Here is a 72,089-nt window from a genome sequence, read left to right as displayed (position 1 = left end):
TTTCTTGAATAAGTAAACATCACTTTTGCTCCGATCAATGGTGATAGAAGGGTAGGGTTTTATTTAGGAGACACTCCCAAGAATGTTTTGATTTAGCGCTTGCAAAAAAATAATGTAAAATTAATGAATAAGGATTTTATTATTTCTCATCTCCAATTCCATAAAGAATATAATTTTATATTGAATTCCAGTCTCATTTACAAAGACCTCCCATAATTAAAATGCCTCAATCTTCTTCAAATTAGAAAAGCAAATTGTTACATATCCTAAGTAGGTGCTTTTCTGTTTAATGACAGTCACTCAGATGATTTATGACACACATTATTTTATATCAAAGTACAATGAAATAGGCATTACCAAAGGTAATCTCCGTAATGTCTGGAAAGGGATCAGAAACCTCAGTGCAACAATGAACGCAGTATTTAAAATGCAAAATCCAAAGACATTATTATGGTTTTGATTTCTTATGGCACAGCTTCGCCTGATCAGTTATATTACCAGCGCAGCACAAAGGGTGTTTGCGTATGAATGCTGCGAAGATAACAGACGGGAAAAATGAAATATAAAGTCAATTTTCATGCAGAAATTGTTATCAAAGGGATGATAAAGTAAAACTGTATAATCACAAGAAAAAACAATTGATGAAGAACAGTCTGAAATAGACCGAGTCTGCTGTCTGATTCCGGCTTTTCAACTCTTGTCCTATTAAAATATGTCATAAAGTGTTGAGATAATGTATAAACAAATGCAAGGAGAGCACTGTTGATTATTATTTAGACACTGCCATCCAAGGTCGCTCTTTGCAAATGGAATCCTACAGCAGCTTAAGTGTTCACCTCATGTATTGGGGTGAGTTTTTGTTTTGTTTTGGTTTGGTTTTTTTATCAAATTCAGCCTTCTAACTTCAATGCAAAAAATTATTGTGAGTGTTAAAACTCATAGTTGCTTCAGTGTATAATGTAAACCCCAGGCACCAAGAGAAGAGGACACACACACACACACACACACACACACACACACACACAGACATATGCCCCAAAATTCTTTAGCAAGTACAAGTGAAAAGTCATACTGTTGGAGAGAATATGACCCACCAAACTTTATCTTTCTGGAATAAGTTGTGAATAATAGCCCAAGCAGACTCTGCATCAAAGGGTTACCCACTAGAATAAAGGCCTCTCTCTACCAGAATGCTGTTTATCATGCAGTTTGCAAGCAAAAAGGTGGCTCTTCTGAATTCTTTTTAAGACATTTTGCTACGGGCCTCAGAAATGAAACAGAGAACAGCAGGGAAGGGGTTTACTATTTAATGTTCTTGGTTGTAATTTTTTAATTAGCCATTAGGAAGATGAAGGCAGGTTCAGACAGGGATGAAAAGAAAGACTTGGAAGAAATATGGCTTTCTGCAAAAAGCCCATGGAGATTACAGGAAAGACCAGGCCTCCAGAGAGGTTCCCAACAGAGAAGAAGCTAGCAGGCCACTTCCTCATGTCCCCTGGGCAAATCGAAACCTAGTTATTTGAAAGCATAGGGTTTAACTGGATTTCCTAAAAAGATGTCTAGTCTCCGGCTCAGGTCCTTACAACTGAAAATAGGAGATGACTGGAAAAAAGACAAAAATGCCAAAAGCAGGGAGTTCCTTTCGTGGCTCTGTGGTTAACGAACCTGACTAGGATCCATGAGGCTTTGGGTTCAATCCTGGCCTTGCTCAGTGGGTTAAGGATCCGGCATTGCTGTGACTTGTGGTGTAGGTTGCAGACGCAGCTTGGATCCTATGTTGCTGTGGCTCTAGTGCAGGCTGGCAGCTGCAGGTCTGATTCAAGCCCTAGCCTGGGACCCTCCATATGCCGTGGGTGCTGCCCTAAAAAGCAAAAAAAAAAAAAAAAGAAAAGAAAAAAGAAAAAGCCGAAAGCACAGATATGGCTGATCTTGGGGTCCCAGAGCTTCTGGGTGTGTTTCTGCAACTTTCTACACTTTCCAGAGGATTAAAGGGAAGAGGGGACACTGTCCTGTGTGTACCCAAAGTCTCTGAGCCGCCTCCTGTTTTCTCAAGACAAGACTGGTGGGGTAGTGGAGAAAGGCAGAGAGGAAAAATGAGAAAGGCCCATGCACCCTGGAAGGTGGAGGGTAGGTGCCTTTGAAAATAGTCAAATCAGGTCAAATTAATTCCAAGGCAGATCTGCTGGGAACCCTGACTGACAACATATTCCTGGAAGATGGAACAGAGAAACTACTATTGGCATAGAATTCACATCTTTAAGTGATTTTAAAGTAAGAAATGTGGCAAAAATATTGAAATGGTATTAACAGAGGAGACTCGAGTTTTTTTAACGCCTGGCATACAGGAAACTGTGAACCCTCGCGTGTGCATGGCTCATACCTGCTCCTTCTCTCTTGCTCATCTCAGTAGTTGCCCCATTCATTCAGTCTTTTAAGAGTCACCTTCAACTTCACCTTCTCCATCTAATCAGAAACTAGATCTTGCCTAGTAATTTGCAACATACATCCCACGTCCATCCTCCTCTCCCCAGCCTCACTGCCGGGATTCAAGCCTCCACTGCTCCTGCTTCCTGCTGATCCTTCTGCCTCCTGCTGGGAGATAGTCCTGTCTCCCCCCACCCTCAGTCCAACATCTGCTTCTGATCCTATTACCCAGAGATCCTGATTCAGCAGATCTGGGGTGAAATCCAGGGAATATGCATTTTATTTTTCTCACTTTTTGTTATGAACATTTCTGAACACACCCAAAGGTAGAAAATACAAGAAATCTATTGCCTTATGCCTCTCCCTGTCTCCAGCTTTAGCAACCATCAGTATTTCCCTATACCTACTCCTACTTTTTTCCCCAAGATCCCCACACTCCCCTTTTTTTTCTGTCGAACTATTGCAAGACATCATTATATCATTTGATCCCTATATTCTTTTTCTTTTTTTTCTTTTTAGGGCTGCACCAACAGCATATGGAGGTTCCCAGGCTAGGGGTCAAATCAGAGCTACAGCTACAGCTCTAGCCCACGCCACAGCCACAGTAACTCCAGATCCAAATCATGTCTTTGACCTACACCAGAGCTCACAGCAACCCTGGATCCTTAACCCACTGATCGAGGACAAGGATCAAACCTGTGCCCTCATGGATTAGTCAGATTCGTTTCCACTGAGCCACAGTGGGAACTCCTGATCTCTATATTCTTAAGTCTATATCTCAGAAAAGAAAATTTAAGGACTTCTAATCTTTTGCTCTTTGCAAACTACAAGTGTAATGATAACGCCTTAATATAATCAATACCCAGTCCATATTTACATTTCTTTCATTTTAGCCAAAACTTTTGTGTTGGCTTGGGATAAATCTTCATTTAAAATGTTATCCTGGGAGTTCCCACTGTGGTGCAGCAGAAACGAGTCTGAATAGGAACCATGAGGTTGAGGGTTCGATCCCTGGCCTCACTCAGTGGGTTAAGGATCCAGCATTGCCATGAGCTGTGGTGTAGGTCTCAGACTCAGCTCGCATCTGGCATTGCTGTGGCTGTGGTATAGGCCGGCAGCTGTAGCTCCAATTGGACCCCTAGCCTGGGAACCTCCACAAGCCATGAGTGTGGCCCTAAAAAGCAAAAAACTTAAGATTGGTTTTGAGAAGACAAGCCAGGTATGAGTTCCAGCAACCCACAAGACTCTGCTGAAGTTCTGCAACAAGGTACCAAGGGCCCTGTGTGTTCTCAAACCCACCTCTCCCTCCAGTCTCTTTCCTTATGGCTCATCCACCCTGCTTGCTCCCTGCACTTCAGCCATGCTCATCACCTTTCAATTCCCCGAAGGTTTCAGTGCTGTTCCTCACTTCTGACTCTTTGCTCCGCTGTTTCCTCTGCCTGCAGCACCCTGCCCACTTTCCCCTAAATGTCTTCTTTTTGAAGTCTTTTCTGTCCCTCCCTCCCCCCAGCCCCAACTGAGTTGAATATCTTTCCTTATGTTCCTTAGATACTCTGGTACTCGTCACCTTAGCTAGCTGCCCCCGAGAAAATGTCACTTTCCAATAGACTGTTCCCCAAGGCAGCTGAAGAGCATAAACTTTCAATATAAACTGGACTGCGTATAAGCAGACAACTGTGAAAACATGGTCCTATGGTCAGCTTATTCTTTTTGATGTATGTTCTCAAAGGATGAGTAGATTCTTTGTACCTGGGGAACCTTCCCTCTTAAGGCTTGGCCACCCCACCAAGAATCAGGACCACGCCCACCTGGCTCCAGAGAGAATGGCTCCAGTGCCTGGCTCTCCAGCACAGCCCGGGGCCACGAGATACTGTGCCAAACCTACGGTTGCACTGACTGAAAGCCACTCCCAGAAATATATTCTCCCCCCAAGACTGGACAAGAGGGATTAGCGTCCCTGGGATCTACCTGATGTTTGTAACATCCTATTCACCCTCCTCTGAAACAATCAGAAACTGAAGCTTTCCTCCCTTCTTTGGCTAAAGACCGTACCCTTGCTTCTGCATGTCCAGGGAATGGGGATGGCAATAAATCCTTGTCTCTGGGTTGATGTCTAAGCAAGAAAAAAGAACATCCATCTCTGGCGGTCAAACATCAGTCTGTAACCATGATGATCCCATGATTGGCTTTGCCAGTGACTTGGCCCCAGTCTCACAGCGGTATTCCTGGAACCATGCCCATCCCTCCACCCCCACCCCCACCCCCGCCTCCTCAGCCTCCTGGTGAGGAGATGAGCACAGCACGGGGCCAGGTCTGTGATGGCTGCACTAGAGGCAGCAACTTGAAGAAAAAGAAATGCAAAGTGATGAGCTACACCCCATGGCATTTTCTTCCCCCTGGGTCCCCTCATCCCCTACGTGGTCCCTTACCCTCCCCATCCATGAACCCCCATCTTCTTTTTCTCTCCATTGGTGAAAAACTCCAGATGGTCTGGGTTCTGAAAGGTGCCTGAACCTACTTCCAACCTCGTGGTTATTCAAAAGTCTGTTAGGATTATCTCTGTCTCATGCGGTTGGATCTCAGTCCAAAAATAAGCAGGTGAGGAAAATAGATTACTTACTATAGGTAAATTTCATGGTGTTACTTCCAAATGGATCCAAATGGCCTCAGATTTGATTTGAAAACTGTTGCCTGACAAGACATCTAACTAAAAGGAAATAAAAATTTTAAAAATCATATATATTAGCTCAAAAGCCATGTATTAATTTACTAGCATAATTTTGGTCTTTTACTTGGGAAGTATTTTACTACTAAATAGAAAGGGAAGGGCATTCTAAGCCTTGGTCTACACTCAAGAATTAGACCCTTTCACGTCACGCCTCCCTCAGTGCTCTGGCTGGGCTTTCAGAGCATGTGCTACTACGGGGACAGTCCAGTAGTGAGAGCCAGCTTTCTGGGATCAGAAGAGAGGAAATGAAAAAACATGGAAGGAAAAAAATGTATCTGCTCCCCCTGGGAGTCAGGTTGGGAACGGTACATGCTCACATTATAAACTCTGGCAGAGAACTGCAGTCCATGCATGCTCACCAGGGAGCCCTGGATTGGTGTCTCTACAGAGTCATCACCTCCCAACCCAGGGGTCGGCAAACCCTGGCCTGAGGACCAATTCTGATCCTCTACCTGTGTGTGTATAGCTCCCAGCTGAGAGTTGGTTTGCATTTGTTTTTCTTTCCTTTTTTCTTTTCTTTTCATCTTCTTCTTCTTTTTTTTTTTTTTTTTTTTTTTTGGGCACTACCTGTGGTACATGGATATTCCAGGGCTAGGGGTCAAATCAGTAGGCTGCAGCTGCCATCCTACACCACAGCCACAGCAACTTGGGATCCGAGCTGCATCTGTGACCTACATGACAGCTTGTGGCAATGCCGGATCCTTAACCCACTGAGCGTGTCCAGGGATCAAACCCACATCCTCACGGATACTAGTCAGGTTCTTAACCCACTGAGCCACAAAGGGAACTCCCCGGATTTTGCATTTTTAAACAGCTGAAAAGACAATCAAAAGAATATTATTTCTTGACATGGGAAAAGCGGAGAAATTCACATTTCCATGTCTGTAAATAAAGGTTTGTCAAAACACAGCCACGCTTATTCATTTACATCCTGCCCAGGCTTGTTTTTGCACCATTGTGGTGAACTAGGTAGTTGCCACCATGTATAGAGTTCACGAAGCAAAAAAAAATTACTGATCCCTTAAAGAAAAAGTCTTCCGAGTCTTGTTCTAATGCAACTGGGCCATGAGCACTGCCCCAGTTGTCAGCGAAAGCAAGATTGAGGCTGCCCTTCGTGGGAACCATCCTCAGATCATCTCCATGGTTCACAGAAGTTAAGCCCTTGAGTTCTTCCTCCTCTGCTGCATGGTTCTGAAAGTGTAATGATCTGCATTCTTGTCTTTTTTTTTTTTGCTACTTCTTTGGGCCGCTCCCTCGGCATATGGAGGTTCCCCGGCTAGGGGTCGAATCAGAGCTGTAGCCGCCAGCCTACGCCAGAGCCACAGCAACGCGGGATCCGAGCCGCGTCTGCAACCTACACCACAGCTCACGGCAACGCCAGATCGTTAACCCACTGAGCAAGAGCAGGGACCGAACCTGCAACCTCATGGTTCCTAGTCGGATTCGTTAACCACTGCGCCACGACGGGAACTCCATGATCTGCATTCTTATTCCAACATAACATTAAAATGTCTTTGTATTAGGAACTGTATATTTTATGGAATTTGAATAGTATTAGTGTCATATACGTACTAGATTTCAATATAACAATATGAAAAGTGCACGTGTAATTTTACTTTTGTATCACATTAATACAAGCTACATGATGGCAATATTAAACTAATGTGACAAAATGATGCCAGCATAAGATGTAAAACTGCTAATATCACAGCAAGTTATTAATGCCTTGCAATGGACTCCGAAGAACAGTGTGATTAAACTTTCTCAATCTTTTCCAGCCTCAGTTGGAACTCCAGTGACAAAAGAGGATAAATTACCTTGGCAAATGTTCTTGCCAGGCTATAACAAGTTTGGCCTTCTCGCTGTAGCTCTAGGACTTTTCAGAGAAGCCGGAGACATTCCAGGAAAAGAAAATCTATGATTAAATTAGGGGACTTACTTTTGTTCTTGTTTGGGGCAAAAATTAACTGCATTTTTTTTTTCTGAAATCTTAAATTCTGGTGTCCTACACACTAATAACAAACTCCTGCCCTGTTTGTTACCACTCTTCATAATTCCCCACTTTTGACAACTTAAAGCTTCCAATCCTCTCTTCCAATCCTAAAGCTTCCAAACCCTTCTCTTTCCTCCCAGGTTGACACCTTCCTCCTGAGTCATTTCTGTCTCTTTGAAGCCTAAATCAACCCATCTTTCCTTTACTGTCACTTGTCACTCTGGGCTTCCTTGTTTGTTTGTTTTTTTCTTTCTTCTTTTTGAGGCCAAATCTGCAGCATATGGAAATTCCCAGGCTAGGGGTAGAATCAGAGCTGCAGCTACCAGCCTATGCCAGATCCTAGCCTCTTCTGTGATATACACTGAAGCTCACAGCAATGCGGGATCGGTAACCCACTGATCGAAGCCAGGGATTGAACCCAGATCTTCATGGATACTAGTCGTGTTATTAACCCACTGAGCCACAATGGGAACACCTCTTGTCTTCTTGCTTTACCACCAACCATGTCCTGCATCCTCCGATCTTTTTTTTTTTTTTTTTTAAGGGCTGCACCCACAGCATATGAAAGTTCCCAGGCCAGGGATTGACTCTGAGCCACAGTTGCAGCAACACCAGATCCTTCAACCCACTGCCCTGGGCTGGGGACTGAACCTGTGCCTCTGCAGCGACCGAGCCATTGAAGTTGGATTCTTTTTTTTTTTTTTTTTCTCTTTTGTTGTTGTTGTTGTTGTTGTTGCTATTTCTTGGGCCGCTCCCATGGCATATGGAGGTTCCCAGGCTAGGGGTCGAATCAGAGCTGTAGCCACCGGCCTACGCCAGAGCCACAGCAACGCGGGATCCGAGCCGAGTCTGCAACCTACACCACAGCTCACGGCAACGCCGGATCGTTAACCCACTGAGCAAGGGCAGGGACCGAACCCACAACCTCATGGTTCCTAGTCGGATTTGTTAACCACTGCGCCACGACGGGAACTCCCTGAAGTTGGATTCTTAACTCACTGTGCCCCAGTGGGAACTCCCATCCTCCCATCTTTTGGTTTCTCTCCTCCTACTTCTAGGACATGGACTATCATTGGAGAAATCAAATCACCACATGGGTTGGTGTCCCTATACGTCAATGGTCTTCAAACTCAACTGGACTCTTAAATGGCCCTATAGTTCTATGAGTTCCTGTTCAGCTCCTCTCCTGCTCTTGTTGTGGTTTGTTTCTAACATTCCCTTTTCGCTTCAAACTCCTTGTATCATAGTTTTACTCCTCATTATCAGCAAATGTCCTTATTTCTTACTTCCCTAAGAAAAACAACTCCCTCAAAAACAAAGCTCCCTCGACTTGCTGAATCATCAACTACGAACTTAAATTTATGGGCCTCCTTTCCTCCTGTTTCCATGGAAACATTGTCCCACTTCCAAGGCTTCTCCCTCCACCTGTGACCTTGGTGTATTCTCTTACCTCCTCAGGAGGCACCTTGCTGTATCAGGCCTCTTTTCCCCTGTATCACTAATGTCTCCTTTCTGACTCAGTTCATCCACATGTCAAGTCTGTTCTGTACTAAACAAGCACATCATACTTATTTGAGCCCGGATTCTTTTCAACTTTCTTTCTTATCCACCTGCAGTATGCTTGCTTTCTTCCTTTATTTTCCCTCCCCTTCATCCCTCAATCCTTTGTCATCTTTATTTTCTTCTCACTTTTTCAGCTTAGCTCTCAAATGACTTGCATGCTGCTACAGTCAGTGGATCGCTTTGTGCCTGTAGCTCACAAGAACCTTTTTCTGCCCTTGATGTTCCTGATCACTCTCTTCACTTTATTTGTTTTTGTTTGTTTGTTTTTGTTTGTTTGTTTGTTTTTTGTCTTTTTGCCTTTTCTAGGGCTATGGAGGTTCCCAGGCTAGGGGTCGAATCGGAGCTGTAACCACCAGCCTACACCAGAGCCACAGCAATGCGGGATCTGAGCCGCGTCTGCGACCTACGCCACAGCTCAGGGCAACGCCGGATCCTTAACCCACTGAACAAGGCCAGGGATTGAACCCGCAACCTCATGGTTCCTAGTCGGATTTGTTAACCACTACACCACGACGACGGGAACTCACTCTCTTCACTTTAAAATCCCACCCCCACCCCTTGGTTCCTAAGGCTCCCTCTCTCAGCTTCTCCTGGGTTTCTTCCATCTCTCCAACCATTCTTTCTTGGACTTTTGCACAAGCCCCTCTGCTTGCTCATGCCTTGCATATTGGTGTTCCCAAACTATAACCTTGACCATCTCGTCTCCTCCTCTACACTTACCTTGAAAGACAGAGCCAAACCTCTAGAGCCAAACCTCTAGTTTCAGCTTCCATTATTATCCTTTCGATTCTAAATCTGTCATCCTGGTTCTTTGCTGAGTTCCGTAACCACACATCCAAAGGTAATGACACATCTTCACTTGGATTTCCCACTGATGCCTCACACTCGGCATATGTAAAGACAACTCTCTCAATTTCTCTTCCCAAAATTTTGTTCCTGAGTTTATTTATCCAAGCTCAAGTCAGAGATTATTTTCCTGGATTCCAGGAACTTCTCTGTGCCCCACAAGCGTCATCGCGTTCCTAACACCTTCCTTATCTGTATTTTTCTTTCCAGTTCAACCCCCGTTACCTTTAGCTCAGATTCTGATCAGTTCTGACCTAAATTATACCCAAAGCCTTTTAACTAGCCTCCGTTCTCTAGTTTTTGCTGTTATTGTTGTCCTTCAAGTTTACCTCCTGCACTGTTGCATGGGTGATCTTACAGAGATAACGACAAACTTGATCAAATGTGACTCACCCATTTCAACCTTTCAATAACTTCCAGTGGCTTTCTTGATGCTTCACATTCACTTTGGCACATCCAGGCTTTGACAGTTGGCTCTGTCTGTATCCTAGTGTTGTGTGTGTTTTCCTAGCAGAACTGTCTTAAGTATTTGGCAGTTTCTTCTGATCGCAAGGACCTGAGGCTCACTCCTAAGAAAAGAAGGGTTTCGTCAGCACTGTTTATGCAAGGAATTGGACTAGATGTATAAAGTTTTTAGGAGCTGAGGTTTTGTGTGTGTGTTTGCGTGCGGGTGCATGCACCTGCATGCTCATGTAGGCACATGCCCCATCCTCCTCCCACCAATTGACTTCCTCTAAACTATATAACATCATATTTCACTTGGGACCATTAATGCCTGCCCAGCCCTGAGTCTTCTCAATCTTTCCTCTCAGCCTCTTGGTTAACTAGCCCAGATCTTTAGTTGCGTATTTCATAATTCCTTAATAGCCCTACTTTGATGGCCCAATATATCCCTTTGAATGCAGGTCACATGAGTAATACATAGGACATTGGGTGTTTGACAGAAGCTCCGCTTGGGTCACCTGCCCACCACCCCTTATCTGGTCAGCTATAGCCAGGAAGCAGCATTCACATGGAAGGGTTTATGTTCCATTGATATTCATGATAATAACTACTATTTATATAACTCAAGTGCTAGATGTTGTCTGTCAACACTTTATATATATTCACATGCATTCAAAACAACCCTATGAAGTAGGTTCTATTATTACCACCATCATTTTGCTGTTGGAGAAAATCAATCACCAAGAGAGGTAAGTAACCTAAGATCTTACAGCTCTTAGAAGGCACAGTCAGGATTCAGTCTCAGGCAATCTGGCTCCAGGCTCCGTCTCCTTCCCAACCAGCCTATAGGGCCATGTGTGTGGTGCATATTTCCTTAAAAGTAGGGGTAGGGAAAGAGGTGCCTTTGTTGCCTAAGACATCATGCTGGTTCCTACATTTTTACCTTTATGTATGCCTGGTCTCTCTGCTTGGCATTCCTTTCTCGGTCTCCAAGTGTATAATAAACATTTGAGAATGAATGAACCGATGTCTTTGCTGTATAGCCCTGAGCTCATCACTTCCCCTCTCTCGTCTCAGGTCTGTAAAATGAAGGGGCTGAACTGGATTCTTCAAATTTTACAATTGTGTAACTTTAGGGCAAGAACAAAGGCAGCCCAGAAAGCCAAGGTGACTACTGGACCATTCGGATATTCCTGTCATCTTACGGCCGTCGTCGTTAACACTTAAAGGGGCTGTGAACGTGGTGGTGAATCTGTAAATGTTTAATGATGTGGACGGCTCCTGAAGGACAGTACCCGAGCCAGTGGCAACCACTTGCTCAAACGATGGCTCTCTGAGTGGGTGCTGATCCCCTTTCTGAGGAAGACTGGAAGATTTCGAGTTCATCTCTCCGCCTGAAGCATCTCCTTTTAACTCCGTAACTTCAGGATTCTGATGAGGCCGAATAGCAAGTCTGTTGAATCAAGACGCATATGTCCTTTGTTGGATCAAATCACTCAAGGCTGCTTACAAACATCTCTTGTGGTCTGTGGAAAACCAACTTTCACGCGAAATTAAAGGAAAATGTACGTGGGCTAAGGCCTTAACAGCAAACTCTCTTTTGTGGCTTTTCTCTTAGTATATTATTTGTCTGATTTTTATAAGAACATTATTGCTTTAAGAAAAAAAATTAAACCCGGAGAAATTACTCTCAGTCTAAAGAGTTCTTTTCACTGACTTCAGACATCATTAGGGGAGGCTATAGCCTAGGGCTGTGCATGAACTTTTTCTTCTAACTGTACACTTTATGTATAATTTAGCTTTCTTGCCTAAATTATTCAAGCAAATAGTGAGCGAAAATAATGGAGTTCACTGAAACCTTCCAGAGTATTAAAATAAAACAGTTTTTTACGTTGGTTTGAATTTTTAAGCTTTTTAATCATGGATTTCAAATGGAATACACATGTCTGGCTTTTCTTCACTTGTCTCCTGCATCTTTTTTTAGAAGGAGAGAAGAAAGGAGACTACTTTAGTAAATAATCCATTCATTAATCACCAGTGCTGATAACAGCTCAAAGGTAAAGTGACAATATTTGCAGTGGCCGAGGATATGATTGGCACCTTTGTTAAAAGGTAGATACTTCTTTTCCCCATTTTTCATGATCAGGGCAGGGCTGAAATTGAGTGGTGCATTTGAAAAGGAGAGCGAATGCGCTTAGTTAAAATAGGAAATTACAGTGGCAGGATTTGTACTCAAATCACCCCTAATTTATTTCTTTAAAGAACTAAACACATGCTCTAAACAATAATGTTTCATCTTGGAGATGCCTGGTCTGGAAAGTTGATTTTTTATCCTAGATAACTCTAGAGTGAATTTGGAAAGCGTCGGAAGAATATGATTTTCTGGCATATTTAACACAGCTCCCCAAACTGGGACTGTGGCCCAGGATCAGGAATCTGATCCAGAGATTTGGGAATTCTCAAATAGCAACATTTTGTCCATCAGAGATCAGAAGCAGCTTCTTTTGCCACAGAATAAAGGGAAGGAGTTCTCATGGCACATTGTCTTGGAAACAACAAAGACAGTAATAGCAAGCGGGGTTGTGGAAGGGAGGGCAGCAGCATGCAGAGCCTCAGCTGGGAGATTCTGAACAGGCAAACGAACGCTTCAGAGTAATATATGGAAAGGGGCAGTGGCTAAAGCTTTTTGCAGAGGGAAAAAGAGTGACCTAGAATAACAGACCTATAAGTTTAATTTATTGACCTGATTAGATACAGGAAAGAATCATCACAAAATCAATTTTCCACACAGAGACTTAGAACAGGGTATTAAGTAGTAAGCACTATGATATTATAAAAACTATTAATGTCTCCTCCTGTGATGGGATAAAATACAGTATACTGAAGGGAATTAGGAAATGTAATCTATACTGTTTTTACTTTTTTTTTTTTTTCTTTTTCTTTTTAGGGTTGCACCTGCAGCATATGGAAGTTCCCAAGCTAGGGGTTGAATCAGACCTGGAGCTTCCAGCCTATACCACAGCTCAAGGCAATGCCAGATCCTTAACCTACTGAGCGAGAGGCCAGGGATCGAACCCACACCCTCATGTATACTTGGGTTCTTAACCCGCTGAGCCACAGTGGGAACTCCCTATATTGGTTTTAACAATGTTTGATTCTCTCTGATATGATATCTTAAAGAGACATCTGGAACAATTGTATTTAGAAATCTCCTTATTTTAAACATTGAGCCAAGAGCCCTGAGACCTTAGCTCAAATGTTAGCTCTACCTTTGAGGAATTATAGGCAGGTTGCTTTAGTGAGAGGTTCTATAGCGAGAGGGAACGGGATATTTCTCCGGTCTGCAAGTGTTTGCGTGAAGAACAAGTTACCTAACTCCCTAACACTCTATTTCCCTGTCTAAAAAGTGAGATAGATGACAATACTCTCAGGGCCCAAGGTTGGTAACAAATAATGAATCAGAAAAGGCTGTGAAGCCCAGCACCCAACACCAGTGGATATCAGCTCCCAACACCAGTAGATATCAGCTCCTGCTGCCTAACAGCAGCAATCAGGACACATGGGTTCCAATGTCAAATCTGCCCTTGACTCTCTGGCCTTAGACAGAGCCTTTAATGTCTCAGGCTCCTTCTGCAAGCAAAACAGTTTGTCCTTCACAGTCTCCGATTAGTTGAATGTGACTCCCTTCCCTAAATGGCCTTCACAGTCCTCACTCTCTAGCCTCTTCTTTTTTTTTTTTTTCAAGGAGGTCTCTCTGATCCATTCTTTATTGTCCTTTTGGCCTCCACTCCATTCCCAAGTCCTTAGCTCACATCCAGATTTGAAAAGTAGCCTGCTGTAATTACTACAAATGAAACTCATTTCTCTCACTTAACCAAGCCTCCTCTTCTGGTTTTCCATTCATAGTAAATATGGCCTCCATCCACCCATTTGCTGAAGTCAAAAGTCTAGGCATCATCTCTCTTTCTCTTCTTTACAATTTCTAGCCCATCAGTGGGTTCTATTGACTCTAAATCCAAACTATACCCTGAATCAGACCACCTTCTCTGCCAGCACCTACTCCAAGACCCCCCTCTTCTCTCTCCTGGTCGATTATAACAGCATCCTAACTAGCCTTCCTGATTGCACTCCTGGTCACCTCCACAAGACAGCCTGAGCGATCCTCTTAATACATAACACAAGTTGCATCTCTCCTCTGCCAAAACCGCACCAATAACTCCCCTTTGTGCTTAGGGAAAAAAATGCTCAGACCCCTGATGGGTAACACGATCGTAGAGAACATGGGCTGTGATTACTTCTCCCACCTGATTTAACATACCCTCCCTACCACTCACTGCATCCCCACTCAACCAGCTCTGATGATTACAGTCAAAACTCACCTAACAAAGAACAACAAGGACAAGTCAGATGGAGCCAAGGTCTCCTTGTCCTTTCAGATCTCTGTAAAACGAATTTTTGCTGCATATCCCAGGTCCCATGGAAGACAAATGCCCTAAGAGTTCTGTGAAATTACAGAGTCCACAGAGTCCCATGGTCACCCATCTTGGTGCCCATCTTCTGCTTTCACTGAATTTTTTTTTAATCTCATTTGGATTTATCTTCCCTCACATGTTCTCCATGTCATCCAGATTAGCCTCAGCCCTTTGCATCCCCCTCAACATGTAATCACACAGGCTCTAGTGTATATATTAGACTTGACTGAAGGTTTAACATTACAGAAAGCACATCAACCGGAATTGGATGTTAGATGCTTCCATTCTTAAGGATTCTTTATGTCTCCTTGTCCTGGTTCATCGTGTTCTAAGCCCTTTGCTAGGCCCTCTTTCACTGCTCAACCCATCTCTCACGCCTATTTATTTCTTACAGGGCATTGAACTACGGTTTTTGTGGGTTTTTTTGTTTTTGTTTTTGTTTTTTGGCTATGCCTATGGCATGTGGAAGTTCTGGGGCCAGGGATCAAATCCATGTCACAGCAGTGACTCGAGACAGGGCAGTGGCATCGCCAGATCCCTGACCTGCTGAGTCACCACGGAAATCCCGAGCTATGTTTTGTCTCCCTCCAACCCATTGTCATGGCCTCAATTTGCATTTCATGTGATGGTTTATCCAGGGAATTTTTAAGTCTTTATATTTTTACTTCTTCATTTCTCATGTCTTCTGTTTTGTGTTTAATTGTCATTTCTTGCTATTGCCACAGTGCTTGCTTCCAACACTCATCCACTATCCTCTAATTTTCTGACCCTAAACTAATACTGGGAAAAATACTTCCTAAGTAAATCACCTCAAATTTTGTTTATGACAGATTCATAAGCCACAGAGTGATCTCAGAAGTATCACTGCTGCTACTTGGTGATATCCATAGAGACTGCTTGCTCCCTGATTCTTGGGTAAATTCTGTTATCTACAAATCCCCAATGTGGTTTTCTCTTTAAATGAAACAGCAGTTCTGAGGCACATTTATACATACTGCATACAAAGGGGGTCTATGGACTAGTAAATTTAGGAAGTGCCAGGGCCAGCAAAGTAAAGGGTTTTCCTTATTGCAGAATTTCTCAGGACTATGGTGTGTTACTGAATTTCCTGTGTATCCTTGATGGGCACATATGGAGTTTATAGGGTCCCAATGGGTCTGATCATCCAAAGACTAGATCTCAGTTAAAACTACCATTCTACATTATTGTGGGAGCCAGCCCATTGATTGCTTGCTGTATGAGAGATTGTCACAGGATAATAATACTTCTATTTGCTCTTGAAGAAGCAGAATGGCAGAGAAATGAGACCACAGATTCTAGTACCAGAGTGGCTGAGTTAGATTTTCAACACCTTCTTTTGCCAGCTATAGAATCTTGGGTAAGTTGCTTAACTTCTCTGTGTGATCTCACCTGTAAAATGAGGCTGTTAATAATATCAACTTCAATGGAGTGGTTGAGAAGATTAAATGAAATAACATATGTAATATGTTAGAACAGTGTCCAGCACTGAGTGAATGCTTTGCAAGTGTAAGCTATACTTTTTTTAAATTGAAGTATTTAACATTTAATATTATATTAATGTTAAATGTCAATTTAACATTCTATAAGCTTCAAGTGTATAACATAATGATTCAATATTTGTGTACACTGCAAAATGATCACCACTGTAAGTTTAGTCACCATACAAAGTTACAGAAGATTTTTTTCTTGCGATTATAACTTTTAAGATATGCTCTCTTAGCAACTTAGCAACTTTTGAATATGCAATAAAGTATTATTGACTGTAGTCACCATGTGGAAACAATCTGTGTCCTTTGATGGATAAATGGATAAAGAAAATGGGAGATAAATATGTATGTGTAATATATGTAATATATGTACATACATTATGTATATGTACACATATGTGTGTATGTGTATACACATAGATATAAAATGGAATTCTACCCAGCCATAAAAGAGAATGAAATATTGCCATTTACATCAAGATGGGGGGGCCCTGAGAGCATTAGGCTAAGTGACATAAATCAGACAGAGAAAGACAAATACCATATGATATCACTTGGATGTTAAATCTAAAACAAAACAAAACAAAACCCACAATTGAACAAACAAAGCAAAACTCAAAGATACATAGAACAGTTGGTATTTGAAGTACAAGCCCGGCTTCTTAGGAAAAATGTATCAGGATTGTTCATCCCATTTCATTCCCAGGGGAGATGTTACAAGGCTTCTCCAACTGAACAAGCTCTTAGGAGGTAGATGGAGAGAAGGGAGCATTGATTTCGGTTCACACTTGACCCTCTCCCTGCTTCCAGGCTAGCTTTCTGTCTCTTTCATGCCAGTTTCCCTAGCTCCGTCCCTTTATCTCTGCCCCATCTTCCCTGTCTCCCTACACAATTACTCACCTCCATCTTTACTCTAGATCGCCTTTGAATAAGGTCCTTCCTGGGAGCCCCATAACAGCTCTCCCTCTTCACATTTTTTCCTAAGGTTCTTCCCAACTTCCTCACCTTAGCCAACCCCTGATTGCATCAGTTCCCAGACAAACCTTTCTGGTGGGAATGAGCTGTCTCTTCTCCTTCTTCAGGTCCATGGTCCCATGGGAGTTAGGATGCACTTAGCTCCACACTCTTTGGACTCTCACTGTCCACAAACCTCCCTCTAGATGGTCCACGTGATCTGTTTATAATTTCTCCCCAAATTTATCTATCATTTTCTACACTTACAGTTCATTCATTCATTCAGTGAGTGTTTATTAAATACCTACAACATACCAGGTACTTAGATTTCAACAGCAAGTGTGCAGTCTTCCTACTTCATTTGTCTTCATCCCCATGACTTCAGCATCCAAGTACAAGGTTCTAAAAACGCCTTCATTGGAGTTCCCGTCGTGGCGCAGTGGTTAACAAATCCGACTAGGAACCATGAGGTTGCAGGTTCGGTCCCTGCCCTTGCTCAGTGGGTTAACGATCCGGCGTTGCCATGAGCTGTGGTGTAGGTTGCAGACGTGGCTTGGATCCCGTGTTGCTGTGGCTCTGGCGTAGGCCGGTGGCTAGAGCTCCGATTCGACCCCTAGCCTGGGAACCTCCATATGCCGCGGGAGCGGCCCAAGAAATAGCAAAAAGACAAAAAAATAAAAATAAAAAAATTTTTAAAAAAAGTAAATAAAATAAAATAAAAACGCCTTCATCTGCTCTGCTCTATCAGTCATTTCTCTGTTTTGGAAATGGGCAGGCTGTAAGGACAGCTTCATCAAGCCTCAGAAATGTTCCAAGGGACTCAAGCCACAACCATCTTTCCTTTCTTCCTCTCTCACAACAACTTACTTGCACTTCAATCTCATCTTTACCCTCATGTTATCTTTGTTCCCATTTGTATCCTCTTATCTATCTTCTTACTCAGCTTGGACCGGGGGTCATTGCTTCTTTTACTTACATATTCATCTTTACTTTTGCTCTGAGACCCAGAACAAGGTCCATCTGGTAGGTACTTAGTACATATTTGTTAAATTGAATTGAATCGAATGAAGTAGGCGAAAGAAATCCAATAATAGGCACCATAAGTGGAATACAAAGTATAAACACAGTATTTAACAGTTTCTCCTTATTGTGTTATCAGGCTTTGCCTGCTTTCTTTATTTTGCCCATCTTTCAGTTTTCCATATTAAGAGACATAGTGATAAATTCTGGGGTGACTAGACATCTACTATGTATTTGTTTCACTTCCTTTTTTTTTCTCTCCCTATCTCTATTGTTCATCTCTATCTCCCTCTCTCACAAATAAGAACCAGAAAATTCTGTGTGCTGTTTTTTTCACTCGACATGACATCACAAAGCCCTTTACTACGTTATTACATATTTTTCAGCAATTTGATTTTAAAGATCACATAGAGTTGTAGCTTAGAACCATACACACAATTACTTTGCCAATTTTCATAAAAAAATCATACATGATATTTCCAATTTTTCAATGAACACCCTTAGACAAAATGTGGGGTAAGGGAGTCTAACCTTTTGATCATACATAGAATATCATACACAAATATCATGTGGTAAGGCATAATATTGTTATTGTTACTGATACATATGGAAAAATACTCTCCAGAACCCAAGAAGCAACATGTAAGAATGTTTCACCACATCTTTGTCAACTGGTTATTATCTTTTTTAAATTCTTAATTTGATTCACCCAAAGCAATGTGTCTCATGGGATATTTTTAAAGTAACATCTTTGTTGGAGTTCCCGTCATGGCTCAGTGGCTAGCAAATCTGACTAGGAACCATGAGTTTGTGGGTTTGAACCCTGACCTCACTCACTAGTGGATTAAGGATCCGGTGTTGCCTGCCATGTGGTGTAGGTTGCAGACGCGGGCTCGGATCCAGTGTTGCTGTGGCTCTGGCGTAGGCCAGCAGCTACAGCTCCAATTGGACCCCTAGCCTGGGAATCTCCATATGCCATGGGAGCGGCTCAAGAAAAGGCAAAAAAGACAAAAAAAAAATCTTTGTTGAGATAAAATTCATATGCAAAATAATTCACCCTTTTAAATTACAATTAGGTAGTTTTTAGTATATTTGCAGCGTTGGGGAACTATCATCACTGTCTAATTTCAGAATATTGTCATTACCCACTCAAAGCAAATCCGGTACCCATTAAGAGTCACTCCCCATTCCCTTTTTTCTCTACCCCCCTGGCCACCTCTAAACTACATTCTATTCCTATAGATTGACTTATTGGGGCCTTTCATATAAATAAAATTATACAATATTTGCTCTTTCTTATCTGGCTCGTTTCACTTAGCATAACAGTTTCAAGCCTCCTCCATGATGTTACATGTATCAGTACTTCATTTCTTTTTTATGATTGAATGATATCTCATTGCATGGACTGCCACATTTTGTTTATTCATTCTTCAATGGATAGATATTTGTATTGTTTGCATTTTGGTCTTTATGAATGATGCTACCATGAATGTTTTTGTACAAGTTTTTTTTTTTTTTTTTTTTTTTTTTGCTTATTTTAGGGCCTGTAGCATATGCAAGTTCCCAGGATAGGGGTCGAATAGGAGCTGGAGTTGTGCGCCTACAGCACAGCCACAGCAATGCCGGATCTGAGCCACATCTTTGACCTACATCACAGCTCACGGCAACACCGATCCTTAACCCACTGAGCGAGGCCAGGGATTGAACCCTCATCCTCATGGATACTAGTTGGGTTTGTTACCACTGAGGCACAACGGACACTCCTTGTGAAAGATTTTGTGTGGACATATGTTTTCAATTATCTTACATCTATACTCAGGATTGGAATTGCTTGGTTGTATGGCAACTCTATGCTTAATTTTTTGTTGAGCTGTCAAACTGATTTCCAAAGCTATTGCACCATTTTACGCTAGAACACCAGCAGTGTTCTAATTCATCCACATCCTCGCCAGTACTTGTCATTGTTCATTTTTACACAATATTTTATTTCTTTACTCTCTAATCATCTGTGGTATCCTGTTATATCTCATCGTGGCTTTATTTATTTATTTATTTATTTATTATTTTTTTAGGGCTGCACTAAAAAGCATGTGGAAGTTCCCAGGCTAGGGGTCGAATCAGAGCTGCAGCTGCAGGTCTACCCCACAGCCACAGCAACACAGGATCCTTAATCCACTGAGCAAGGCAAGGGTTCAGACCAGCATCTTCATGCATCCTAGCCGGGTTCATAACCTGCTGAGCCATAGCAGGAACTCCATGCATCTCATGTTTTGATTTGCATTTCTCTAACGAACCATGTTGAGCATTTTTATGTGTTTGGGCATATGTATACATTCTTTGAGAAAGATATATTCAAATCCTTTGCCCATTTTTAAATTGCATTTTTTTGTTTAACTCTTGAGTTGTATAAATTATTTTCATATCCTTGATATGTCTTTGATCAGATATACGATTTGTATATACTTTCTCCCATTCTGTGGATTATCATCTCAATTTATGTGTCTTTTAAAGAACAAAAATTTTAAGCTTTTCTTGTCTAATTTATTTGTATTTTTCTCTTGTGTACCTGTGCTTTTGGTGTCACATTGCCCAATCTAAGGTCATGAAGACATAGGTTTATGTTTTAGTCTAAGAATCTTAGAGTTTTATGTCTTACATTTATGTCTGTGAATTAACTTTTAGGAAAATTTTTTAAAGTTTTAATTAAAATGTATGTATACACAGACAATTCGCATGATGTTCAAGTTGATAAATTTTCACAAATTGAACATTCCACGGTAACTAGCATCCAGATCAAGAAATATCACATTATCAGTACCCCAGAATTCTTTTTCTCACATACAGTCACCACCCAGCCAACACATACTTTCAAAGGTATACTGACTTTTTAAAGCATGGCTCAGTTTTCCATATTTTTGCACTATATAAGTATGTAATCATATTGTCATTACTGTCAATTTTCTTTAGCTTGACCCTATGTTTATGGAATTTATCTATATTGTTGTACATAGTCATGAATTATTCATTTTCATTGCAGTATGGTATACAATTTTGTGATTATACCATAAGTCAACTTATCCATTTTACTGTAGATGAACATTTGGATAGTTTCCAGTTTGGAGCTATTATGAATAATGACATGCTAGTTCATGTCTTTTGGTGAATGGTATGTATGCATTTATGCTGTGAAAGTATATAGGAATTGAACTGCTATATCATAGGGTATGATTTATTTAGCTTTAGCAGATGCTACTAAACAATTTTCAAAAGAGGTTGTACCGTTCATATTTTATAGCTATCAGAGCAATAGATGGTGTCAGATAAGTTAGAATTACAGCAGTATAAATGAGAAGAAAAGAGTCACTGTAGAGGCAGAGTCAATAGGATTTACTGATGTGGATGTTAGAAAAGAGAAAAATAAAGAATTACTTTTAGATCTTGGATCTGAGAAAATGGGTGACTGGTGAAGCCATTTACTGACATGTGGAAATAGGTTTGGTAGGATGGGAATTAATAATTCTGTTTTAGACATGTCAGGAGTTAAATATCTATTGGATATCAAGTGTGACTGCTTAAGTGGCAAACGTAGGAGGATGAGGCTGGACATACACACTGGAGAATCAATAGACTGGCATTGAAAGCAATGACATTGGATGAGTTTACTCAGAAACAGTCTACATAAGAAAAAGAACAATAGCTAGTGATCAGGAAGAGACAAAAAACTGAAAAATACCATTCAATTTGCTATGGTGGGAAAAGCCAGGTGAGGGGGGATTTCATAAAGATAAAGTAAATAATTGAGAAGAGCCCTATGTACAGTCTAGCATCAACTTGATAAAACTTACTAACAAATCATTAGCTAATATGCTACAGCAACAAATAGCCAATTATAGTGATAGTTTGTACAAGATTAGCTCTGTTATTAACTCCCCTTCTCTCCTAACCAGACTATTAATGAAGCATAGGGATCAGAGATCCTGGGCTATTCATATTCTCTCTCTCCTGCTTTGCCCAGTTCAAGGAAGTGCTTCATTCCAAGTGGGTTCATGGGCAAGAAGATACATCTAAGTATTAAAACTTACATAACACTAATACAGAGCTCTCTATTCAAGAAAACCTACATCACTTTGAATGCTCCAGACAGCTCCTTCTCTTATGTATCTGTTTTGAAATATAGAATATAAATATTTTAGGGTTAACCTGACATTTGGATTAAGCTATCTCAGTACATTTACACTAATCAGGAGTTGACTTCAGATTTATCGATATATAGTAGTAACTGCTGGGAAATTGCTTTTGAATACTTTTTTCTTTACACTCTGTTTACAGTAATGTTCATTGTCACTGCTGTTTGTCATTATTGCTGTCTGTCCAGTGACTTTCAATGATGAATTCTATCAAGTCTCTATTCTTTGCTATGTGCAGCTACTGAAGTCTTGGTTTGGTTAGCTTAGGCCAACTAATGATTGGGCAAGGATTCTTCAAATGCCTTGAAATAATAAATATCCCAGCCATTGTCAAGAAGCTTTGTGTGCATGTTAAAGCACATTTTCAATACTTGGGCTGTTGACAACTCTGCCTTAGCCTTCACTTCCTGCTAATGGGGCTTCAAAGTCAGCCAGAGATGAAGTATTAGGACATTTTCAGGTCTTTCCTTGGTAGGCACATGGCCCTTCTCATGCAGGTGACAATCTAGATTCCCAGGAATATGCTGGAGTTTTTCAAAGCCCCCTAACAACATCTCATCCTCCAGTTTTAATTTTTAAGTTTATTACCTTTCGTTTTAAGTGTTTAAAATTGTTTTCTCTTATTGTTAGTGCTGTCCCAGGAAACTGTGATGTTAAACAGTTGTTGTTAATTATTTTTGATAAAGTTACCAGGACAGAGGCTGTTCACACTGAGCTAGTTTTGAATCAGGTTTTTAAGGCTATCATAGACCCTGGGATGAAGTTCTGAAAAAGTTAATTTTGACACTTTGTTTTACATACGGAGCTGTTAAATTTTTAAAGGCAATGCAATCAGCCTTTTCCAGCATGATTTACTACACAAAATTTATTTTCTATCTCAAATTCAGATACTTACCTTTCTCTATCTCTCATGAGATAATATATTTATGCTCAATTTTTATTCAAATTATCATTTTTTTTTCTTTTGAGGCCACATCTATGGCATATGGAAGTTTCCAGGCCAGGGCTCAAATCCAAGCTGCAGCTGGGACTTACACCACAGCTATAGCAATACTGGATGTTTAACCCACTCAAATATCATTTATTTTGTAGTATTTTTTCAAATAGTTAATCAATTCTCTGAGAACACTTTTGCAAAAAAAAAAAATTACTTTCCCTACTGATTTTAAATGCCACCTTGTCTAAATATAATTTTTGGACACTTTATTTTCTTTCATACATCTATTTGTCAATTTGTGCATTGGTATAAAACCATTTTATTACTATAAAAATAAAGGATTTTAATATTGTGCAACAAAAATGTTCCCCTCTCTTACTTTCTGTTTCCATTACTTTCTGCTTTTCAAAATTTCTTGGTGATTTTTAACCATTTGCCATTCCAGATAAATTTTAGATGCATTTTGTCAAACTCTGTCTCCAAAATAAAATGAGTATTATAATCTGGACTCTTTCTTGTAATTACATGAAACTTACATGTTAATTTAAGGAAATTAAAATTTCGTAATACTTAATCAGCAAATACATGGATATACTAATACCACTCCTTTTATTTGAATGCCATTCTTTTATAACACTCAGTGAGGTTTTGTAGGGTTTTTGACCCAAATTATTCTATAAATATATTCCCAGGTAGTGTGTATCTTATTGTTATTGTTAACACAGTCTTTTTGCTGTATATTTTCTAAGTACTTTTTCTATTATAAGTATAATTTGACTCGATGAATACTTTGACTTGCTTATTTCTTCTTGATAGACATTACTTTAGTGGGCAAATCGTGATACCTCTTAATGTTGCTTTCCAATAAGTACATTCATTCTTTATCCCAGTTGCATTCAGAGACTGTAGAACAATATTAAATATCAGTGGCAATAATAAGCCTCTTCCCCTGTTCCTGACTTCAATAAGAACACCTCACGTTATCCTCATGAGTGGCACTGTCTCTTCATTTGAGTTAGATTTTCCATATCGTGTTAAGGAAAATTCCCCCTATTCTTAAGAGTCTATGATTCTGAAACATTGTTAATGAATATTCAGTTTTAGCTTTTCATAATCTGTAGGGATTGTCATATCTTTTTCTTCTCTGACCTATTATGTTAGTAGATTATCTACAGTAAAACATTTTTAATTTGTTTAATAAGCTCTATTTGTTCATGATGAATCACTACTAGATTCAATTTATTAGTGTTCTATTTGGAATTATTGCTTCTCTTTATTCATGAGTGAAGCTTCTTTTTTTAATGCCATTTTTTGTCAGGTTTTGGTATCAGGAACATGCTAGCCTAAAAAAATTGTTTGCCATGGTTTTCTTCCTTTGCTTTAGAACAATCTATATATAACGGGAATTTTCATTTAAATTTTGGAAAAAAAACACCTTAGAATAATAATCTGAGTTAAAGTCTGTCTCAGAAGTAGTTCTTTGACAGCATTTTGAATTCATCTTATTTATTGCTCTATTTTGGTTCAGTGTTCTTCTTGAGTCAATTTTGGTCGTTTGCATTTTCCAAGAATCAAAGGAATCATCAGTTGGTGTCACTCCAGGAATAATAACAACAGTTTACCAATAAAATCCCCCTTTCTGATAGACTCCAAAACAATGTGAATCAATAGAACTCGTAAAATATAGATTTAATCAGCTTGAATTCCATGTTGATAGGGATGATAAATTGCTGTGTGGCTGTGCAGTTTCCACTGTCTTTGAGTCTATGTTTCAATGCTCTCCATGGTGGCTTGGTAAAGAACACCAACAAAAAAAGATTCTAGAGTACTTTTTAAATGCACTGAACTAAACAACCACTTCCTACTAAGAGAAGGTACAGTGCATTTTCTCAGAAGAAACGACTGGCCTGACAAACCAGCAAGTGTAGGTGTGAAGTGCGAGGTAAAGAAAGCAAAACATAAACAGTGAACATCGACAGAGCCTGGTTTAGCTCACAGCGTGTTTATCACCCTCTTGCTCAGGTCCCAACCTTCCTAGAGATTCACTCAAATGAAATATTCAAGGTTCTATTGAATTTCCGACAAGTACAAATCCTCCATATCCAAGGAGGGCTCCAGGCAATGGGGGAAACAAATAACTACAATAAACTGTTTTCCCACATAGCCTGGGTTGTTTGTTACAGAGGGGGAAACTCTCTCTGTTGCTTGGGTTGACCAGAAAGTCAATTTCAAGGTTCAGACACTCACTCACCTGGGCAGTTTGTTTTGCTCAAACCCTTGTCCTCTCTCTCTACTTTTCAACGTCAGCTTCTAGAAGATCCAGAACCTTTATTCTGTGTCAGTCAAGATAAACTCTCTTGTCTCTTTCTGACGCTTTTCAGTAAATGAACAAGGTACATGTGGGGTCATAGACACGTGAGTGAACCAGGAGTGGAGAGACTGATTCCCATCTTGGGTCCACAGGAAGCAGCCAGGGCAGTTTGCACATGTGTTTTAAACTCTTGGGAGTCTCGGTTTCCACATTTGTAAAACTCAAGGGGTCGTACTTCACAAGCTAAACGCTGAAGTCCTTCCAGGTTTATAACCTCTGATTTCTGTCCTTATAGAAGTAATCCACCTGAGTTTACCAACGAGCACCAACTTGCAAGGTTTGCACTCAAGTATTCACATAAGCTGCCTGGAAGCATTTCTTCCTTTTTAAGATGTTTGTTTGCTCTGAAAAGCTCAAGGGTTAACAAAAGGTGAGTGAATGTTTGACAGTTACAGGCAGGCTCCTGAGGGGACAGGTGGAAAATCTGGTGGGTGGGGGAGAGAACAATGCTGGCTCCTCACCCCCCACCCCCTCCACTCCCCACCCAGTGACCTGGGGTGGAGTTCTTTGTGGGGGAGGGGAGCCTCTTCCGAATCTCCCAGCCTGCAGTCAATCAGGGAGAAAAAGAAAAGCAGGTGTGCTTGCTGCAGCCTCCAGGGCAGGGAAAGGAGAGGGGCTCTCAGAAGCACAACTCTCACCAGAACTACACTTTGCAATTAATACTGAGTTTCTAGGTGTTTTCTTTTTTGCAGTTGCAATCAATGATCTTTTTAAAGGGGAACCCAATAGTTAAAAACTCTCAGTTGCACAGGAAGGGAGATTATTTTAATCAGACTTTCTGAAGGTAGGTAACATTGGTGTACTCATTCATTCATTCAATCGAGTATGTATTGAAAACCTACTGGATGCCAGACACTGTTATAGGTACTGAGAACACTGAGGCAAGCAGGACAGATAATATCCCTGTGATAGAAGTACCTACACTACAATAAACATAAAAAACATGGCTTCAGATTCTCTTACATGCTATATTGGAAATAAAATCAGACAATATGGTAGAGACTAGATGAGATCAGAAAGAGATGAATGCAATGGAGTGATTGCTCAGAGAAGGTCTCTTTTAATAACAATAGCTGCCCTTTAACAGCTGCATGCAAAGCAATGAAACTAGAACACACCCTCACACCATGCACAAAAATAAACTCAAAATGGCTGAAAGACTTAAATATACGACAGGACACCATCAAACTCCTAGAAGAAAACATAGGCAAAACACTCTCTGACATCAACATCATGAATATTTTCTCAGGTCAGCCTCCCAAAGCAATAGAAATTAGAGCAAAAATAAAACCATGGGACAGAATCAAACTGAAAAGCTTTGGCACAGCAAAGGAAACCCAAAAGAAAACAAAAAGACAACTTACAGAATGGAAGAAAACAGTTTCAAATGATGCAACTGACAAGGGCTTAATCTCTAGAATATATAAACAACTTATACAACCCAACAGCAAAAAAGCCAATCAATCAATGGAAAAATGGGCAAAAGACCTGAAGAGACATTTCTCCAAAGAAGATATACAGATGGCCAACAAACACATGAAAAAATGCTCAACATTGCTGGTTATAAGAGAAATGCAAATCAAAACTACCATGAGATATCACCTCACACCAGTCAGAATGGCCATCGTTAATAAGTCCACAAATAACAAGTGCTGGAGGGGGTGTGGAGAAAAGGGAACCCTCTTGCACTGTTGGTGGGAATGTAACCTGGTACAGCCACTACAGAGAACAGTTTGGAGATACCTTAGAAATCTATACATAGAACTTCCATATGACCCCGCAATCCCACTCTTGGGCATCTATCCGGACAAAACTCTACTTAAAAGAGACACGTGCACCCGCATGTTCATTGCAGCACTATTCACAATAGCCAAGACATGGAAACAACCCAAATGTCCATCGACAGAGGATTGGATTCGGAAGAAGTGGTATATATACACAATGGAATACTACTCAGCCATAAAAAAGAATGACATAATGCCATTTGCAGCAACATGGATGGAGCTAGAGAATCTCATACTGAGTGAAATGAGCCAGAAAGACAAAGACAAATACCATATGATATCACTTATAACTGGAATCTAATATCCAGCACAAATGAACATCTCCTTAGAAAAGAAAATCATGGACTTGGAGAAGAGACTTGTGGCTGCCTGATGGGAGGGGGAGGGGGAGGGAGTGGGAGGGATCGGGAGCTTGGGCATATCAGACACAACTTAGAATAGATTTACAAGGAGATCCTGCTGAATAGCATTGAGAACTTTGTCTAGATACTCATGTTGCAACAGAAGAAAGGCTGGGGGGAAAATGTAATTGTAATGTATACATGTAAAGATAACCTGACCCCCTTGCTGTACAGTGGGAAAATAAAAAAAAAAAAAGAAAACAAACAAAAACAGAAATAAATTTGTTCCCTTATTGTACCTAAAAACAAAAAGAAAAAAAAAATAGCTGCCTTTTGTTTGTATACTCATTAGATGCCAGTGAGGTCACATTAAGTATTGCATTTCATGTTTGCACCAGACTCAAGAAGTCAGGACTGTGGTTTCCATTTATAGATTCAAAAATTGGGGTTTGAGGTCCACAGCCAGTCAGCAGCAGAGTCAGGATTCAAACCCAAATGTGTGCACTTCCAAAGCCCAGTGCCCCTGAGCACCATGTTCACTGGTCCTCAGGAGGAAGCTGTTTATTGCACCAGAGCTGTGGTCCTCAGACTGTCTGCACATGGGCACCATCTGGGATAGGAATGGGGTTTAGAAGATGCTGATGCCCAGACCAAAGCCCCAGCAATTCTTATTTAATAATTGGCCTGGAATACTGTCTGACAATTTTGATATTTAAAGGCTGCCCAGGGGAACTAAACTGAGAACCTAGAGGAAGTTTTGAAGATGGAGGATTATATATATGCAGTTCTACATGGAGACTCCACCAGTCTATCATTTTACTCTGAGAAAGTACAGCTTCCCTTTCTGCTCTTCTCTCAGGTATGACACTGACGTCCTAGGAACTGAGTGGTCATTTTGCCCGCCCATCATGTGCTCAACACTTCCTGTTCCTTGAGCACTGAGTCTCATCCCGTTGTAGAGATGCGAAAACCCAAGTGCGGATAGGCTAAGTAATTTCCTCAAGGCCACACTGCACCACTGTGAGCAGCACAAGTAGATTTAAATCCAGACCTCTCTTCCCACGCTCTTAAACCACCAGTCTTACCACCTTCCCTTTAGTGCAGTCCCCTGGTTTAAACTCAGAGGTTATAAAGATCTACCGAAAAGCCAACTGGAATGTACCCTGAGTCCCAAGCAGTAAGATGCATGCAAAATACATTCCTTGGCACTTCGGTAGCTCCTCTGCCTACCTTTTACAGCCTTCAACTTCTCTCTAAAAGCTGCCCATTTCACCACAGGATTTCTCTCTCTGCCTTCAGAATTATAAGACACAATTTTCCTTAAACTTGGATCTCAAAACCCATTTCTTCCAAACACATCTACATGTAAAGAATAACCATTTTGAACCTGCAATTCCCTGCGATGGCCCTTCATTCAGATGACAGACATTAAGGCCACTGAAGATGAAGCTCTGAGCTCCCAGTGCATGTGGCATGACATTTTACAGATTATGAACTGTTTTTCATCCACTGTTTCATTTGCTGTCTCTAAAGCCCTGGAGGTAGGTAGAGCTGATGTTATGATGCATGTTTTACAAAGAAGGAAACAGAGGTTCATTAAGGCCAAGTTCCCTATCCCAAGACCAGCTCCCTTTACCCTGCGTAAAAAGGGTGAGTGTTATTTTGGTGAAGGGGTTTGCATTCTGCTAATTAAGGTGGAGGGGGAGGAAATGAGATAGATGGGGAGTTTCGGCTTGGGAGTTTGGGGTTGGTAGATGCAAACTCTTACATTTAGAATGGATAATCAATGAGGTCCTACTGTACAGCACAGGGAACTATATCCAGTTTCTGGGGATAGACCATGATGGAAGATAATAAAAGAAAATGAATGTATATGTATGTATGACTGGGTCACCTTGCTGTACAGCAGAAATGGACACAACATTATAAATAATTAAAAGAAAGAAAGAAAAACAACATCAATTTGGTGGCACTTTATGGTTTTCAAAGTACTTCACTTTATCCTCATGGAAATACCGGAAGCCAGGCTGAAAGATTGCCTGCATTTTAAAATGATTCTTAAGGTTGAAAGTGGTCAGCTCATTTGTCCAGAGATCCACCCTCTCAGGAAGTCACAGAGACAGGATTTGGTCTTCTGTTTCCAACTTCTATGCTATTCCCACTAAAGTAAAGATTCACCAAACAAATTATTCAGGGTAGTATGTTATTTCTAAGTCCACATACAATTTCACTGAAACAATAAAGGTAGATAAGTTTGAATTCCTTGCCCTGCACATAAAGTAAATAGGTTTTTGTGGTAGTTTATGTTATTGCCCAGCAAATAATTACTCCCTCACAAGGCTCACTCCTCCATTCCCCACTTTGTGACTTTGGCTTCATAATGAGTGGAGTTACACCCACTTAACTTTGGGCTTGGCCATATTGGTTCCTTGGCCAATGAGATGGTCATAGGCGTGACTCCGAGCACGGACATGAAATATGCTGGCACCACTGGATTGCTCTTTGTCCATCTTGGGCAACCACACAGCCAGGGTAGATCAGATGCATGTGGAGCAGACCTAGATCCACTCGGGAGCTTGAAGCCAAGCCCAGTTAAAGTCAGCATAAGTCAGATCCATGCAAGTTCATCCATAGATACCTATGTGAGAATCAGTGCTAATTGTTGCGTGTCTGTGACTGATGTTGTTACCTTGGCTGAATAGTTCTGTTTACTGAGGACTACTTAATTACAGTGCAAGACACATGGTAAATATTGAATGATTTAGATTAGCCCTCACCTTGATAGAGCTCATGAACCATCCTGTGTTTCTAGGCCTTAGTCTGTGCAATGTCTGAGTGAAAAGATTCTCCTTCCCAAGGGAGCAGTGTTATACCAGCTTTGGACCTGACCAACCATAGCTTCAAGCCCAGGTGATTTCTTTAGAGAAACAGGAAACAGGTAAGAAGAAGGAAAAAAAACACCAACATCAAATTCACTCCCTTTTAAAGGACAAACTAACTCCTGGATGTAAAGGAAATTGGATAGGATTTCCTGGTGCAGGGAGGTTTTTCAACATGCAGTATGGTGTAATATGGTTCTGTGAGTCTTGGCCCACCTTTCTTCCATGTCATTTACTCTTTTTTTTTTTTTTGGTCTTTTTTTTAGGGCCGCACCTATGGCATATGGAGGTTCCCAGGCTAGGGGCTGAATTGGAGCTGTAGCCACCAGCCTACTCTACAGCCACAGCCATGCAGGATCCAAGCCACATCTGTGACCTACACCATAGTTCATGGCAATGCCATATCCTTAACACATTGAGCAAGGCCAGGGATTGAACTCAAGTCCTCATGAATACTAGTTGGGTTCATTACCACTGAGCCACAATGGGAACTTCTCCCCCTGTCATTTACTCTTAACAGTATGACATGATCTTTCATAGTAGGCTGTCTCGAGTTGAAAATTTTTTTCTAAGATTCCAAATTCGACAGAGAAAGACCCAAACGACATGGCCTTTATCCTCATGGGGAGGAAAGGATTGCTGTAGCTTACAAGGCAGTTCCCAGTAGGCCCAATCGTCAACTTTACCAGGAGGGTCACTAGAACTTGTCCCTATGCTTTTTTTCCATAGGTAGAAACACCGAGCAAGGCCTACGGTCAGAAACACTAGTTACTTTGCAGCAGCCTCCAGTTTGAATTATCCTAGAAGGAAGCTGACCCAATAACACGTTGAGGGCTTTCCCCTCCTGTTTCATAAAACCCTGAAGAGAAGCAGAAAGCTAAATTCTCTCCTGGAAGCCTGAGGCAATGGCTTGGGAGAGGAGCTGAATACTCTATGCAAAAATGGGAGATATTTAAATTGAGTTGGACTATTAGATGAATTACATAAGTGTAATTATATGAAATCCTATAATTAATTGCCGTAAATTACATTCCATAATGAAAAGTTACTGAAAGGGTAGAGGCATGTAAGTCCATCCATCTTCTGTCAGGTGGGGAAATGGAAACTGATGTATTGGGAGGCAACCTGAAAGAAATATCAGTGAGGGAGGGGTATCTTTTCTTGGTTGTGCCCCCAAAACTGCGACAGCTTGGTTAAGACCTGACAGCACTGTTGCCTCCCTTTCCTAGTAATAATGACTACTACATACCCAGCCCTCTGTGTGTATGTAGCATTAATTCCCAGGCCAAAGTGCTGAGCTAAGTAGCAGTATTATCCCATTCTCCAGAAGAGAAAACTGAAGTCTGCAGAGATGAAGTAACTTCTCGAGGGTCAGACAGTAGCTAAAACAGCCTGGGTCCAAACTGTGCCTGCCATGCCCAGCTCTACCCCCGCACACGGGAAACCCTGCCACTGGGAGGGAGGGTGAGGGCGCAACAAAACCAAGAGAAAGCAGACAGGTCACTTGTGGGACTGTCCTCTGGTGTCTATTTGACCGACTAAACGTCACCCGGCTTCCTGCGGTAAAAAAAAAAAAAGGAAAAGAACATTTGTTATGTATCCTCTATGGGCCGGGCATTTTCTTAGAGGCCATCTCATTTTATTCTTATTTCAACCCTGCAAAGTACCTATAATTAACCTCATTTTACAGAGGAAGGGGTGAAGGCCCAGAGATGGTAAATGCCTGGTCCTGGGTCCCATGGAGGGAAAAGGCAGGGCTGGGGTTTGAACTCTGATCTCTCTGAGCCTTTGTCCTTCTTCCACGGCAGAGTGGCTCCAGCAGGGACTCAGCTAGACACCAATAGTTAGCGCACACTGGACATGCCATTGAGAGGAGACATTCTAACCAAAGGAAAATGTTCATTGTTTCTCGTTTTTGTGTGTGTATGTTGGAAACCCTGCCCTGTCTCTTATCTTGAAACAATGCTAAGTCTCTGAGAAAACTGGGGAGCATTGGTCTGCGGGTGCACTGAGGCACCATGGAGGGTGGTGCGCCAGGTCCTGGAGGAGCCCCTCTCCAGGGGGAGTGGGGCCAGTGTGGGGAGCAGCCTACAGGCAGTAAACCCGGGAGTGCCTGGCCTGGGGCATGTGTTGTGGGAACACAGCAGGGAGCATCTCTGGTCCAGAAGGGCTTCCCCCAGGGGTTGACAGAGCTGCCTTTGGAAATGGACTTGGAAAAACTACCACATGTTATGCAAAAATGATCCACGGGGCATGGAAAGGGGTGACACGACTTCCTGACATGGGGAAGTTATCAGGAAGGTGCCCAGGCAGGGGGACAAAGAGGAAATGATCAATCGTGATAAGGGGTGTGGAACCGCTGGTGGAGAAGAGCAGCCTGTGTTTTCAAAGAAGAGAATGACATACGGGAGGCCAGTCTGGAAAGCTTCTCTGGCTGCAGCAGGGTGTCCAGCTAGAGGAAGGAAGCTGGGGAGGCAGGGGCAAGCCCGGGTGGAGATGATGAAGGGCCCACCTGAGCCAGGGCAGGCTCTGTACAAACGGAAAGAAGAGTCAGTCTCTCCAGCCGTATTTCTCCACCTGGCTGCGTGTCCAAATCTCTCCCCAAGCTTGAGCTTCAGAACTCAGATGCAATAAATAAAAATTAAAAAAAAAAAAAAAAAAAGAACTCAGATGCCTGGCCCCACCCTGCACACACTGAATCATGGTCTCCTTCAGGGTGGAGCCCCTGCAAGTTTATTTTAGAAACACCAAGGGTGGAGTTCCTGTCACGGTGCAGTGGGTTAAGACTCTGACTGCAGCAGCTCGGGTCACTGCAGAGGCCCAGGTTCGATCCCCAGCTGGCACAGTGGGTTCAAGGATCCAACGTTGCCACAGCAGCAGCGCAGGTGGCAGCCACAGCCCGGTTTCAATCCCTGGCCAGGAACTTCCGGATGCCACAAAAATAAAATAAAACACTTAATATCAAAAAAGAAAAAGAAAAAAGAAAAGAAACACCAAGGTGATTCTGACATGTCCCATGATGGTAAAAGGAGGAACCAATGGTGAAGGTGTAAACGAGAGTGCAGGAGAGGCTGGGGCCAGGGAGAAGGAGATGCAAATCTGAGGCTAAGATTTCTCCCCGGGCCTCCTGAGTGGAGGGCTGGGAGGTTTGGTGAGCTAGAACTCACCACAGGAAAAGAAAGAGCAAGCCCGACAGTTGGATGAGAAACTCACCCCTTCCCAGACATCCAGAGACAGGCAGAGAGAAGCGAGAGTCAGAGCTGGAAAGAAAAATGTGACTGAAACCATGCACCCGGAGTGGGGGGGTGTTCCTTGCCCAGGAGGGTGTGTAGACCCAGAGCCCACAGGAGACCCAGGCTTCACCAGCCAACAACAGAGAAAGAGAACTATCAGGCAAGTTGGAGAGGACCTAGCGAGGGGAGAGGGGCGGGTGGCGGAAATCAACAGGGGAGAAGGCTCCTGGAGGCTGTGTTCGCCAGGGTCTGGAATTTCAAAGAGGTCAAGGGTCAGGGCCAAGCAAGGGCTTTGGGGTTGTCTGTTCAGAGGCATCAATGGAGTGGCTGTGTGTTAAAAGCCTACAGCACCAGATGACAGAGAGCACGGGAGGCGAAAAGAGAAGAGAGGATTTCACTGGAATTTTTACAAGTCCCAGAGTTGATATCACCTGTTTCAGAGCTAGTGAAAAACAAGGAAGGATGCATATGTGAACTTAGAAATTTTGACTCTTGCACTGGGGGGTTGTGAGCCAAGGAGAACCCAGAGCTGGTTCAGCTGGAGGACTAAGAGGCAGAGATAAAATGCATCAGGATTACAGGAGAGGGAAGAGAAGAAAGAGAAAATAGGAGATTATTAGAACAAAAATCTCCAAGAGTTTTTTTTTTTTTTTAATATATCTGGAATGTTAATTGTGAAATCAGTAGGGGTGTTATCGCAAACCCACCGCTACCGGGAAATATTAAGATTTACAGGATGAACTTAACAGTTCTCCTAGGAATCCATCCTAGATGTCTACCTAGTGTGTGTACTGTCTTCTCTAAGTGTCTCCTGATAAATGTTAAAAGAAACTTGTATCTTTTGGGAAGATCAATTGCTCCTGTTGGGACAGTTGAGACCTTATGTGTGACCAAAAAGGTATACCAGGGGGTAAGGAGATGAGCTTAATGAATCACAAAGGTACATCATTTCTCAAAAAGGCTATGACGTTTCAGAGTAAATTCTGTGGAAAGTGAATAAACCATGTTTCAATGAATCAGGCACTGAGAATATTTCCTTAGAAACCAAGTCCATATTTTCATTTAAAAAAAAAAAGAGGTGGGGAGGGGGGAGAGAGAGAGAAAGAGGGTATGGGATTCGAGTGCACCAGTGAATTAACATCTTGTGGTAAAAATGCTGCCTGAGAAATGAAAATGATATTTGAAACATAAATCCCGCGTGCTAACAACTCTCGTTATAAGCACCCGCCAGAGTCAACACACAGAGTTTGTTTGCTAGGAGGTTGTTTCTGGAGGCCAATTCTTGAGTTCTCAAAAAACATCTGTGCAGAGGCAGGGGGAAAAGCCAGAGCAATAGAAGCCATCAGCGGTTAGGTGTGTTATAAATACATTATTACTTCATTGTAATGGCACACGGGCCTTGGCGAGACTGCAGAATGACCTCACCAGCTGTCAGCCCTTGAGTTACTCTCCTTGAATGAGCATTCAAGGTACAGCAGTGACTCCGAGGCAGCACAGTGTAAACACAGAGGTAATCATGAGAGAGGAACCAGGCACAAATTCATCCACATCCCGCGAAGACGCAGGGAGCCTTGGCCAAGACCAGAAAGACTGAGGGATTCTTCTGTCACACAAAACCACCGTTCAAGCCAGCCCTGAAGAACCTTTTTCATGGAACCTCTGAGCCAGCTGTCCCCTGGGCTTTCTCACTCTGTCTCCCCTCTCAGAAAAGAGGCCCCGTGGCCCAAAAGAAGCAAGTCTCCTTCCAAGGAATCTATTCCCGTAGTGGAAACTCGGAAATGCTGGCGGAGGCTGGGTGGCAAAGGTCTGAAAGCAGCTGGGCTCCTGGCAGAGGCTGTCGGCACACACAGAAAACCAAGAACTTTATTTAGGGGTAGACTTCCCTCTGCAAGGCGAAGGAAAACACTTTGAAGATAAGAAGACTGCCCACAACTAAATGGAAAATGATGGGTGGCCAAGAAGTGTCAGGAGCCATGGAAAAAAACATGAAAAGAAGAGAAGGAGCATTTGGAGGTGGGCTGTCCTCACTTAGCTCAAGTTTCTGACTGAGCCCTGGGCGTCCTGAGAGGTGACTGAAGCAGTTTAGATTTTAGCCAGAGATGGTGTGCGGCATGTGCATGGGCCTGGGAGCCAGGATGTCTGATGTGGGTTTGGGGTCCTTCCACTGGAGGTGAAGTGTGACGCTCCCCCTCCGTGTCCTTGGCTGTTCCTTACTGGAACAGGCAGGGGGAGAGAGACTCATGTCTAATGAACTTGGACATGTATCAGGAGTGGCTATTGGAGTCATTCCATAGATGAGTGCTATTAATAAAAATTCTAAAATCAGGGGATAGCGGGGGTAGGGGAGGAAGAGTGGGATTTAATTTTCTTAATGGGAAAGACAAAAGAAGCTCCATCTTCCAAATGACAGTCACGGAGAAATTTCATCACATCTTGTGCCCAAGATGCTGAAGGAGATGACTAGTTGGAAAGCCCAATGGGGACAGAAAACATGTTAGGGGTTTTGATTATCAGTATCACCCCAGTGCCTGTTGGAGGCCTCAATGCATACAGGGTACTCAAGTAGTACTTGTTGAATGAATGAATGACCAAAACAGCTGTGAGTGTCCCATGTTTTCGGCCACACACCATATCTAACTTAAAGTGTTACAGTCTTCCTGCAGAGCTACCACTGGCAATTTCTGTTGGTCTGCCTTTACATTTAAAGCCTTGCTGCAAACTGAGGCATGATTTTTCAAAGATGAGTGTCTTTGTACTGTAGTCATTTGTGGAGAAAAAAACATTTTATTCAATTAAAACTTGATACTAATGATTTGTAAAAATAAAAGTTGCAGTTCAATAAGTATTTAATTCATTTATTCATCTGTTCACTCATTCAAGAAATACTGATAAATCAGAAAACAATTGACAAAATGGCAATAGTAAGTCCATATCTATCAATAATTATTGTAAATATAAATGGACTAAATTCTTCAATTAAAAGGCATATTTTGTTTGAACAGATTAAAAAGAAACAAGATATAACTATATGCTGCTTACAAAAGACTCACCTTAGCTTTAAGGAAGCACATACACTGAAAGAGAAGGAATGGAAAAAGGTATTTCATGCAAATGGAAACCAAAAAGAAGCAGAAGTAACTATACTTATTCAGACAAAATAGACTTTAATCCAAAGACTGTAACAAGAGACAAAGAAGGTATTATAATAATGATGAAGGGGTCAATTCATCAACAGGATATCACATTAGTAAACACTTACGCACTTAACATAGGAGCACACAAATATATAAAGCAAATATTAACAAACCTGAAGGGAGGAATAGACAACAAATACAACAATATTAGGGTACTTCAATATCCCATTTTCAACAATGGATAGATCATTCAGACAGAAAGTCAGTAAGGAAACATTGGACTTAAACTGCCTTTTAGACCAGATCTGGACTTACAGATTCATACAGAACTGCTATTCATCAGCAAAATAATAAACATTCTTCTCAAACACACATGGAGCATTCTCAAGGATAAGTCATATGATAGGTCACAAACAAGTCTTAATAAATTTAAGAAGACTGAAATCATATGAAACATCTCTTCTGAACACATTGATATGAAACTAGATATCAAAAAACAAACAAACAAACAAACCCTAGAGGGAATTCCTATTGTGGTGTGGCAGAAGAAAATCTGACCAGTATCCATGAGGATTCAGGTTCAATCCCTGGCTTCGCTCAGTGGGTCAGGGATCTGGCCTTGCCATGAGCTGTGGTGTATGTCACAGATGAGGCTCAGATCCCACATTGCTGTGGTTGTGGCATAGGTACAACTAGCTCTTATTTGACCCCTAGCCTGGGAACTTCCATATGCTACAGGTGCAGCCCAAAAGCCAAAAAAAAAAAAAAAGAAAAGAAAAAAGAAAACTAGAAAATGTACAAATATGTGGGTATTAAACAACATGCTCCTAAACAACCAATGGGGCAAAGAAGAAATCAAAATAGAAATTTAAAAATATCTTGAGACAAATAAAAATGGAAACACAATATACCAAAAAGTATGGGATGCAGTAAAAGCAGTTCTGAGAGGGAATTTTATAGCAATGAATGCCAAAATTAAGAAAAAATAAAGATTTAAAAGAAATATCCTAACTTTACGTTTCAAAAAAAATAGAAAAAGAAGAACAAATGAAGCCCCAAATTAAAGAAATTAAAGATGAGAGTGGAAATAAAGGAAATAGACTCTTGAAAGAGATAATAGAAAAGATCAATGAAACTAAAACTGGTTTGTTTTTGTTTTCGTCTTTTTAGGGTCACACCCACAGCATGTGGAAGTTCCCAGGCTAGGGGTCCAACGGGAGCTGCATCTGCTGGCCTGCACCACAGCCACAGCAATGCAGGATCTGAGCCATCTCTGCGACCTACACCACAGCTCATGGCAACATTGGATCCTTAACCCACTGATCGAGGCTGGGGTCAAACCCGAATCCTCATGGATAATAGTCGAGTTTGTTACCATTGAGCCACAAGGAACTCCTAAAACTGCTATTTTTTTTTTTTTTTTGAGATGAACAAAATATACAAACCTCTAGCTAAATTTACCAGGAAGAAAAAAGAGACAAAACTCTAGTAAGTAAAATTAGAAACGAAAGAGGAGATATTACAATAGATACCAAACAAATATGATAGCTCTCACAATAACTAAGAGGTTATTGTGAACAAGTATGTACCAACAAATTGGACAACCCACAAGAAATGGATAGATTCCTAAAACATACACCCTACAAAGACTGAATCAGAAAGAAACAGAAAATCTGAACAGACTAATTACTAGTTTGGAGATTGAGTCTATAATCAAAAACCTCCCAATAAAGAAAAGCCTGGAGCCAGATAGCTTCAATGGTGAATTCTACCAAACACTTAAAGAAGAATGAATACTGGAGTTCCGATCATGGCACAGCGGAAACAAATCCAATTAGGAACCATGAGGTTGTGGTTTCAATCCCTGGCCTTGCTCAGTGGGTTAAGGATCCAGCATTGCCGTGAGCTGTGGTGTATGTAGGTCGCAGACATGGCTCAGATCTGGTATTGCTGTGGCTGTGGTGTAGGCCGACAGCTTGTAGCTCTGATTAGACCCCTAGCCTAGGAACCTCCATATGCCATGAGTGTGGCCCTAAAAAGCAAAAAAAAAAAAAAAAAAGACAATGCATACCAATCCCTCTCAAACTTTTCCAAAAAGTAGAAGAGGAGGGGACACTTCCTAGGTCATTTTATGAGAGTGTCCAGTATTACCCTGATACCAAAGTAAAACAAGGACACTATGAGAAAATAAAACCACAGACCAATATCCCTAATGAACATAGAGGTAAAAATTGTTTTAAAAAAATTAGCAAAATGAATTTAACAATACATTAAAAGATACACTATGATCGAGTGGGATTTATTCCAAGGATGCCACTATGCTTTAATATCCATAAATCAATCAATGTGACACACTACATTAGTAAAATGAAGGATAAAAATGTTGTGATGATCTCAATAGATGCAGAAAAGCTTTGGACAAAATTCAACATTCCTTCATGATAAAAACTATCAACAAACTGGGTATAGAAGGAATGTACTTCATATAATAAAGGCCATATGTGACGAGTCCACTCTTGAGTAACACCACACTCAACAGTGAAAAGCTGAAAGTTTTTCTTTTAAGATCAGGAACGATATAAGAATGCCTACTCTTGTCACTTCTATTCATAGTACTGGAAGTTCTACCCAGACAATTAGGCAAGAAAAGAAATAAAAGGCATCCAAAGCCAAAAGGAAGAAGTAAAACTGTCTCTACTTGCAGGTGATATGATACTATATATAGAAAAATCCTAAAGACTCCATCCAAACCCTGTTAGAACTAATGAATGAATTCACTGAAGTCGCAGGACACAAACATCAATACACAAAAATCAGTTGTGTTTCTATTCACTAACAATGAGCTATCAGAAAGAAAAATTAAAAATGCAATCCCTTTTAAATAGCATAAAAAAGGACAAAACCCTTAGGGATAAATGTAACCAATATGAAAATTCTTTTAGGACTTAAGGCATTGTGTAGAAACATTACCCCTGTGATAATGATCTGGAACTTAAATAAGAAGTTAGTTGGTATACATACAAAGATGCTTGGCATTGTTACCAGCCGTTCTAATCTTGGAAAGCATTTAATGCTAAGTATTGTAACTATGGCATCAAAGGTTGATGGCCTTTGGTATGTTGCTTTATGGGCTAGAGTTGCTCGTATGACTTTTGGCCAATGAACTTCAACATGGAGAGTCCAAATGCAAACAGCTCCTAGTCTTCAGGCAACCGACACAGCGGAAGAGTTGCGAGGAGAGGAGCAGCGGGCTCTGAGGCAGCCATGGCCAAGGGACATGGCAGCGGGACCCTAAAGTCCTGAGCATCTCACCAGTGAAATCCAATGGCAAATGTACCTCACAAGCCCAGCTTCTCCTTGCAATGTGTTGCTAGAGTCATCTTGGGTTTCAAAGGAAAACTGGAATCCATTAGCCACTGAAAGGAAGCCCTTTATACATACATATGGTGGCTGCAAAAATCTTGCATATTGAAAAAATCCTCCAAAAGTGAAAAAATCCTCCACAGACATTTACAGGTAATGGGGAGGGGGGGGGGGACGTTGGCCTTTAAAATTCTATCTGATTTAAAAACCTATCCTGTGAAAGGAACAACAGGGCACAGAGAATTAAGGAAGAGAATGATTTTCTTTTCTTTTTAGAACTTTTCAGCTACCATCAACAAGTTTTCCAGTGTTTGCTTAATCTAGTGTTTAGAGAATACTATTTCTCAAAAGAGTCATCTATTATCTAATTTGAAGTCTTACAGAAAACTTAACAGAGGTGGTAAGGCAGATGCTATTACCTCCATTTTACGGATGAATTAACTGAGCAGGAGGAAAGAAAACAGTAGAGCTAAGGCCAGAAACAGAGCATTTGACTCTTCAGTTTGGGTAGCAGATGTTGCCCCACGGCACTGGACAGAGTGTGCTTGGCCATACTCAAAATGACATTTCCATGGTCAAAAGTCTAGTGCCATGTTGTCCAAAATGGTAACCGTGGGCCGCATGTGGCCACCAAGCCCTGGGACTATGGCTAGTCCAAATGGAGAGGTGTTGAACATGTAAAATACCCACCAGACTTCAAAGTTTAGTACAAAAATATAAATATCCGATCAATACTTTTGTATTGATTATGTGTTGAAATGATAATATCTTAGTTATATTGAATTAAATAAACTTTTGTTGAAACCAATTTCACTTGTTCCTCTTTACTTCATTGAGAGTGGCTACCAGGAAATGTTAAGTCAAAAACACGGGAGTTCCTGTCGTGGTGCAGTGGTTAACGAATCCGACTAGGAACCATGAGGTTGGGGGTTCAGCCCCTGCCCTTGCTCAGTGGGTTGCCGATCTGGCATTGCCTGTGAGCTGTGGTGTAGGATGCAGATGCGGCTCAGATCCCGTGTTGCTGTGGCTCTGGCGTAGGCCAGTGGCTACAGCTCCGATTCGACCCCTAGCCTGGGAACCTCCATACGCCACGGGAGCGGCCCAAGAAATAGCAAAAAGACAAAAAAAAAAAAAGAAAATACGCCTCATATTATATTTATATAATATATTTATATAATATATTTCTAATAGTTCTCATATAAGGAGAGCACCTGGCTCTTTTTTGGCAGGATAAGATATAAGCATTCAAGAGTTCCCGTCGTGCCTTAGCAGTTAGCAAACATGACAGGCATCCATGAGGACGCGGGTTTGATCCCTGGCCTTGCTCAGTGGGTTAAAGATACGGCATTGCCATGAGCTGTGGTGTAGATCACAGATGTGGCTCGGATCCCATGGTACTATGTCTGTGGTTGTGGTGTAGGCCAGCAGCTGCAGCTCTGATCCCTATCCTGAGAATGTCCATATGCCACAGGAGTGGCCCTAAAAAGACAAAAAAAAAAAAAAAAGGTATAACCATCCACCTCCCGTGGCAGTGAAACTTGCCTAGTGATCACAGGCACCCCTTCCTCTCCAGCATTTCTTTCTATTCTGACTCAGCTGGAAGCAGTAACACGATGGCCCACATTTTCACACGTGCCTGTGACCTTGTCTCTTGAAAGAAATAATACCTAATAATAGGTATTATTATTTTCGTAATAATAATACAACATGGCTTCATTGTATTGGAAGGAAATATGAAAATTATGAAAACAGCAACTCCATATTACTTCTCCTTTCTTTGGCGTGTTTTAAGCAACCTGGGGGTTCTCATTTCATCCCATCTTTTGGAATGTTCTCTCATTTAATTTATTTTTCCCCCTAAACCAGAGTAAGAATCCCTACTGCCTGCCTCTTGGCCGCCCTTGACCCTCCCAAGGCAACGTCTTGGAAGATATCCATCACACAGGCACATAGAAATGAGGACAGGAGGGACCAATAGATGTTCAAATGTATGTTTAGATGTTGAGACAGCTTCCAAGCTCTAGCTGGTAATGGGCAGTTGTCTAACAGGGTATTTACAGCTCAAAAAAAAAAAAAAAAAAGAAGGAATGAAAGCAGATTGCTTCCAGAAGCTGTGCATCTGCCACCCGGTAAGACTGCTGGTTTGACGTGCTCAGCAAAGTGCATGAGGAACTCTCAAACGTCACAGTGATTTGGTTAATTGGGTAAAGATAAGGGCTTCTGAATAGCAGAGTCAGTTTGCCATATTGGCCTGGCACCCAGGGACACGTGATGAAAAAACAGCTCGGCTGTCTGGATGCATCTGAACGCTCAGTTATTTCATAAAGCCTGCACTGTGTGTATGGAATGCACATTTGCTCTTATGAATAACAGTAATTGTTTGGCTTGGCCTGCCTTTGTGTGACCGCCAGCTGGCAATGACTGGAACCGTGACACATGACACTCCAGCTGTGTCCACATGTTTCTGCCTCGCAGTATCCACTTATATAATTTGCTTTTTTGATCAACAGTTGAGCCATTTAAGGGAACTCATCATATTACATATGCCAGCTACTTCTCTGCAGATACTTCGATTGCGATTTCAATAGAAGATTTTCATTATTCCTTCCGTATTATGGTGATGTTGCAACTTCATTAAACACAGTGCAGTAAAAGATACATTCCTAATTGAACTTGAGGATTTTTCCCTTGAATACACATAATTACAAGACAATAGCTTAGCATTTAATCAAATGAACCATTAAAATAGTAACTAATGATGGTCTCTACTATGACTGACAGATCTGACCCACTATCTTTAACTTTCCCCCCATTTTATTAAGCTTGTTATATTCATTGTGGTATGTAATTAGGTTTGTATTGGGGAACTGATAACTACCTGGGTTGTGGTGAAGAATCTTATCTGCTTGGGTGCTAAAGTGTCTGTTGTGCTACAATCTATTTTCTTTAGAGAGATTTGGAAGAACCAAGCAGAAATTGAACCTGACCCAAAATATACTTGTATTTTTATTACCTTTTCCTGTGAAACTGAAAACATTCACTTAATCCCTCCTTCCTGATACTGAAGAGTAGGGAACACACGCAGTTCTTTCAGCTCTTGGGAAAATTCTAAATTATGCAACCTCGGGAGCTTATAGCCCAGGGAGTGAAACTAGGTCATTGTTGTGTAAAACTCCTCTTTGACTTCTCTTATTGGAGTTTGGACTTCACCAATGGCCGAGATGATTAAATGTGAAGAAACATCAGAAGAGCTGGCCAGAGAACCATGTGTTGACACTCCTTATGGCCCAGAGAGATGGGTATGTTGCAAAAATGAGTCTGCTTGCTACAGACCTTCTACCTGGAGAAGGGAAGGATTCCTTTCATCCATTCTTCTAGTCCTCAAACTCCTCTGGCTCATGGAAGAAGGAAGAGCATTAGCAATATTGGAGGAATTCAATACGGTAGCTGATTAAAAAAAAAAAAGCTTAATGAGTTGGGGAGAGGGGCATGAAAAAGTCAAAGATCTATTAAACTAATCAAAAGATCAGAATTCTAGTTTAGGATCTGTCCCCAACTAGTTGTGCTGCCTTGGGCAAATACATTCCTTATTCTCATTGAATTATATGCCTGATTCTTAAGAAGGAGGGAGGGAAGGAGGAAGAGAAAGAGAGAGAAGGACAAGGGAAGGGAGTGGAGTGAAGATAAAAGAAAAAGAGAGAGAGAAACAGCGATTGAAAAGTATGGTTCTTCCTAATAAAGAGGGTGAATATGAAAATCCAGTAGGATAAAAATTATGAAAAGGCCTGGGAAGCATAAAATATTCTATAAATTTAAGACATTAACGTATAAAGAATAAGGGACATGGAAGTCAAAATCAAGGGATATAGGAGTTCCCGTCGTGGTGCAGTGGTTAACAAATCCGACTAGGAACCATGAGGTTGCGGGTTCGGTCCCTGCCCTTGCTCAGTGGGTTAACGATCCGGCGTTGCCGTGAGCTGTGGTGTAGGTTGCAGATGCGGCTTGGATCCCACGTTGCTGTGGCTCTGGCGTAGGCCGGTGGCTACAGCTCCGATTCAACCCCTGGCCTGGGAACCTCCATATGCCGCAGGAGTGGCCCAAGAAATAGCAACAACAACAACAATAACAACAACAAAAGACAAAAAAAAAAATCAAGGGATATATTCATCTTATTTAGGAATATGCTCCATCCAAAGCTGGAGAGAGGTGCAAAATATTAGCTGAGTGAATATTGTTTTCTGGTGGGCATTGGAAACAGAGAAACAAATTGAGAGTTACTTGAAAAAGTTATTCTCAGGAGTTCCTGTCATGGCTGAGTGGTAATGAGCCCGATTAGTATCCATGAGGATGTGGGTTCGATCCTTGGTCTTGTTTGTGGGTTAAGGATCCAGCATTACCATGAGCTATGATGTAGGTCACAGATGTGGCTGTGGTATAGGCTGGCAGCTGCAGCTCCAATTGGACACCTAGCCTGGGAACTTCCATATGCCCTGGGGGCATCCCTAAAAAGACAAAAAAAAAAAAAGGAAAGAAAGAAAAGTTATTCTTAGCCAATGTCATGTAAACAAACTTGGGAGCTGGAAGGCAAGAGAAACCTTGTGACCAACCGTTTTCATTGTACCAACTAGAAAACTGAGTCACAGCAAAGGGAATTGAATTGCCCAAGGTCATGGGGCCAGATGGTGGCACAGCCAGGAAGCTCAGGTCTCCTTACACACAGTGACTCCAAATTTCGCTATTGGACCTTGGAGAAAGCATTCTGTCCAAAGACATGCAACAAGTATTAAGAGCGTTCCTATGGAAGATCTCTGTGTTTCCGTGGGAAAATAAGAAAGAGGTAAATAGATAAAGTGCCAGACATTGGCGCATGAGCTCACAAGACAATAAAAACCAGGATTAACAACCAGGAACAAAAGCTTGTCACATCTCTGGAGGGCTTTGATGAGAGGCATGCTGGGACTTAGAAACCGGCTGCTGGGGACCGGGGAAGAAGTGGTAAAAGACAGGACTGGTGTTGGAAGCCTTACCCGATCTGAAGAGTTGGTTTTGTGGGGGAGTGGCCACCAGCACAAAGAAGTGTAGCAAACAGCCTCCCCCCAGTCACTTGCTAACATTTGGGGGGATTTGGAGCTGGAGGACACTGAACAGAGGCAACAGCATCCAGACGGCAGTGATGCCTGAAGTCAGGAAGCCAACAATGTCATGGTTTTGGGTGGTCCATCTGCTTGGAATAAGACCCCAGGCAGCAGCTGGAGTTTCCAGAAGCAGGGTCCCGCTCTTAAGGGGAGAAGCTTGCAAGAGCTAGAACTGTCTCTGGCATAAGCAGGGTCCAGTGGTGAAGAATAATGTAAGCTCTCCCTCTCTGAGTCACACGAGCTGGGGTTCAGGGCCCACTCTAGTCTCTACAGAATGGCCTGAGTATGGACCATGGGAAATGGGCAAGGCCATCTCAGAGGGAAGAAGGCACAGAGGGCTGGAATTGCTCCCAGCCCCACTGAGGGCTCCAGGCTTAGGACTGGAAACTAGCTCCTCTACATGGTTTGAGTATCCTGAAGCATTACTGCTTTGGTCAGATTGGTTGGCTAAAAGATGGCAGCTTGAAAGTCTATAGTGACTGCTAATGAAACATGAGGAATTCAGGACCTAAGGTGACTGTAGGCATTTTTCTCAATTGTGCAAAGACCTAATCTTGGAACAGTCTCTTGGGCTGTAAGTACTATAAAGCCAGAGACTATGTCCATTTGTTTGCCATTATATGGCAGGCACCCCTCAGAAGGCCAGATACTATTTGTGGGGAAAAAAATGAGTAAATATCCCTTGATCTATTGGTCATTCCAACATTATATCTCTGATATGAAGATCTAATGTGACACTGCTAATAGGCACTTTATCCAGGTAGCCACAATGGACTCAAAACTGTGGTTACCACTGAGAATCTTAACTGAAGTGACCATGTACTTGGGAGAAGAGGCTGTATGTCTTTCCTTCACCATCTCTTTGTCCCTTCTCTTCCTTTTTTTTTCTTTTTTTTTTTTTTTGGTTGTGCCCACAGCATGCATGAGTTCCTATGGCCAGGGATCTAATCTGAGCCACGGCAGTGACAATGTGGACTCCTTAACCTCTAGGCCACCAGAGAACTCCTGTTCCTTTCCTTTCCTTTTTTTTTTTTTAATGGCCACACCTGTAGAATATGGAAATTCCTGGGACAGAGATGGAATCTGAGCTGCAGCTGCAACTTATGCCATGCCTGTGGCAATATCAGATCCTTAACCTACTGCCCTGAGCTGGGGATTGAACCCTCACCTCCTCAATGACCCAAGCCTCTGAAGTCAGATTCTCAACCCACTGTGTTGCAGTGGGAACTCCTGTTGTCCCCTTTCTTATTCAAGAGTTCACAGAGATTAAAGGGCACTCCAGGAGAAGAATGTACATTTATAAAAAGGAAAGCAGAACATCAAATACTTCAACAAGTACATAGTTTCTCTTTAGTGTGATCAAGAAGGAGGTATTTGGAAGAAAAGGAATAGATTCAGATTCAAACAGCATCCAAAATGTTATTGCCTTATTTAATATGACTGAATTTTTTAGGAAGAAAAGGCATTCGTTTATATAGTCATATATTAATTCCCTCTCCTCAATTTCTCCATTGTAAAATCAGGTTAAAAAATAATAATTATGTCCTAGGGTGGTTGTACTGATTAAAAGTGCTTATAGGTACAAAGGATTAAGAAAAGTTCCTGGCCTGGCATGAAGTAAGTACTCAATAAAGACTGACTATGCTCATCGTCATCCTCTCCATCATCAGCACCATCACCACTACAGACAAATCACTTGTTCAGAAAAATTAAAATCAGGTTCTTATTATTTTAAGCAGCTGGCAAGGAATACTACAAACAAGGAATCCTGGATAAACCAAGTTCTAGAGGGAAATTATTCCTTCATAAGTGGGCAGAAAGCCATGGACACTTCCATTCCTAAAGTGTGGCCATTCTGGGGACAAGTGAATGGAAGAGTCAGCCTCTCATGATCCAAGAGACTTTGCATGGATGGGGAGAAATCAGACAAACCTTAAAATGCTGTGCAAATTGGCAGGATATTTTGGAATCTGGATAACCCCCATATGTAAAAGTAAAATCAGTGGACCCGGAGTTTCCGTTGTGGCTCAGCAGAAGTGAATCTGACTAGTATCCACAAGGAAAGTCATTTGTGCCATATTTTAGATTCCAGATATAAGTGAGATCATATGGTATTTGTCTTTCTCTTTCTGACTTACTTCACTTAGTATGAGCATCTCCAATTCCATCTATGTTGCTGTAAATGATATTATTTTGTTCTTTTTTATAGTTGAGTAGTATTCCATTGTGTATATATACCACATCTTCTTAGTCCAATCACCTGTGATGGACATTTAGGATGTTTCCATGTCTTGGCTATTATGAAGAGTGCTGCAATGAACATGCAGGTGCATGTGTCTTTTTCAAGGAAAGTTTTGTCCAGGTATATGCCCAAGAGTGGGATTGCTGGGTCATATGGTAGTTCCATGTACAGTTTTCTAAGGTACCTCCATACTGTTTTCCATAGCGGTTGTACCAATTTTAAAATAGCCATTAAGTAAGCTCATAGCTGATCAACTATTGTAAAGTATAGGTAAAGAGAGCTTAAAGGCAGGTCTTTAGAAATTACCCAAACTAAAGAAGGGCAGGATAAAGTTGTTTTTAAAAAAAGAGGGAAAGAGCATCAGTAATCTTTGACATAATATCAAGCAGCCTAATATAGTATCAGAAAAAGAAGAGTGAAAGAATAAGGAAGAAAAATATATTTGAATAAATAATTGTCACAATGTTTCCTTAATAAGAAAAAAAATAGCTTCCAGATCCAAGAACTCTAATGAACTGAAAGCAGGATGAATATAAATAAATAAAAATCATACACAGGCACGTCATTTCAAATTGCTGAAAACTAAAGATAAAGAGAAAAGTTGCAAAATCAGCCAGAGGAAAAGAATATGCATTACATACTGGAAAAGAATGATAAGAAAAAATGATTGCCTTCTCATCAGAAATAACTCAAATCAGAAGACATCGCCAAAGTACTAAAACAAAAACACACCAAAGTAGGATTATATATTCAAAAATATATAAAATAGTGTTCAGAAACAGAAGTGGAAAAAGTCATGGTCAAGTAAACAAAACTGGAGAGAATTTGTCAACAGAAAACCCATAGCACCAAAAAAGAAAATGTTACAGAAGATCCTTAGGCTGAATGAAATAGTAAGTGAAGAATCAAATCTACAGAAGAGGAAGAAGAACACCAGAGGTAGAAAAATTGTGGCAAATGAAAACATATTGCCTTTTCCTAAATTCTTTAACAGATGATTGCTTAAAGCATAAATAACAACAATGGTACTATTTTATGGAATTTATGATGTGTGAAAGCAAAATATAATTGCATAGAAAATGGGAGGGAGGTAAATGGATATATACTGATACAAAGTTGTTAGATTATACTTGAAGTGGTATAACATTAATCTAAGGTAGACTGATAATTTAAGCATGCATATTTAATTTCTAGATAAATCATTTAAAAACTGAAACAAACGTGTATAGTCAAAAGAAGACAAAAGAGGAGGGAAAAAAGAATAAGGAACAGATAGAAATAATAGGAAAAAAGCAGCAAAATAGTAGATCAACCATATCAACAATTATAATAGATGCAGATAAGATATGCATCGCTATTAATAAGCACAGTTAACCCTTAAACAACATGGGTTTGAACTGTATGGGGTCCATTTAATACCTGGATTTTTTTCTCAATAAAAATATTGGAGAATATTTTGGAGATTTGCAACAAGTTAGAAAGATTTTCACATGAACTGAGTAGCCTAGAAACATCGAAAAAATAAGAAAAAAGTTAAGTATGTCTTGAACACATAAATTTTATGTGTATGCTAGTATATTTTATCATTTACTTCCATCAAATATACACAAATCTATTAGAAAAAGTTAAAATTTATCAGAACACTCCCATACTTGCAGACCATACCTGGTGCCATCCACAGTTGAGAGAAATGTAAACAAACATAAAAATGTGGTATTAAATCATAGATGTAATACCTATTGAACTACCGTAATATTTTCATAGCCACCTCCTTTTGCTATTGCAGTGACTTACGTTCTGTGAGTATCCCCTTTAAACATGTGTGATGCTAATCATCTCTGCAAGAGCATTTTGTATCTCCGGTAAATTGCCTATCACAGTAAAAGCTGATCTCAGAGTTCTCATGCATTTTTTAATCTATTTAAGGCAGTACACCATGGGACCCATACAAGGTACCACTAGGGATGCAGGAAGTTTCCCCAAGAAGCAATGTCATGACATTATCAGAAAAAGTGGAGTTCCTTGATATGGACTGTAGATTGAGGTCTGCAGCTGCAGTTTCCAGCCATTTCAAGATAAATAAATCCAGCCTAAGAACTATTGTTAAAAAAAAAAAAAAAAAAGTTTCCATCATGACGCAGCAGAAATGAATCCGACTAAGAACCATGAGGTTGTGGGTTCCATCCCTGGCCTCACTCAGTGGGTTGAGGATCCGGCCTTGCTGTGAGCTGTGGTGTAGGTTGCAGACACGGCTCAGATCCTGCGTTGCTGTGGCATGGTCTGGCGGCTACAGCTCTGATTGCACCCCTAACCTGGGAACCTCCATATGCCACAGGTGTGGCCCTACAAGAGCCAAAAAAAAAAAAAAAATTGTGACACCATTGCTGCAGTTACGCCAGCAGGTGTGAAAACCTTATACATCTTGCAAAATATCTTTTTATCTCTATTGAAAATGGAAGTTTTATGCAGATGCAGAATTGCTTATAAGAAATGTATACCTATAGACTCTAACATGATTCCAGAAAAAGTGAAGTCATTCTATGACAAAGCAAAAGGAAGGTGAGGGATCTAAAATTGGAGAATTTATTGCCAGTAAAGGAAAGAGGTTTGGTTTAAAAAATGTCAGGATAATAAGAGAAGCAGCTCCTGCCTACCAAGAGACAGCAGACAAATCCCCAGATGCCATTAAGAGAATTATTGAGAAACAGGATATCTGTCTGAACAGATTTTTTTTTTTTTTTGACTGCACCCATGGCATGTGGAAGTTCCCAGGCCAGGGACTGAACTTGCACTCCGAGTAGCGACAACGCCACATCCTTAACCCACTGCTCCACAGGAAACTCCCTGAACAGCTTTTTCAATACATAAAAAAAAAAAAAAAGTGCCTTATTCTGGGAAAAAAAAATCTGTGAGGAAAAGAACACAAATACCAGCATTTAAGGCAGGAAGGGACAGGCTCACTCTACTATTTTGGGCAAATGCATTTGGGTTATAATCAAGACTGCCCTTATCAATAATCTGCTAACTCTCAAGTCTTGAAGGGAAAAAAATAAACACCAGCCGCCAGACTTTTGGTTGTACAACAAGGCCTGGACAATAGGGAGTATTTTTCTAAATTGGTTCCACCAATGCTTTGTCCCTACAGTCATGCAGTACCTCGCCAGTAAGGGACCAGTAGGGACTGCCTTTTAAAGTTCTTCTGATATTGGACAATGTGCCTGGCCATCTCAAACCCCATGAGTTCAACACCGAAGGTGTCAAATGGTCTACTTGTCCTCAAACAAAACCTTTAATCCAACCTCTGTATCAGGGGGCCATAAGGACTCTAAGGCTCTTTACACGCAGGACTCTACGGAAAGGATTATCAATGTCATGAAAGACAACCCCAAAAGAGAGAACATCATGAAAGTCAGAAGGATTACACCATTGAAGATGCCATTGTTGTTATATAAAAATCCATGAAAGCCATCAAGCCTGAAACAATAAATTCTTGCAGAAGAAAACTATGTCCAGATGTTGGGCATGATTTCATGGGATTTTCAACAAAAAAAATAGACAGTGAATGTTGCAAAAAAAGATAGGGGGGTGGGGTGACGAGTTTCAAGATATGGATCTGGGAGAAATTCAAGAGCTTGTAAACACCACACCAGAGGAATTAATAGAACAGGACTTGATGGAGAAGAGTGATTTCCAACAGTGCCAGATGATGGGGAAGAAGATGTAGAAGATTCAAGGCCAGAAAATGAGTTGACATTAGGCAATCTGGCAGAGCAACTCTCATTCCAGACTGCTTTTTTTTTTTTGTCTTTTTTTTTGCCTTTTCTTGAGCCGCTCCTGTGGCATATGGAGGTTCCCAGGCTAGGCGTGCAATCAGAGCTGTAGCCGTCAGCCTACACCAGAGCCACAGCAACGCCAGATCCAAGCCGTGTCTGCGACCTACACCACAGCTCACGGCAACACCGGATCCTTAACCCACTGAGCAACGTCAGGGATCGAACCTGCAACCTATGGTCCCTAGTCAGATTCGTTTCCACTGCGCCATGACAGGAATTCCTCAAGACTGCATTTGACTTCTTTTACAACATGGACCCTTCTACGGTATGGGCACTGAAACCAAAGCAAACGGTGGAAGAATTGGTACCATAGAGAAACATTTTTAGAGAACTGAAAGAGCACGAGTCAACCAGAAATTACTATGTATTTCTGCAAAGGAACACAGGGTGTGCCTGCCTCTCCTGCCTCCCCTTTCACCTTCTCTACTTCTTCCACCTCTGCCACCCCTGAGAGAGCACGACCAACCCCCCTCCCCTTCCTCCTGCTCCTCAGCCCACTCAACGTGAAGATGACGAAGATACAGGATAAAGATTTTTATGATGATCCCCTTCAACTTAGTGAATAGTACATTACCATCATACCGTGCAGTTAATAAACTTTTCTGTTGTGTATGTGTATGACTCTCTATGAAAACCTAATAAGTGTATGCCAAGAACTGTGTGAGATGCTTTTGTGGCAGCATCATCATCATCGTTTAAGTAGTTATTGTGTGGACCATCACATGCAAGACTTCTATTGGAATGGATAGCCAATCATCACATGGGCAAAAAGTGAATGATATTTCATATAAAATTAATAATGTGTTCGTTTTCTTACTGTTTTATAACTTTGTAACTTGGTAATTACATTACCGTACAGAGGTATGTCCCCCTCTCTCTGTGTGCGTCTGTCTGTCTATCTGGTAATTAGAAAAACTGTTTCATTCTATTATCACAAGTGCATGATTTTTTTAAGTAACAATGTTTCCAATATTGTATTATGAATATGACTATGATACTGTATGCCATAAAAGTGTTATCACCATTCATTAGTGTTAGGCTAGGCTATAGTGAGGCAATCATATTGACTACAATAGGCTGTCATAAAGTAATCATATTGCTGCTTCTTCATTATCGATACATGAATCGATATACTGGTAGAAAATATGAATTTCTTTTTCATTGTTTCTTTTTATGTTTTCTGTGTAGTATTAATAATATGTATAATATTTACAATGTTTTGTATTATATAAGACAAATGCATTGATGTAGGTACAGAGAGATGATTCATATTGCAAGCAGATGATGTGAATTTATGGTACGGAGAAATATAGTACAGTACATAAGTGAATTTTCTCTTCTTTATGATGTCCTTAATAACATTTTATTTTCTCTAGCTTACTCTATTGTAAGACTATAGTATATAATACTTAAAACATATAAAGTATATGTTAATTTACAGTTTATATTGTTGGTAAGACTTCCAGTCAATAGTAGGCTGAGTTCTGTGAGAGACAAAAGTTATACACAGATTTTTGACCGCATTGGGGGGTTGGCACCTCTAACCCCTGCACTGTTCAAGCATCAGCTGTATAAATTTTTTGGCTGGATAAAAATGCAAACCTCAGAGTTCCCACTGTGGCACAGTGGGTTAAGAATGTGACTGCAGCAGCTTGGGTCGCTGTGGAGATGTGGGTTCAAATCCTGGCCTGGGAACTCCAATAAGCCAAGGGTGTGGAAACAAAACAACAGCAAAAAATGCAAGCCTCAACCTATGCTCTCTAAAAGAAATGCACTTTATATACAATATAAAATGTTTAAAGTAAAAGGATGGGAAAGCTCTATCATGCAAATACTAATCATAAAAAAGCTGGGATGACTGTATCAATATCAGACAAAGTATATTTCAGAAAAAGAAAATTATCAAGTACAAAGTGGTATATTTAAGAATGATAAAAGAGTTAATTCATCAGAAAGCCATAGATAAGTATGCTCTTTTATAATACAGCTTCAAATGGTAAAAATCAGAAATTGACAGGAATTAAGTGACAAATAGATAAATTCACAATTGCAGTTGGGGATTTTAACATTCTTCTTTCAATACCTGATAGAATAGACAGAAAACAATCATCTTGAGGGGTACAGAAGACCTGTACAACACTATGAGCCAATTTGACCTAACTGATATTGATAGAACACTTCAACCAATAATTGTAGAATCCATATCTTTCAAGTGTAAATGGAGCCATCAACAGTACAGATCAAATGCTGGGCCCAAAAATAAGACTCAATAAATTTCAAAGAATTTATGTCACAAGAAGTGTGTTCTCTGACTATAATGTAATTAAATTAGATATAGATAAAAATAAGACATCTAAATATTCCTACATATTTGGAAATCAATAAACTTGTCATAGACCAAAGAAGAAACCAAAGGAAAAATTATAATACATTTTAATCTGAATAATAATGAAAATAGAACCTATTAATATTTGGGGGAATACTGAGGGAAAGTCATTGCTTTAAATGTTTATGCTAAAAAAGAAAAATAACTTTCATATCAATGACCTAAGCTTTTCATGTAAGAAGAGTAAACAAAACCAAAAAGAATTTAAAAAGAGATAATTTAAATAGATGAAGAGAAACTAATGAATAGAAGGCAGACAAAGAATGGTGAAAATCAACACAATAAAAATTTAGTTTCTTAAAGCATCAGCAGAACTTATATATAACTAGTCAAAAGTAAAATCATATAAGAAGTAAAATAAAATAAAATGTAGAGAAAACAAATTACCAATTTCAAGAACGAAAAAAGGAACATTGTCACAGATCTTATAGACATTAAAGAAATAACTAGGAAATATTATTAAAAATGTTTATCAGTGAAGAGAAGCAACTTAGATGACATGGAAAAATTCCTTAAAAAAAATTTATGAAAAGCCATTCAAATACAGCTTTGATTTATCGCATTTCTGTTAAAGAAATTGCATTAGAAATTAAAAACCTCTCTCTAACACCAGGCCCAGATGGTTTAATCATTAAGTGCTGTCAAACATGTAAATAAAATACCAAGCTCCCTAAACTATTTCAAAAAAATGAAGGAGAGAACAACTCCAAATTATTTTATGAACCCAGAATAAACCTGATACCAAAGGATGATAACATTATAAGAAAAAAAATTGCAGAGTAATATGTCTGAGGAAGAGACATGCAAAAATACTTTTGAAAAATAATAAATATATTCCATAATATATATGAAAACGTTAACATGTTGTGACCAAATGGGGTTTATTCCAGGAATGCAAGTTTGGCCTAACATTCAAAAATTAGCCAGTGTAATTTATCATATTAGCAGTGTAAAGGAGTAAAATATAGGTTAATCTCAGTAGACATAAGAAAAGTATTTGACAAGATTCAACACTCATTCATAATAATACCTCTTGGAGAACAAGGACTAGAAGGAACCCTCCTCAAAATGATAAAGACTCTGTGTGTGGCCGGGGGGCAGGGGCGGGTGTCCCTAAATACATATGCATATTTTAAAGGATACAGCTAGCATCATAATTAATGGTAAAATATTGAATATGTTTTCCATAGAGAGAGAACAAATTAAGAAAGTCTGTTCTCACCACTGTAAACTAAAAAATTAAAAAATAATAAATAAGTAAAACATAATTAGGACAAAAGGCAAAATTATGTTTTTCATAGATTACAAAATTATTTATGAACAAAATCAAAAGAAATTTCAAAAATCTACTAGAACTAAGAAAAGAATTCAGCAATGCCACAGGAAATAAGGTTAATATGTGAATCAATTGCATTTGCATTTAATGGCAGCAAATATTTAGAAAATGAATTTTAAAATGCAATGCCATGGCCAATTGAATTTTACAAAACTTATGAAATTATTTAGGAATAAATTTAACAAAGGGTGTGTAAGCCATTTACTGTGAAAGCTATAAGCATTACTGAAAACAGTTGAAGTAGACAATAGTAAGTCTCCTAAAATGAAAAAAACAATGAGTAAGTTATGGTACATTTATATAATGGAATACTAAACAGTTGTGAAAAAGAATAGATTAGTGCCACACATCACAGCAATAGATACAAGACGAAGAAGCCAGACATTAAAGCATGTACATAAATCTTTTTTATATAAAGTTTTAAAAAGGTAAAATTAAATTATGGTGTTAGACATCATTAGAGCAGCTACCTTTGGGCTTTATAAATGGAATGAAGTTGCAAGGGTGCCTTCTGTGTTTACTGGTAATGTTCTGGATCTTGATCTTGATCTTGAATTCAATACACAGTGACAGATCTAGTTACATCACTGTGTTCCTTTTGGAAAACCTCACTCAATGTATACTAGAGATTTGTTCAGATAGTGTGCATGTTATACCAAAACTAAAGAGTTTAAAAGAAAGTGCCCTGTCCACAGCAGTGAGCCCACACAAAGAACCCACAATGGAGAGACCACAGCGCAGCGGAGGTCTCAATTGACAGTCTTGACCAACAGATATTTGAGTGGAGATGTCTCTGGATGATTCTAGACTTCAGCCTTGTTCAAACTCCTCCTGCAGTGTCCTGCCCAAACCTGTGACCCATAGAAACCCTGAGAGATAATACAATGATTCTTGTGGAGATGGAGCTTTTGCAACAAAAGTGACTCTAGGAACATCTATTGGCAGTACCATCAGTGTGTGAAAATGACTGTCTCACTGCACCTGCACCTATGCCCAAGATCACTATCTTCAAAATCTTTGTTTGAATACACTACTTGTGTGGATTCTTTATGTAATAGATATTTTTAACATCTTTCAAAAAATAGAACTACCAATGTAAATCAGCACAACCACTATGGAAAACAATATGGAGGTTTTTCAAAAAACTAAAAATAGAATGACCATATGACCCAGCAATTCCACTCCTGAATATTTACCTGAGAAACAACAACAATGACAACACTAATTTGGAAGAATACAAGCTTCCCAATGTTGCTATCAGCATTATTTACAATTGCCAACCTATGGAGGCAACAGAACTGTCTGAAAATACATGAATGGATAAAGAAGATGTGGTACATATATACAATAGACTACGAATCGGCCATAAAAGGAACAAAATTTTGCCACTTGCAGCAACATGGATGGACTTGGAGGGCATTATGCTAAGTGAACTAAGACGGAAAAAGACAAAAACTATATGATGTCATTTATATGCGGAATCTAAAAAATACAACAGTGAATATAACAAAAAAAGAAGCAGATCACAGATATAGAGAACAAACTACTGGTTACCAATGTGGGGGTGAAAATAGGGTGGGAAGCTGGAGGTACAAACTATTGGGTGTAAGACAGGCTACAGGTATGTATTATACAACACGGGGAATATAGCCAATATTTCATAATAACTGTAAATGGAGTGTAACCTTTAAAATTTGTATAAAAATAGATTAATACAAAATAAAAATAAAAGGGCTTCCTTTTTTTCAGATGGGAAAAAGTTAAAGAATCAGACATGAATTTTGTATGAGATTCAGAACACTGAGCATTTAGTCAATTGCAGAATAGCTTGTTTTCTCCTTCCCTGAGTTGCTGAATGGTGTTCAGCCCTCGGTATGGCCTTGGTTTCCTGTCGTAGGAATGTTCCCAAGAGGATATTAAACAAATGGTGATGATAGGAGGCTTTGTGATGCATAGGAATGAGAATAAGATGCTTTGCGAAGTATTTGGTGAACTCAGTAAACGCCTTGACCATAGGGAAAACTGCACTGTTGAGATTTTGGCTTAATACGAAAATATTATTCAGCATTTTCCATAAATTACCATGTAGGGGAGAGGAAAGCAAACATATGTGATGGAAGAATCTAGAGCAGAACTATTTCTATGAACTCTTGGGTTTCCTCTTTAGGATTTATGCAAAGTTTATACTCTATTTTCTTATGTTTGTACTTATAAGAAAAATATTTTTTACCCACAACTTGAGAAAATGAGAAACCAGAGATGTACCATGCTTATATTAGGTTTTTGGTATCCCGAGCATCTGCTATAGTCACCTGGGGACATTTGTACCCCAGCCTGAGAAGGATGGAATGGTTAGGTCACACATTATAAACTGTATTGTAATAGGAACACATCTATATTTTTACCCAGATATGTTCATTATCATAAATAGCAACAGCAAAGTTGGACCCTCTTCCTTTTTTTTCACGTAATCTTTGTTCATTTATTCATTAATTGCTTTATTCAATGGGTATTGATTGTCTCCTCTGGACTAGGCTCTGTTCTCATTGCCAAGATACATAAATGAACTAATCAGATAAACATCCCTGCCCTTGTTGGAGTTTACATGCCAATGGGAGAAAGACAGACAATGAGCAATAGACACAACAGATGAGCAAATTTTAGGCATATTGGAAGCAACGAAGAAAAGAGAACTGAATTGAGTAGGAGGATCAGGAGTGTGGAATGTGCGCGCACTGGTCAGAGGAGTCGTCGACTTCAGTGACAGGTGACATTTGAGCCAATACTTGAAGGTGCTGAGGAGTTAGGAGATAAATGTGCCTGGAGGAGAATAAGTGAGGGAAAAGGAGTTCAAGAGGAAGCCAGAAGGTAATTTAGAGCCAAATAACATAAATCAATGGAAGGACTTTGACTGGTTTTGAGCAGGGCTGACATGATCTAACTGGTTTCAAGAAGACCAGGGTGGCTGCTGTGTTAAGAGTAGATTAGGGATACCCTTGCAGGAGCAGGGAAGTTAGCTAGATGTGCTTTGAAATATTCCAAACAAGAAATGATGGTGACACAGTACAAGATGGTGGGGAGTGGTCAGATTTTGGATATATATTGAAGGTAGAGTAGACAAGATTTGCTCACAGGATTCATGTTGCCTTGGAGAGAAGAGAAGTAAAAAATAACTTCAAGGGTTTTTGACCATAGCAACTGAAAGACAGCAAAGATGAGGAAAGCTACAAGTGATATATGTTTTAGAGTAGGATCAGGAGTTCAGGGGCGAGCTGCCTCTCGTGGACCAAAAAGCCCCGGAGCAGGAATTGAATGGCTTGAATCTTACAGGGAACCATGAATTACAGGTGACCTCCCTCTTGTCATTGAGCTTTGGTGAGTTCGTGGGAGCAGAGTGTGCAAGACAGAGCAGGGATAGTGCTGATCTGGAATTCCCTCCCATCCAGTGGGCTGCACGGCTATCCTAGAGCAGTCTGCTCTGTCCTGGGCACCCATGAAATGAGGGACATGGACAAATGAAGACAGCTCCAGAGTATCAAGACCATGACCATGACCATGACAGCAATGAGTGAAGGAAACTCTTGTTGTTGAAGACTGACTGGAGGAGTAGTCATGGATTCTTAGGCTGGAATGCATGAACTGAGATGTATATTTTATAGCTGGATGCATGTGTGCATTTTCTGGATTCCCTACCCCCCCAAACTGCTGCAAACAAAAGAGGTACTTCATTCAACTTGAGATCTCTATCTCAAGTTGATAGGATTTCCTAAAGAATCTTTAGATATTGGGAAGCAACATTGTGCTTGACTAATTAGATTATATTAATTGTTACTTAATTCTGTAAGTAACACAGACCTGGTTTCAAATGCTAGTTTTGCCACTAATTTATACCGGATATACTTGAATTCTATTCAGCCATAAAAAAGAATGAAATAATGCCATCTGAAGTAACATGGATGGACCTAGAGATTATCATACTAAGTGAAGTAAGTCAGACAGAGAAAGGCAAATATCAGATGATATCACTTTCATGTGAAATCTATGATACAAGGAGTTCCCTTCATGGCTCAGCAAAAACGAATCTGACTAGTAACCATGAGGACGCAGGTCCAATCCCTGGCCCTGCTCAGTGGGTTAAGGATCTGGTATTGCCATGAGCTGTTGTGTAGGCCACAGATGTGACTCAGATCTGGTGTTGCTGTGCCTATGGCATAGGCCAGTGACAACAGCTCCAATTTGACCCCTAGCCAGGGAATCTCCATATGCCTCGGGTACAGCCCTAAAAAGACAAAAAACAAAAAAGGTAAAAATAAATAAATATGATGCCGATGGAATTATCTACAAAATAGATACAGACTCACAGATACAGAAAACAAATTTATAGTTACCAAAAGGGGAATGGGATGGGGGAGGGATAAATTAGGAGATTTGGATTAGCACTACAAACTACTAATATAAAACAAATGAAAAACAAGGCCCTACTGTATAGCACAAGGAACTATATTCAAAATCCTATAATAAACCATATTGAAAAAGAATATTATATATATGTATATATACTGAATCACTTCGCTGTACATCAGAAATGAATACACCATTATGAATCAACTATACTTCAATTTTTAAAAAAATGGAATGCTACTCATCTTTCAAGGGCTCATAGAGGTTCATAGGGAATATTGCAGTTGACACTTGGCTCTTCCTACGTGGTAACTAGTATTACTACCTTGCATAGCATCCAATGCCTCAGTCAGGATGAATGGGGAAAGCCACGCAGAGATAGATTTGAGCTCAACTTTTTTTTTTCAAAGCCGACAACTTGAATTACTCTTTTAAATGGAATGAATTGCTTTATGGGATTCTGAATAACCATCTCTAAGACACTCGTGTACCTACAATATCTGAAGTTCTCAGAGACACTGTAGAAGCATTACTGCTGCTATTGGGAGTGAGCCTTGATTAAATAAGCAATCTCTGAAGTCTTTTTTTTCCAAAAGTGAGAATCTTGTGTTTCTAGGCTTCAGCCTCTGCTGTGTGCCTCTGTATCTCTGATAAACATTTCTGGCACTTCTATGTGCCACTGATACGCCCTAGAAACATCCTCAGGCTATTCTGGACGAAAGAGACCACATAAAAGTGTTTTCTAAACCATAAAGCATCATCTACATAGAAGAGATTGTTTTCTGAATTTAAACTCAGCAGTCCATCTAATCCTTTACAGTAGACCTTCATTTCCTCCTGCAGATCCATATCCCCCTTTTTCAGTTAGAGAGAAAATTGGGAGGCTTCCAGGCCCAGATTATCTCAATAGGGCTTGTTCTGCATATTTAAAGGGTTCAACTCCACAAACCGAAGAGGTGGAAATCATGGCCGCCTGCTGTGTCTGATTCGTCCAGAGCCTTTTTTTTTTTTAACTTTCTGCATCATTTAGATGGAAAACCTTTATAGTCCAGTTATACCAGGTGAGTGCCGTGTTATTCTTCGATGCCTCGGATCCCCATTCTACTCATGAGCTGGGACTGAATGTATAATTTAGACTATCGTAAAGAGGAACAAACAGCCCAGATGAGACTAACCAGAAGAGAATTAAATTAGGAGAGTATTAGAGATGCAAGCCTGAGTAAATAGCTACTGATTCTGATTGGATAATTTTGCAGGCCAGTCACCTAGGAAAACACTCTGATTTTATTTGTGTAACTCATGGGTAAATCAATAGCCAGGACTATGGCTGAGTGGTGTCCATAATCTCGGCTGCCCAGGCCAGCAGTCACTTGGCTCCAAGATGACCAAGTGACTATGTGATCTAAACTTTCCTCCAGCTTCTGTGCCCTTCAACGTGTTTAACTGTAAAATGAAGATTGGAAGAGATGAATTAAAGGCACTTCCAATCTTCAACCTATTTTGCCTCCTGATACGCAGGGTGACTTCTACTCAAATTTATGGATGTAACCTGAGATATCACAACTAGTAATCTAATCTCAATGATAAATTTCATGGAATACGGGCAGTTGCCCCAGACTCCAAACGTTGGGGACCCCTGTAAGGCAGTGGCTCAGCATAGCAGTCTTTCGCAAAAAGGAAGCTACCTGTACACCGACACGGAGCGCTTGTTCTTTCAGTCTAAAATCACTGATTTCCACCTCCTCTGGTCCCCAAGGAAAGTAGGTGGATCGGTTCTACTCTTTAATCATATGCGCTCATCCTGTGTGTGATCTTTTTATGCGGCCGTTTTGCTCCCAAGTCTGGCTTTGATTTATGAAAATGTCTGCTGGGTGGTGGGTGTAGAAATAAGAGGCACATAACACAATTTGGCTTTGAGCTCTCTATGCCCCAGAGATGGCTCCAAATACCCAATTCTTAGGGGCAGTCAATCTTAGAAAGTTCTCTCTTTCTGCATTTAACTTACTACTTCCTGACATCACATGATACATTTGTTTCTTTGTTTATGCACATCTCACTGGGATGTTAACCTAAACTCCTTAAAGTTACGAATTTTCTCTCCCTTAGTCACGGATATAAACCCAGAGAGCCTAGAAATGATACCTAAAACTGTTGCAGGTCGTAGGATTATAGGATCCAGAGCCTGCTGTCTCCTCACTTCCTTTCCTCCAGCCTCTAAGGACTCCCTGGAATGCTAAAAACTGCTCACAGGAGGTATCTTTTCCTCTCCTAGAAGAGAGAACTGAAAGCCAGAAATGTGCAGTTAGTGGCAGCAGTGCCGAGGCTCTGTTCCTAAGTTGCTTTGCACCCTGCCAAACCATCCAGAAGCTCCACAAGCAGAGAAACTCATTCCTTGGTGGCTCTTCCTATTTGCTTCGGGAGCAAACAGAAAATTCATTTCTAACATTTTTTTTCACAGGTGCCCCACCCATATTTCCAAATGCCCATCGTTTCCAGTCTCCTATAAAGATCTGGAGACACACGCCTTTCTCCACCCAGGACTATTTATTCCCCACAGGAGCTGGACACCAACTAACTGCACCACTCCAGCCTCCACCCTGGAAGAGAAATTCTCCACCCTCCTCCGTGGCCTCTGGCACTCCTTGGGCCACCAGGGACCAGGGGGATGACAGGGCAGAGTCTGTGGCATTCCAGCTGATGAAGAAATCTCCCAGATCGCAAGTCCCGGCTGTTAACACAATGACAGTGAACAAGGAGGAAATCACAGAAACAGATGCCTCAAGCTGCCAGTTACAGTGACCACGATGGGGTTCAGTGCCAGGGTCCATGATTCACCCTTTGCTTGGCTGAGGAAGCCTACAGCCTGCAGATTGAACAGAGATTCACAGGAGTGGAGATCTCCACAGAGGAAAAGTGCCAGAGACGCTAAAAGACCCCTTGAGAAGGGCTGGCCTTTAATTGGGAGGAAGGGAGAGGGATGAAAGAGAGAGGATCGTGGGGTTCTTACCAGGCAAGCTGGTTCCTATTTAAAATATGAAAGATGAGAAACATGGGCATGACAACAAGGACTGTTGTGACTGTTTTAATTAGAGAAGAATCAATAATATGTGCTACGGATGAAAGATGGTTTGGCTGTGTTTACTTCCCCCGTCTGTTGCTTGTAAACATGCATGCACAGTCCTGTCAGTTCATCTTGTCCAGTCTGCACGTCATTTCTCCCCAGGACAACCAGGGCCAAGGAGCTTGAGGACCGACGATTGCCCAGGGTGGGAAGGACTTTCTGTTGGGGGGGGCATAGGGTCTTTGGTGCAGCCCACTGGGAACCCCCCTTTCAGCTTCCGCTTTAAAGAGAAGCTATAAAGAGGACAACTGGGGATGAGGGGTAGGAAAGTAAGAAGGAAAAGAAAAAAATGAGAACAGAAAAGAAGAAACAGGAGTTCCCATCATGGCTCAGCAGTTCACCAATCCGACTAGAGTCCATGAGGATGTAGGTTCGATCCCTGGCCTTTCTCAGTGAGTTAAGAATCCAGCATTGCTGTGGGCTGTGGTGAAGGTCACAGACTCGACTTGGATCCAGCATTACTGTTGCTGTGGTGTAGGCTGGCGGCTATAGCTCCGCTTCAACCCCTAGCCTGGGAACCTCCCTATGCTGCGAGTGCGGCCCTAAAAAGACAAAAGACCAAGCAAGACAAAGGAAAGAAGAAACAAAATAGCACAGACTCCCAGGCATGACGATGCCACTGCCTCTCAAAGATCTTAGCTCCTCGCTTAGACATTTTGGAGCTCAACGCAATCACATCTTGGCCCAAAGAAATAATTTGGGTTGTTTTTGGATGTGGCATTATGACTGATTTTTATTTCCATCTTTATGCCTTTTCTCCATTTGCAATTTTTCTACAATGAGCAGGTATCACTTATGTTATTGCCCCCAAAATACCTTTACCACTTATTAGCTGAGCTTTCCTGAATAACTGTCTTTACCTTTGTACCTTAAAAGCCTCATCTGTAGAATGGGGGTTAATATACCATCATAGTTTGTATAGTAGTGTAAAGGAATCAAGCACAGGTTTAAGCATATACTTAACAAATAGCCATTGCAGAGTTCCCATATGTGGCTCAGTAGGTTAAGAAACCCAACATAGTGTCCTTGAGGATGTGGGTTTGATCCCTGGTCTCCCTCAGTGGGTTAAGGATCCAACCTTTCTGCAAGCTGTGGCATAGGTTGCAGATGTGGCTTGGATCCTGCATCGCTGTGGCTGTGGTCTAGGCTGACAGCTGCAACTCTGATTCGATCCCTGGGCTGGGAACTTCCATATGCTGTGAGTGTGGCCCTAAAAAGACAAAAACAAAACCAAATAGCCACTGTTAGACTGTCATGCCCTCAGAAAAGACTTTCCCATCTCTTTGGCCTCCCTACCGACGTTTGCCACTTTATGGAACCTCACTTCACTAGCTAGGTGGTTTTTCTGAAAAAGAATCAAAAGAAGCACCAGCCACCCAGAACTCCCTTAGCGTCACTGAGTTTAGAAACTGAATGTGAATCCTTCGATGGACTGGCTCTCTGCGGGCGGTGGGCCACCTTCCTTTATCACACACAAGCTTCGCCAGGCCCATGCCTGCTACAGTTTAAATCAGCCATCTCTCAGAAGGGATATGAGCTACCTGTAGGGATTTGAATTCTCAGGCATTCCCTCTGAACTGTCATCTTTCTCTTTGCTCTCTCTCTCACTGAAAACATTATATGATAACACAGTTATGGAGGGCACGGAAGACCCCGGTTTTCTGGGCCCCATGTGGATGATGTAATGTTACTTCTTCATGGAATATTCTACGTGGTGGTCAAAGCTATTCTGTTTTTCCCTCAGAGCAACATGCTACTACTCTCAGATAGTATGTTAAACCTTTATTTTAAAGCTGTTTTTTTTTTTTTTTTCTTTTCTTTGTAGGGCTACACCCATGACATATAGAAATTCCCAGGCTAGAGTTTGAATCAGAGCTAGAGCTGCTGGCCCACACCACAGCCACATAAACTTGGGATCCTTAACCCACTGATCGAGTCCAGGGATCAAACCCACATCCTCATGGGTACTAGTCAGGTTCATTACCGATGAGCCACAATGGGAACTCCTGATTTTTTTTTTTTTTGTCTTTTTACCCTTTCTAGGGCCATACCCATGGCATATAGAGGTTCCCAGGCTAGGAGTCTAATTGGAGCTGTAGCTGCTGGCCTACACCACAGCCACAGCAACGCAGGATCTGAGGCGCATCTGTGACCCACACCACGGCTCACGGCAATGCCAGATCCTTAACCCACTGAGCAAGGCCAGGGATCAAACCCGAAACCTCATGGTTCCTAGTCAGATTCATTAACCACTGCGCCAAGACGGGAACTCCTGATTTTTTTTTTTTTCTATTGTAGGTGTTTTACCCTTTATGAGTAAAGGGTAAAACAACACTATATGTCATCATCAATACATGAGAGATGAAATGCTGGCCCTCGGCACCTTTCTAGGTGGAGGAACATGTAAATCCTGGAAATACAGATGACCTGACAGAAATAAAGCCAAGACCCCATTCAGGTCTGTCGATGCAAAGTCAACTGGAGACCCCGAACACAGGGGCATATGCATGTCACACATTTACAGGACTTGGTGTGATTATAGCCAGGAACCTTCTACTAAGCTCAGCAGAGAAACTGGGATAGACCCAATTTGTCTGAAGACAGAGAGAGCAGAAGCCAGTGTTAGGGCAGAAATATTACAACAGAGTGCATTCTCCATCAGTATTTTTCTCCAGACCAACACCAGTAATGTGCCTTTGAAGACATCTAGGGAAGCAACCTAAACGCAGTATTAGTAAAAACTAAGGGTACATATTTTTCAAATAGCAGGAACTTAACAGCTGTCGAAGCCACTTCTTGACAAATATCACTTCAGAATTGTAAGAACACAAAAAGTAATCTCTCATGAAGAAGTACTGGTTGGTTGTAAGATTTTAAAGGGTCAAGAATTTTTTTTTAAATGATATGCTAAAGACAATGTGTTTGAAGATGTATTCAAGTTTTGGGGCTAAAGACTTTGCAGGGAATCAGAGAAGGAGTGAATGAATGGTCTGAGCCTGAATTATGCACTTATTATGACAAGCTCATCAAGAAGGCTAAGAGAGGTGTTCCTGCTGTGGCACAGTGGATTAGGAATCTGACTCCAGCCTTTTGGGTCACTGTGGAAGTGTGGGTTTGATCCCCAGCCCAGCACAGTGAATTAAAGGACACAGTGTTGCCACACCTGCACACATCCGGGATTCCATACCTGGCCCAGGAATTTCCGTATATCATGGGCTCATCCATTAAAAAAAAAAAAGAAAGAAAGAAAGAAAGAAAAAAAAAGACAACTTGTAATGTGGAAGAAAATATGTACAAATTATGTACCTGATAAAGGGCCCTAGTATCCAGAATATATAACTTATAACTCAATAGAAATTATTCACAAATGGTCCACGCACTTGAATAGATACTTCTCTAAAGACAATATACAAATGGCCAATGAGCACATGAAAAGATGCTCACCATTCTTAGTCATTAGGACAACGTAAATCAAAACCACAGCGAGATACTATTTCAAGCCCTCTAGGAAACTGTGCATTGCTGGTGGGAATATAAAATATAAAATGGTTCAACCACTGTAGAAAAGATTCTGGTGGCTCCTCAAAAAGTGAAACATAGAATTACCATATGACCTAGCAATTCAACTCCTAGGCATACCCCCCAAAAGAACTGAAAACACCTATTTTCAATTCGTTCTCAAATACTTGTACATGGGAGTTTGTAGCAACACTCTTCACAAGAGCCAACCCAAATGTTCATTAATGGATAAAAGGGTGAACAAATGATGGTTTATTACAATTAATTCAGCTATAAAAAAGATAAAAGTCTTGTGAAAGCTATAATGTGAACAAACTTCAAAAAAATACTGCATGAAACAAGCCAGATAAATGGTTACATATTACATCATTCTATTTATCAGAAACATTCAGAATAGGAAAATTCATAGAAATAGAAAGTGGGTTTGTGGGTACCAGAGGCTGAGGGGAGAGGGAAATGGGGATTAACTGCATAGTGGGCACAAAGTTTTATTTTGGGGTCATGAAAATGTTTTGGAACTAGATAGAGGTGGTGGTTCCCCAACATTGCAAACTGTACCCGATATTATTAAATTATTCCCTCTCAAATGTTGATTTCATGTTATTCAAAGGTCACTTTGATTTATAAAATAATTAAATGAATGCAACTCATTTTCTTTTTTTTCTTTTTTTCTTTTTTTTTCTTTTTGCCTTTTCTAGGGCCACTCCCACGGCATATGGAGATTCCCAGGCTAGGGGTCTAATTGGAGCTGAAGCCACCAGCCTATGCCAGAGCCACAGCAACGAGGGATCCGAGCCGCATCTGTGACCTACACCACAGCTCATGGCAACGCTGGATCCTTAACCCACTGAGAAAGGCCAGGGATCAAACCCGAAACCTCATGGTTCCTAGTCGAATTCGTTAATCACTGCGCCACGCACGACGGGAACTCCCTGCAACTCAATTTCAAAGTGATTAATAACAATAACAAAACCAACAACAACAAAAACCAAAGAGGGCTGGTAGAATATGGCAGAGATGAGATGTCTCTGGACCAGGATCTTGAGACGCGCCAGTGTTTCCATGGGCCAGTCTTATTCACATGGGTGGAGCTGCAACTTTCTGTCTTTCATTTGAGATGTCTTCCTGCTCTTGGCAGTCCCCACGTGGCCTCCCAACCTCCCAGGGAGCAACTTGAAAGCTTGTCCCCCAACCCCACCTCCCACTCTGCTTTTTGGCTGTAAAAGCAAATATGCAATTTTGAGGAGGGAGAGGGTGAGGCAGATCATTTTCTCATAATAGGCCAAACCACCCAGGCCAGTGATACCAAGGTTAAAAAAAAAAAACAAAACAATGAAGGTTATAGATTAAGGAACTGAGTGCTAGAGAGTTTTTGTAATTGTGATGATTATAGGACTGGCATTTTAAAACAACTGCTACCTTTTTTTTTTCTTCTTCTTCTTTTTTTAAGAAGCAAACCCACATGCCTAACACTCGTGTTCAGTTGTGTCTGTAAAATTCCATCTCCCACCCTGGCTGCTGCTCCTTTTGTCCTGTGGAAATAAATGCTTGACAAAATCCGCCTAAGTCATGGGTGGGGGTCTCTGGACCAGGATCTTGAGTTGCACCTGTGTTTCCATGGACCAGTCTTCTTCTCAGTTTGTTAAGATTATTGGCTACTCAGGCCTTCCTACTGTTCAGAAAATTTCACTCCTGTGGCGTCTTGGCTGGCTTTAAGGAGTCCCTCCATGAGGTGAGTAAACTTGTGAGTGTGCTGGTATTTAAACTGTGGTCAAGACAGTGAAAAAAAAAAAAAATGAAGGGAGGGGTTCGTTCCTGAAAGATCTTCACTATTATGACCCTTTTCCCTGTCTTCGGGGGAAGGGTATAAAACAGATCTGCTCACATCCAAAATAAAAATGGAGGTGCTGAGGATTATTATTTTTACATCTCTCGCCTTAGGAAGAAATGAAAAGATACATGAAACGAAAAGATGCTTAAGACAATGTGGTGATTTTGTTCCAGAGAAACATTTGGGCCCTTTCCCTGGGAAAGCGGGTTAAAAGGTTGTCAGTGCTTTCTCCAGGGGCTTCATCTGACAGTGAACATGTGTTTCCTCCCTTTAATCGACTCGCCAGTAGCCAGAAAGCTGCTTGTTTTCTGCAGAGGTTGTCAAAAATGATTTCAGTCTGGAGACGATGAATGATAAAAGAGGTTTTCAAACACGGTTTTGCACTGTAGCATTCGCAGCCCCAGAGAGGAAAGATTGTATTACAATCGCGGTGCAAAGGGCCATGTTCCCCTGGCAAGCAAACAGCCTCCTTCAACCTGTTTGATGCGCCCTGGTATCTCAGAGCAGGAAGATACAGGGTAGGAGTCCAGGAAGAAGAGGGTCCAGAAAAGCGGGGCCGTGGGGCTGCAGCCCGCGAAAGAGAAAAATGCCAGAACCTCTCCTGGAGCTCATCTTTTCCGCTGTTCACACGTGTCCGGGTCTATCGGAGAGCTGCTGGCAGGGCCAAGTGCGGGACAGGCTTCTAAGATGGGAGTGACAGCGGGAGCCCGGTGGCGGCCGCAGCTTCTCCGCGATTCTCCGGCCTTGCTGTGGAAGCAGGCGGGGCGCCTGGGCACCACCCGTATTTCCTCCACTGGATTTACGGCCATCGTGAGCCGCTATGGAGGGAGTTTGTGTTTAGAAAACTCAAGAGGTTAGCTATGCCTTTCCAAAACACATGATGCAACCCCAAGCATGCAAAGAAAAATGAGGCTCGCCATTCTCCAACATTTCCCCTTTCTCAAGAGGGGGAAAAAAGAAAGTTTTGATCATTTCGGTTCAACAGTTCCACTTGTAGAAAGCCCAGTAAGGTAAACTTGGAACCGATCAGATGGATAATAAACTCAGCAGTTATTATTTGCACTTTCAAGCATAAGATTACATCCTTCACTTTACACACAACTAAGGGTTCAGTGAAGAGTTACTTTAGCCAAAAGAAGCTCCCTGGAGCATGTATGAGATTCCGTTTATAAAAACAAAATTTTATCTACAGCTTTTCAGAAACACATCAATGATATAAATCAAAGTGTTGGGTACAACTACTCTTAACAACTTCCTTTTAAACTCCCAGACTGAAAAAGGAAAGCCTAGACAAAAGTTTCACCCCAAGGCTGAAAGCCTGTTTCACACAGAAGGTTTTTATTATTATCTTCTTAGTGATATACATGGATGAGATTTCAATCTTTTCCCTCTGCTTACATAGCCAGATTCCATAACATCTCTTGAGCAGTAACTTGTCTTCCTTTCTTGATTATTCCTGACAATATTGAAAATATTGTTAGCTCACCAGTGACAAATATTTCTGCCACTGCAGAGAAATCAGGATGATAAGGGGCACCTGCATCCAGTAGCCCAGAAAACTGGATGGAGGAGATGGGCAAGCTGAGTGCTGAACTGGCATCTCCATCTGATTCTGATTTCTTTCTAGCTCCTCGATTTTATCACCACAAACTCATTTTCTGAATGCAATCAGGAAAGCAGGGTGGATGGTGAGAGTCAGAGGCGCCACACAACAGGTGCACAGACAGAGTTGGGTCGTACCTCTCTCACCACTCTTCCAGACTTCTGATCATAAATATAATGCAGGTTCCAGCTTTCACCATCTGAGTTAACGGCACATGTCATGAGCTGACGGATGTGACAGTCTCAGGGAGGGACAAATTTTCAACCAGTAACATCCTAAGCAAAGTCTGAGATGACACTCTTCCCCATGCCAACATATTTGGCCAATGTCAGAGCGATTTGGCTAAGTGGGCTCAATCAGCTGCTTTGGGTCTATTGTGGCTCATAATCCCTATTCAGGATGGGGTGTACTGCAGCCTAATGAATGTGCTAATGGAATCCTTGTGTATGTTTTTCCACGGCAGGGCACAGATTAGCATAAGTGTCATATTCTGTAGGCTTGCCCGCTCTTATTTTACAGGCGTCACATAAGCTGGGAATTGTTCAACTGGATAATAATAAGATGAATATGGCCCACATATGCAGAGAAAGCGCACCATTTTTAGAAAGTGATCTGTAATAAATCTCTCCTGGAGGTGCACTATGATAGATTAACTTTGTGCTTTTGCTAAAAAATGTAATATTTTACACCAAGGATCCTGCAACCTGAGAAAGGAAGAATTAGATTGAATTTCACTCAGAGTTTTAAAGAATGTTGTCATTTTCGACCACGGGGCTGAGGAATACTTTATAGTTCTCCCTGTTTCCCATACTCAGAGCGAGTTCAAAGCTCTGTTTGCACGTCACGATTCCTCAGAGCTGATGTTTTGTTCTCAGAGATGCCAAATGGGAGGAAAAGATACTCTTGATGGGAACATTTCATGGAGAGAAGCCGGAGAGGGGGCGGGGAGATTGAAAAATGCAACTCACTCACTTATTTTCCTTTGAGGATTAGAAGCTAACTGGAAAGGCATTCTCTTCCTAGAGTCCTCAGAAAAGCATGCCTCAGTAAATACGAATGAGATTATTTAGAGGTTCCCTTAAGATAGAATTAGACTGCAAAGCCCTCAAACCATTTCCAGAAAACCATCATCACACTTTCTGACTCTAAGCAATAAGTAATTGTCCCTGTGTTTGTGACGTCAGCAAAACTTAAGCAAAACTTTGGCTAAGTGTTGAAGCCCCCTACCCTAGCCTCCCCTTTTGCTGTCAGTGCAAAAGTCTGAATCAATGGCCTCATCAGATCATATGGATAATATTCCATAGGTCTTTTATTCCCATTGGTCCATGATTTGGCCCAAACAGCCGATGGGTTTGGGAGAGAATGGCAGGTTAAGGATGAGAGAACTCCCAGTGAACCTGACCCCTCCTACCTCCTTAGAGAAAGGGATGCTGCTTCTGAGAGTCCCCAAATTTATGACTTGATTAAGGAGAGTGTAGGTTCAAGGCATGCAAACCACTTAAGTGGCGGTTTAGTATGACTAATCAAAGAGGTTTTCCTGGCACCCAGTAAGTATCAATATATATAGGCCGGGCTAGCAAAGCATGTCTTGATGCTTTTAAGCATGGCGGCAGGGGACCAGCCTGAGCCTATTAATCAGTCTAAGGTAAGTGCTGCCTCTCTCTCATATTTTAATCTCCTCCTTTCTGCTGTGTTAAAGAAATTATATCTGTGGCTGAAATAACATTTAGAAACGAAATTGTTTGCCAAGTGAATGAGACAATCAAACCAGTCATTTAGAGTTGGGGATTAAATATGAATCTCATTTACCTTTATTGTCCTTGCATTTCTCGCTAATCATCATAACTCAGACTATTTAAACTTCACTGAAAATGTAGCCATTAGTGGAATGTCATTAATATTTGTTTGTAAAGATTCCAGCCTGAGCTGAACAAATCTTAAGAAAGCCAGCCCATCTCCTTTTGTGTTCAGAAATTGGGGATCTAGGCTGCCCTGTTTTGATGCCTTCTCAGGCAACCAAACTCCAGTAGCTGGCTTTCTTCCCAAACATCTCTTCCTTGCAAAATGGTATCAGTAGAATGAGGCTAACCTAAAAATAGAGCTACCATATCATCCAGCAATCCCACTCCTGGGCATATAAACCAGAGAAAACTATATCATGAAGAAATATATTCACTCCCATGTTCATTGCAGCACTACTTACAATGGCCATGACATGGACGTAACCCAAATGTCCATTGACAGAGAATTGGATAAAGAAGTTGTAGTACATATATACAATGGAGTACTACTCAGCCATAAAAAAGAATGAAATAATGCCATTTGCAGCAACATGAATGGACCTAGAGATTATCATACTAAGTGAAGTCAGTCAGACAGCGAAAGACAAATATTATATGATATCACTTATATGTGGAATCTAAAAAAAATGATACAAATGAACTTATTTACAAAACAGAAACAGACTCGAAAAACAAACTTAAAAAACAAACTTATGGTCA

Source organism: Phacochoerus africanus, chromosome 5, assembly GCF_016906955.1.
Source record: "Phacochoerus africanus isolate WHEZ1 chromosome 5, ROS_Pafr_v1, whole genome shotgun sequence".
In the NCBI taxonomy this organism is placed as follows: Eukaryota; Metazoa; Chordata; class Mammalia; order Artiodactyla; family Suidae; genus Phacochoerus; species Phacochoerus africanus.
The sequence above is the reverse complement of the archived record's forward strand: the minus strand, read 5'-3'. Positions refer to the sequence as shown.